Genomic DNA, 72089 nt, shown 5'->3' with positions numbered 1-72089 from the left:
GCATAGTCTAATTCAACCCCTCCTTATAACTGATCTATAAAGCATTACTAAATGATTTACTCATTCAATCATTAAGGAGAAAGTGGTACCAGAAAGTAATATCATTCTTCTCATCTGACAATTTCATGACATCTAAGTGTTCCTTCAAGCCATCTAGATGTAAAAGCTAGAAGCTGCACACACTTAAGTAATGATGGTCAAACACTTATATTACAGACTATGCAAGGCATTAACCCCTGCCATGAGGAGTGTTTCGTGTTGTAGCTCTGAGGCCGCTGGATTCATATTGAATTTTTAGTCATACTTCAAGACAAAAGAACATGTGCTGATGCTGATGTTTACATGCTGCGCACTGTGCGACTCAAATGCCACTTCATTTTCTGATGGATCTGAGTGACACGGGGGTGATGGATTGCTCAAGGTGGCATATTTGGTTCTGTCATGAGCTTTAATGAAAAAGCACATTTTGATTTTCAATATGAAAGGCAAGAAGCAGGGGCTGTCTGGCAAATTGATGTGTGCAGTCAAGGGAGGCCTATACATTACATGGACAGGATTGATGTTGCTTGAGGGGAGGTGTGTGTGTATAGGGTGGGGGGAATAACATTACGGAGAAAGTGCATCCCTTATCTTTGCTTCGCAATATAAAGACGTTTTGCAAAAGAATTTGTTTGTTTTTGGCTCGATTGCAGGGATCAGCCCTATAAATATGAATGTCTGTGACTGAGTGAGTCACTGACAAAGTGATGAAGTTACAACCATTGGTCAGACGATGGTGTAACTTCATCACTCGCCTCGGCCCTCCAGCATTTCATACATGGTCCAGCTATATACTAGGTTTTGACCAAGTCCTGTGTTCAAATTAAACCATATAGCACCCAATTTATGTTTTTTTGCATCAAAAATCAAACCTCTTGTTCTCAGAATCATAACTCACTTCAACTGAAATACACATATCCAGCAACTTACACTTAGTGGTATTTTTCATGTCCATTGCAGAAAAGCATCCACAAAGTCATTGTTCTGATTTGTCTTGTCTTGGAAGTGCTCATTAAAACTTCAGATTGTCTTTAACTATGTGCTGTACCTTCCCCCACCCCATATGTGATCATATGTTGAATATTCCTAAATAATGCTGTGTTTAATCAAATAACTACAAATTCATTTAGTCACAGAAAACCTGCTGCCAAAGAGTACCAGTTTGTCTCTAGGTTTCCGGGAATAAAATGAAGCTGCCATATATAGTCTGCTGTGCACACAATACATGGAGGTCAGTATGTGGAGGGAGGGGGTTAGGTGTCAACAGGGGCTCAGCAAATTTTCTCCCCTGAGGTACTCTAAGAGGTTAATTTGGCCACGCATGTTGAAAAGTTCAATACTTTAAATACTTTAATTAAAGGTACACTCAATTTACCGTATTTGGATTTTGAATTGGCATTTATCATACACTAAGTTATCATACAATTTATTTTTATTTTTTATACTATTTCAAGTGTTCCATTTCAATTTGTGTCACAAAGATATGATAGACTAGTCTACAGAGATATGCCAGTCTTGCACTAGTTAGTTGCAAATTGAAATTTTCAAATATGAATACAAGTAAAATTACCCACTCAACCTGGAAATAACTAAACTGAGAATGAGAATGAAATGTATCTACATTTTGACAAAAATATAAGATGTTTTGTTGCACTAGCAACGACATTTCAAAATGACAAGTAGACTATAAGTAATATATAGACCTTTAATAACTGATCACTAATATACACTGCAATTTGAGTTTGATGATGTCTTCTTCTACTGTCTTTTATTTTCTACCATGATCACTCATGAAGCATTAGGGCCTGCATATCTTTAGTCACAATGTTGAAAACATTCACAGTGAGATCAGCTCCAGTTTTCTTATTCTTATCTCAGTCTTCTTATCTACACAATAAGAGCAACCTAGTGCACATCCTCTAATACTAGTAGTTCTTTTCATTTCTTTCTTTCTTTCTTTCTTTTTTATAGATAAGATAAAGAGTTTGGAACATGTTACTGGCCATTAAAACCCAAATTGCTTTGATAAATTCTAATATTTTAAAATGCAGTTTGGTGAGTGAACAAATAAGAAAAATAAGACTTGGCAGGCAGCCGAAAAAGAAATAAAAACACAGAAATGAAGAGTAAGCAGTTCCACTGAGCTGCAGCCCCTCTCTCTTTTTGTTTTGCTGTAATCAGTGCAGAGAGAGAAAACTCTGGAGAATAAACCATGCAGGTGTATCCACACTTTAACCAGGTAAAGAAGAACAAATGTTGACAGTAAATGGAGGCTTCTTCATTAGAACGTCTAGAAGATGATCTACTACAGAAAGACCTGTGGCGATGCCTGCAGGTATCTAGCTGTAGCCAATAATACTGACTTCAGAGGTTACAAAGCTACCATAGATATAATATACTCTATCTCTTTCCAACAAGTTCTCATACTTTAAATAACAAAATAGGTCTTTTGACAACAACAAAATCGAAAGAGCTAAAAACTAGCTTTTTCCAGGGCTTAACTATGGTTTGGTTAAGTTTAGGCAACTATGGGCATTTTCAAACCTATCATTTGTTTGCACTGATCTGAATCAGTGGATGAGTTGGTAAACTTGGTGTGTTTTCTCCTTGGTTCAGTTCCTTTGACACAGAAAAAAATCCAAGCAAAACAAAATGCATCACTACAATACAAGCCAGGTGAGAATGTTCAGTCTGCTTATTGGTCAGATGTGTCTGGAATGGGAGCAAGAACATAAACACAGGAAGAAGGTCCTGAAGAATGTCCACTGGCCAAATACAATGTACACTGTAGTAGTCCAGGTCAGATCTCGATTAATCGTCTAGCTGCTAGCAACTGTTAAATTCATTCATCCATATCCCAGTATGCAAAGCACACATAGCTATGGGAGTCGTTTTGCTCAAACTTGCAGAGTACGCCTAGTAGTTGGGTCAGATCGAGGTCGGGTCATATTCCTTCCACAAACCAATTACTCCAGAGTTTGTTTGGGACCGAACTGAGACCTCCTCCTCTAAAGGGTCTCTGTACAGATTACTGTGTTCAGACCTGAATCGCACCAAGGTGTAAAATAATCAGACTAAAAAGCACAGGTCCGAAAACGCCCTATATATAACCACTACAGTGGTTTATAATACTTTTACAATTCTGAAGAGTTTTAATGGCAGCACTTATTTTATCTTATATTTTATCCATCAGAAATTTGCTCTTTGGAAATGTGTGTTGTATGTGCATGTACAATACCAGTCAAAAGTTTCAACACACTTTCTCATTCAAGTGAATGAGAAGGTGTGTCCTAGTTCAACTTTTTGGCTGAACCACAACAGTGGGGCCAGCCCTACGACTGCATTTGTCTGTCCGTCACTGAGTCACTCACTGACTGACTCACTGACTAATGAAGTCACACCATTGGTCAGATGAAGCTAAGTATCCCAGAATGCATTTCACACTAACCAACAGCACTGGTGGAGATTAAGCTGTTGCAATTTTTGCTATAGGACTGTCAATATGTCACTTTATTAAGTTTTAATATTTTTTCAGGTGAGAAAGTAATAATTTGGATTCCCAATATGTCCTCAGTTTATCCAAATAATGCCTATTTTAGAAGAGAGGATATGTGCGTTGTCGCCAGTGTGACTTACTGTCAATTTCTGTCAAAGTTACATGCATTTAGTGTCTATTCAAAACAAAGCACTTTGTGTTCATGGTAAATAAAATAAAAGCAATATAACAAATACATTTACAAATGCAAACTTTGCACACATGAAACACACTGTCGTAGGACACATTGAGGCCTTTTCTTTGATTTCATGGAAAATCAACCATCCTTAATCTCAAATTGAGGAGGTGAGTGAATTCCACGGAGACATGGTTCAGTGCCTCACCCCTTGACCCCCAGACGGACCTCTTTTCCAAGTGGGGATCTGACAACATGATACTGACCCAAGTTAAACACTGTGACAAAATAGAGATTTACCAGACCTGCTGAGAGACCATTTCTGACCAATAACTAATTATGGCCTGAACTAAAAGCATAAATGACCTTTGGGATCATTTGAACCAGGGGAAAGGACCAATAATTCAACAAACATGGACAGAGAAGTCCCCTATTTTTGGCCTTCTTACTCCCTCAGACCAGAGTCATAAAACTCTCACATTCCTGAAGGACATTTTCTCTCCGTAAATTTGAGTCAAATCTGAATTTCATGTGAATTAAATGTCCAATCATAATGTCATTCATGTAATGTTGTTGGAATGGTATAACTTTGATAGCTATGAGGTAATTTATTGAAGAGATATTAATTTTTGATTTTATCAGATTTTTACTACATGTGACAATACTGACCTCTAGTGATAAGGTTAGAACTTAAAATTGAATTCTCTTATGGTAAGAATTAATGTTTGTTTATATGGTAACTATGCAGTGGTATTTTTAAAATCACCTAAGTGTTTGAAGTGTTTAAATTAGATAAGTAATTGTATTGAAAGAGTGAATTTTCTGAAGTAATAGGCATGTAAAATATAATGTGAGAAGAATTTCAGGTTTAAGTTTCCTTTAATTAGAAAATAATAGTCATATTGAATGTTTCTATTTTGAATGTGTATGAAAGCCTAATTTAGTCATAAGTGTTGCTTTAACTTTATTTTACTATTAGACATGCAAATGATTTGAAAAGGTTGAATCAATGAAGATTGGATGTCTAGACATCATGAGAAGGATTAATATGAATGTTAAGGTTTGGAATGTTGATAGGATGGGTTAATTTATGAACTGATATATAATAATGAACTGTTTTTCTGAATGGTTTTGCAATATATGGTACAAGGTGATATGAAGTATTGTGAATCTTACGTTTATAACTCAAAATTTAATTTTCCAGTGTTGAAAAATAATTTATCATCTTAAGTCAAAGTCAGCCACACCTTAAGAGCATTTCATACATGGTCCAGCCATATACTAGGTTTTGACCTAGTCTTATTTTGCCTGAGCCTTTTGTGTGACACCCACACTGCTCCACCAGACTCATTCAAATAAATGAGCAGGGTGTGTTTTCATGCAGGGCTAAAGGTATTCTGAACACAGCCTTACATAGCATAGCTTGTGTAAACAGAACAAAAGTTATGAAATCTAACCTTAGTCCTATGAATACAGGTAGAGCCAACTAAGCTGCACAGACTGCCGCTTCAAAATCCCTAAAGAGTGATGGGGGCAGAGTAATTTTAAGAACTACAGGAGAGCTACAGTGTAAAACATCTGTAAATTGTAAGTTGTGGCATGTTCAGCTGCCATTGAGATGAGGTTCAGTAACACATAGCAGTCGGTTCCTGTACGCTCGGTGTTTCAGAGGTTTGATGTACCAAAAAACAAAGATGCACTTGTAACCTACCCCTTCAAGGAAGACTCCAGCCAGCTGGACTACCAAACGGCCAAGGATTTGGTCTTTGTAATTAATGTTTTTGTTAGTTTTGCCTGGCTCACCACAAGCCCTCAGGCTTGACTGAGGCGCTGAGCAAACTCCCAGAACTCCAGAGGACCTGTCAGCCAAGGGTAAAAGTACAAGGGAAAGGAAAAATAAAAACTGTATGTGCATATTATAGCAAGGACAGGAGATACCAGTCAGTGGGAGAGATATTCTTCTTAAGCTCCAGTCATTCCTGCATAGGTAAGAACATAGGTTGGTGAGGGAAAACATAGCTGAGTTGCTGCTGGAGGCAGAAACTCTGACAGCAGCTGAGCTGCCAGGCTGGAGAACAGGATTAAAGAACATCTACAGGTCTGAAGATCTGCAGGTGAGAAGGTCTGGGGCTGCTGTTGAGGTGGTCAGTGGATAGAAAAATATGTTAGCGTTTTCCAGATTTTCGAGATGACAGTTTGTGATTGTTTTTCTTAAAGACCATCTTGTTACTTGATAAATGTTCATCTAGAGAATGTTAAAATAGATGGAAAATGTGTTTTTTGGAAAGTCAAAATGAACATTTGCCAGAGAGGAATGATCCTCACAAAAGCTCTGAAAACAGATGAAGAATCTTGATTATTTTATTTTACTTTATTTTTTTGCTGAAATTAATTCACTTGTCTCAACAAATAAGTGACACATTTATATCTTCCTTTATGTACTTAATCATTGCCCATATATTCATTTTTTTGGAAATATGTTTTCACAATCCCAACCCCAATTCATGCTTTGTAGATGATTAAAGTACAGGTTCAATATTTTTTAAGTGTGTCTTAAAACAACAGTCAGGTGTCCATGTGAACAGTGAAAGAGGTTTTCCTCACTGTAATCATTCCTCCTGTTCATACTGGCTGTTAATAATCAGTGTAAGTGATGGGGGCCAGAATCAACAGTGTGTCCACGCAGTCATTTTTTGCAAAAATGCATTTAACAGTTGATCTGAAGCTTACATGAGGCTTCAGCAGTCTTTTTAGCATCAAATTCCCTCTTTGTGTTTCCTCGGATAGTGTTTCCCTGTTGAGCTGCGGTGGAGGTATAGAAACAAAACGAGGAACTGTGGCACTAAAAAGACTGATAAACTTTCAAATACATTTTTGTACAGAAGGAGGACTGTGGATTTTGGCCCCCTCACTTACATTGTAAGTGCATTATGAAGGGATCCTCTAATGGTCAGTATGAACAGGAGGAATGATTACAGCAAGAAAAACACGTTTCAGTTTTCATTTGGGCTCCTGACTGTTGTTTTAAGACAGACTTGAAAAATTGTGAACCTGTCCTTTAATGTGCACCTCCTCTGTTGATAATCTCATGTCTGTCATTGTCTTTTAATCTTAAAATTCATAGTTCTATGTTGTCTGTCAGTTTACACAAATAAAAAAAGAAAACATAGAAGTAAGACTAAGAGTAAGGATGAGGAGAGTGAGGATGTCAAAACAAACTTAAATTGTGTTACAGTTCATCGTCAGCCGATATGCACAGTATGCTGGTATAACCAATAAGTTAAATTACTTAATTTTCAGATACAGGAGCTTGTGCACTAGAAAACGACACAGGAATGAAATACTCCTCCCTCCCTGCCCAGACCTGATTTATTTCTTCAAATTCCCACTTGCTCCCATGACTGTTTGTTGCTGGTTCATTCCTGACCCTGTCATTTAACTGCCTTGAGATTATTTCCCCTGGCTGACTATAAGAGATGTACACAATAAGTAATGCTTTTAAATGTCATAAGTGATGAAACTGATTTATTTTTTTGCACATATCTAACTTCACTTGCACATATCTGTCTCCAAGCTTTGACCTACGTAGAACTGATTAAGAATGAAAGTAAAACAAATAGAATATCAAATGATATCATATTTTGCATCATGACCTTGTGCTGAAATGACTGCAGCAGATAAAAGTACTATCAAATGATAAAGATGAGAAACATTCAGATGTCTCCTGACTCCTGTCCACTGCAGAGGACTCCTGTCTACTGTTTATCTTGCCTGGACTGATCCCAGAGATCTCAGAGGAATGCCACAGGATTTACACAGACATCCAAAGGAAGGAATGTAGCAGGGGACAGACGTGAGACCTTTTCACTGAATCTTTCTTAATTGTCTAAATACTTATCAGACATGCAGTTGAACTTGAAGCTCTAAGCATGTGAGTGGATGAAGCCCGGCCCTCAGACAGCGGGGGATTTGGAATGAAAGCAGGATGCTGAAGGTGCACTTGGTTGAGGACGGTGATCCGTATGCTGCTCTTATCTATAATTTATCTGCTGTCAGTGAGAAAGTGAAATGTGGACTTTAGAACTTGTCTTTCATGCCTTTCAAATGTCATTGTAAGATATCTCTTCAGTCAATATAGCAAAACAAAAAAAGCTCTAGCATATCATATATGAAGGTATGTGGTAACACTGACGTTAGATGAAAAATAGAGGATTCAAGACCATCTCGACTGTACGTAACATCAAACAGAAAAAGGGGTTAGCTGTGCCGCCACGGAAGCACAAACATCTGCTTTTGCGGAGTTCTTCTCTGGTGGTTTGTAATCTTGCGGTTTTATATAGATGTCTGTGTTGGGGTCGTGTAGAAGGAGAGCTGGAGCTTTAAAGCAGGCAGAGAGAATCAGAGCACTCATCAGGCAGAGGAAATGTGTGTGTACATATGTGTGTATGTATTAGACACCTCTGTGTCAACAGTGTGAAAGAGAGTGAAAGTGACCATTTGAAGACACAGTGTGGCTTGTATGTTGTATATGTGGACATATCTAAAAGAGAGATCAGCGATTTCAGCCAGTTTCTAACATCTAAGATCTGCAGTTACATACACAACAGTGTCAGTGTCTGATATCAATTTTAAAAGTGTTTTTGCAGAATATGAGTGTTGCAAAGAAATTCCATGGGTTTGTTGACAGTTCTTGACAGAGCTGAGGATTGTGGTCTGACCAGGAGCAGCATTCAGATTCTCCCTCTGCACTTCAGATGACTTTAAATAAATTCACTCATACAAAGCATCAACCAGACACTTCCCACCACTAATTGACTCAATCAGTGCTTGTAATTAGCTGTTGGTGAACTTTACTGGGTTCACATGGAAAGTGAGAGAGAACGAATAAAGAGAGGCTAGAGGGCGCAGGAAGACCAGGGTATCATGTTTTTTCCACATCTGGTTGAGGGCATGTTTTTAATCCATGCGTCCTTACTGCTGATGGACAAGGCAGGACTCAGGGAGTGCAGCAATTGCCCACACAGTGTGCAGCTCTAAAAATAACCCAAGACAACAGGAGGGTGAAACCAAAGAAGGAAAACCAGTTTGAAGATCAACACAAATTAATACGAACATAAATAAGCGGTTAGGGATCTACGGGGCAGTTCAAGGAGCAGCATGGAGCTGGAATAATATTTTCCAAATGTCCAGTCTGGTCTCCTGGCCCGTGTTATTGCTTTCCCTCACAGCAAGGAATGGGGGCATTCTGTGATTGGGTATACAGACATGGCTGCTGCACTGCTGCAAAGGAATTTGGCACATTTGAGAGCAATGTTGAGAGACATCTGGGCAAATGGAGTCAGCTGCAAAGTCTTATTTAGTCCTGTTTCGCCTGTCTGTTATGGTTCATTCACACTGTGGTAACATAATCCACAGGCAACATGTGGACAGTCAACAAGCTTGTTAGCTCTGGAAAGTTGGCCATTGTAAGCTTTTTGTGGTCGTTGGTCATCATCATCCAATTACCAGTTTACGCTCCTCTGATTCTCTACAAACAAAATCCAGCAGCTCTATGAGGCTTTACATCTGTGTATGCATTGTTTAGCACATATAATGTTTGCCATGTTTTCAAAGTAAGACAATAACTAAGATTTGACCTTATGATGGCAGTAGACAAAAGGTTTGGGGATAAGTTATCACAATACATCCTGTGGGGAGTTTTTGTACTGAAGTTCAGAGCAATCCTTCAGAGAGTTCTAAAAATTTCCCATCAGAAATCTCAACCAGTTGGTGGCGATAGAATTAAGTCAATGGATCACCAAACTCATTAGGATACATCATCTGGAATCTAGTGCCAATCCATCCAGGAGACGTCGAGATATTTATTTTTAGATAATTTTAAAAAATTGACTCGGTGGAGGAAAAGAGTAATAAAAATATCAGCCTTATGATGGTGCTAGGGTGAAAGTGAATGGATCACCAAAGTCAGTAAGATTCATACTATGGCGACCACAATATGTCAGTACAAAATTCTCTGTCAATCAGGTACATGTTGAGATATTTCACTGGTGAAGTGAAATCGGTGTATTACTATATAAGTGTAAAGCTTAGCAAAATCAGTGGCATTCATCATCTGGAGATCTTGAATATCTGTGCCAAAGTTTATGGCAATCCATTCAAAAGCTGTGGGGACCTTTTGCACAAAACCAAATATGTCAACCTCATAGTGGCCTTAGAGCAAAAGTTAGGTTTTCAGTCATTAGGTTTTGTCATCTGGGGAACATTAATGTCTGTTCTAAATCTCCATCCATTAGTTGTTTGAATATTCTATTCTGGACTGACCCACCCACATTGCCATCCTTACAGCCAAGCAGAGCCAACTGTGACCAATTTGGTGCCCCAGGCAAGATTTTAGCTGGTGCCCAGTGCATCACAGCCAATTCCACCACCAATGTTGATACACTCACACAGAAACTGTGTAGTTTTATGTTGAGATTTTCTTTATTTTAGAAACCCCACAAAATAAAAACAGTATTAAAGAACCTGATGCTGCATCGCTGGGCTTGTCTGAGGTGGAGAAGGTGTCTGTAGGTGGCCCAGGATTTTACAGGGGTGGGCTTAAAATATTTCAAAAGTGCATCTGAAGAGAGAAGATGAGTATATGTGACCATTGGGCGTCGAATTATATTAATAAAAAAGCTGCTGATGCTGAAATCCAGCCAATAATATCACCTAAGCCCCATTATAGCCTAGTAAATTCTATACAAAAACAGCAAGAGTAGACCGGGGGCAACTGTTACATCTCAAATTGCATCAATCAGAAACGAGACAGAACCATGAAAGTCATTATGCACATTGTCTGTGATGATCCCTCTGTGCCTGCCAAAGGACAAACTGCTGTCTCTAACTATATCTAAATGTTGATGAAAGGAAACCCTGCTTTTTGTGTGATGCTGTTTCTGTTGCTTATTTATTAGAAAATGTTTTTATATTTGTATAATTATGAGTAATTATACTGTTTTAATTAAACTGGAATTAATTATTCAATGGATATTAAATTGTTTTAACTATATATATATATATATATATATATATATATATATATATATATATATTCTTGGGAGTTTATTGTGGTCCTTGGTATTTATATGAAGGTATTATGTGTGTTGTTACAATGGCCCTTGTCTCCCCTACACCTAGCATTCATGCACAAAACATGTATTCAATGAGCACTTCTCCCACATGATGCATGCTGTTTGTTATACATGTAAGACTAATCAATAATGAAAATGCAAAGGCTTACAACTAGTAATTACAAAATGGGATGGAAAAAGACAAGCATTTTAATGAATTATTACAAGCAGAGCTAACGTTGGCTAACTAAAATAAGATGTCAATAAAAATGGATGCCTGGTTTCTTGAGGCAGACAGTGGATGGTTTGTGAAGCAGCAGCACACTTAAAAGAAAAAGTGTATTTCTCAAAATTATGTTGTAGGTTATTCCCCAAACACCTGAATAGTCTTTCCAACTTTCCCTATTGAATTTAAGGTGGGAGTAACTGATGTTAACTCTAGCTATTTATTAAATAAGCAAACACTAATATTGTCCAAAGTAAGTTAGTAACACTCCATTCCAACAGTAACTACTTTTTCTTCCCTGGGCATCAGAGGGCTTTGGTCTTTTTGACATGATATATTTGAATTAGGCTACTGATGTTAATCATCACGTTTCACAGTCAATGTCACTTACTAGTTCTAGATAACTCCCCCATCCCCCACAATCAGGTAAGTCTAACTAAGAGCAGGGGAGGGGGGTGACGCTGCAGGCAACCCAGAAAATATGGTCTGCTTAATAGACTACACTATGTAGTTATGTTGTGAGCTTTTTTTGTAATATTTAGAAATAATAGTATTAAAATAGTATTAGTAGTTAAGTGAAGTAAGTTTTTTTTTTTCAATCATTTACAGCACCCCTATAGATGCACGATGCCTCTAGCGTTCACCTGTACTGCCTATGCCACAGATCAGGTCCACAGGTCTGGAGCCAAGCTACTAGTGAGGTGTTAAACATGAACTCTCCTCATGATCAGTTCCACCTGGTGGACTTGGCTTACATGCTGCCACTGAAATTTCCCCAGTTCTACAGCTTTAATTTATTTGATTGACATACTTATAACTGGTTTTCCTAAAATGTACAAGGGAGCCCATTACACATGTGCTGAGAATGTCCCGAGGTGGCAGATTTGTGGATTGATGTTACTTGGCCTCATTCTGCCTCAGGTCTTATTACTTCACTTAATGATAGCTCTAATTTGGATCTGTCATTACAACAGAAGAGGCTATGATTTTGTCTCACAGCCACCGCCAAAAAGTAATCACTTGATGATGAAAGCCACCACACACACACATGTGCACACGTGAAGAGTTGCTCTGCTTTTTTTGGAAATTATTTCTGTTGGATGCGCTACAGTAATATTGCTGGGTGCCACATCTAAACATACAGAATTTTGGAGGTGTGCTACAGCCCAGATGGAATCTCTTCCCCAGAATGTCTACATACTTCCTGGGAAGGAAGTGGCATGTGAGGGAGGGTTGTAGGGTCTTGCACATGGATGCATGTGTATTTTATTTGTAAGCTATTTTTGCCTATATGTTCAGACATATACTGTATTGCATTCTGTATATTCCTCCACCCTGTTATAGTAGTAGACAGGCCTGGAAGTAGTTTATCTCTGTCACTTTGGTAATCTGACACTATTTCAGGTTGTGCCTGATCAATCTATCTTTGGACACCTTGTTTGTGAAGCATAATTCTGATAATAATAATTGATCAGTGGGTGTTCTGGTAGCTTTGAGTTCTTCCAAGTTTCCTGTCTGTTTCTATTTTTGAAGGTGAGAATGCCCCCAAAATATTGATCTCTATATAAATACAAAAACAGTGAATGTTACAAGCTCCCCCCTTCTTGTGTTCTTCTCCTTCTCGTCTCTCTTCTCTTTTCTTTCTCTCAGGTGCTCCTGATCAGGTGATTAGTGGGTGGCCCTGCCTCCATATTTAAAGGAAACTGGAGGAGAAAGAGCTCTCTCTCTCTCTCTCTCTCTCTCTCTCTCTCTCTCTCTCTCTCTCTCAGACAAAGCTCCTTATTTTGTGTTTATCTCTTTTGAGGACGGCAGTCTGGTTGTTCAGTTTTCGCAGCTTTGTTTGTTAGTTTAATTTACACACTGTTTTGATAGTTTAGGGAGGGAAGCTTTGGGTCGCCCATTTTGTGGAAGTTTTTCTTTAAAGTCTCTGTTATCTGTGTCGTCAGTACTCTGTGATTCAGTCACATAGCGTTCCTTACACAAACCTTTGGAGAAAATTATAATTATAATGTTATCAATTTACCTGTTATCCAGTAGCGAGATCTAGGTTCATCCACATAGCAAGGTGTGATGTCACCTGTCAGTTTGCACTGGAGCGGGTTTGAAACAGACAGTAACTGCCTATGGTCAACGCCATCTTTTCCGTTTTGAGCCAGGCTCTTCCAAATAAGGAGTGTGGGGTTTTGCCTTTCACGCTCTGGACATACGCCCCACTACCTCAGACCCAAGCTAATGCTAGCTTACTAGGAACACTGAGTGCTGCACACTAATGTTAGCGACTTTAGCTAAATTGTGCTAACAGGGCAGGTATCGTTATCAATTAACATTAAACTTAGTGAAATATTGTGACAATAGTCCGACTCAGTGTGAGTCCTGGATACAAGGAGACCAGCAGCTGAGCCAACTGTTAATCACAGCTGTCAATCAACACCCACATGGCAGACATCAAAGCTACTATAAGTCTTCAAATCTTATTAATAGAGCAATAATTTCCAATATGATCACCAGCAGATGTATTAGAGGGTCTGAATTTAGCGATTGAGACCATAATGACTGGAATATAGTGGAGTACAAGTGTGTCAAAATTGCACATTAGTACTTAAGTAGATGTACTTAGTTATATTCCAACACTGGATCTACGTACTGTACTTGTGCACATATAGGTTTCCTGTGCAGTGATGGATCATTACCAAGACTTCAGTTGAACTCACTTTCAGTTTGACCTCCAAATAAAGTGGTTTAATCTGAAAAAAACTGTTGGTTTGTTTACAATATGTCAGATTTTGTTGTAGCAATGCCACCACAATCCCAGATTTCATCAGTTACTTTGGTAAGTAATAACCAAAAAGAGGAACCAAGAGGTAACAAACCAGATCTTTCATTACGTGCTAACTCCACCACCTCGTCTGTCACTATAGATACAATCAGAGTGCGTCGTCAGTTTTCTTTCTTTAAATTTTGATTTTCACTGACATTCCTTTTGTGTCTGCCTCCCTTTTCTCCTCCCCCCTAAGCCTTTCTCCACACCTCTCCCTTCATCACCTGCATCCTCCCCGTCTCTCCACCCCGCCTGTTTTGATCCTGATACACATTCGGTTATTTAGAGATTATTTCATGCCTAATGTGGCCTTTTATCAGACATCCTCCCCAGCCTGCTGTCAGCACATCCCGCCATAGATTCTTGGCTGCGGTTCATTGGCAGACACAAACATCTCATCTCCCCTCGCGACAGCACAAGCTTTCCATTTGCATTAATCAAATCCCAAATATGAAACAGATTGCTGTTTCACTTTCAACCTGTCATGTTTCTGGTTGTTCAAGAAAATGATTTCAGTGCAGTCAGTTTGCCGGCTACATGAGGTTGATGTCTGATTACACAAGAGGTGTTAATTTGCTGGTAAATGATGCAAACATGACCAGATGCCAAACATATATATTTGCATAAATGTGCTATTTTGCAGCAGAGAGGGAATGATACGAAATGGATGAACTTGTAGATTCAGTTACAGTCAGAGATCAATCAGACGAACATGCAAGGAGGCTCGCTATCACAAAAAAATGCTGGTGCGTCCTACTGTAGGAAATTGGGAGTCTAATTAGTGAGTGCTACTGCTTCTGCATCACATGGACCAGCAAGTTTTACAGGAATAACACTGTGAAAATTGGACTGAGATGAGTAAAATGCCTTCAGCAGATTCAGCATCTGCCTTTTCCCTAAAGGCCAGCCAGGCTTTCATTCTGAAGCCAATTCTGTGAGACGCACTAGTTAACCACACTGTAATCAACTCAGGCTCTAAAACTTTCCACCAGAGCAGCATGCATCATTTTCCCTTGCTCTCTTGTCTCTCTTTATGGAAATTCCATCCATATCCATTGACTCTGGGACCGCAGAAAGTACAACAAACATCCCAACGGGGGAGCAGTGAGAATCTTGCATGTTCTTAGTTTAAACACAGCCGTGGATGCCTGGTTTAAACATTGGCGGAGGAGCCTTGTGTTTCATCTTTAGGATGTACAGTTGGAGCAGGGATGTGAACATGATCCATGTGCCAACCCAAATAACCGCAGCACATGGCCTGTACAGAGAGACCGAGCGCAGAGGCAACAGAAAAAGACAGCTGTTGGTTTCACTGGAGCGCCTTTTGCTTCAATGGCACTTTCTCTTTAATCCAAGAATGGAGGTGTGGGTATATTATAAATGGCGTGTTGTGCTTGAAGCCAGGGCTGAGAGCTGGGCTCCAGGCCAGTTCAAATACAGATGTCGGCCCCACAGAGTGATCCATTTAGCTGCGGACGGGGGCCCAGTAGGTTGTGAGCCTTTTCCCATGGCTAACAAGACAAATCCTGGCCAAGAAAGGTGTTATGAAAAACACAAGTGCCTTTATTTGATGAGCAGACAGAAAAAAATAGAATAACAGTCATGACGGCTTCAGAAAGTTTTCTAATTGCAGTGTAGTGTGATTTATTATGACTGAATGGATACATGAATGTGAACATGCTAAATATTTAAAAAGTGTTCTGAAACAATTCTTCTCATCCCTACAGCCTTTCCACAGTCAGGCACAGATAATGGCGTAAGTGATTCATGATGCTTAAGAGTGCCTGATCAAGATTTATAAGTCAAGTGTGCATAAATTCTCCACTATAATCCATCAGCCAGACAAAAGAGAGGGCTGCAATAAAAGCCAAACTTCCTCAAGAGGAAGGGGAGATTTATCTGCCGCTCTAAGGGTTTACTCAAACAAGGACACATAATGTTGCAGCTACAGCACACAGACAGCTTAGATTATTAGGAGCCATAGGTTTAAGCCAAAAGAAACTTAACAGGCTGCTCCTCTGGCTGACAGTAAGAGCCATAAACACATGCAGCAAAATCAATAGCCTTAAGGGTAATATTGCTTTTTTGGACATGTAAATGTCACAAGTAAGAAAATATAAAGCCTGCATTTGGCGTATCCCATGCATCTGTTTTACACCAGCATACATCACATTTTACAGAGATAATAACGCTGGTCCAGAATTGTATCATCCTCAATCTATTCCCACGAGCTTTTTCCTGCAGTAAAGATAATGTTTCAAAAGCTCTTACCGGCACAATAGCTACTCTTCTTTGGGTCTGCGGGAAAAAAATTACAACAGTTTCACATAAATATACTGTATAAATCAGTCCAAGAGTGTCATGCCCATTCAACTTTAAGACTGGTTCTTCTGTTCTGCATTAAGTATTTTCATAAAGCTTTTTGTTTTAATCCTGGCAAAAAACCCCAAAAAACTCCTTTCTGTATTTTTCTTCTCCCTATCTAACACTACCTGGTAAACAGGAACCGCTCTCTGGACAGAGTACTTGTTCCTTCCAGCTGGAGGACTACTGTGTGCCCAAACGTACTAGTTATATACAGTCAGCGTAAAGCCTACAACTGGGGTGAGGTATGAATGAGCAATTTTTAATGCAGCCATGAAACAGTCAGACTTTATTTGTTAGAATCTGGCCGTTACCGTACTCAGACTTTCAGAAATAGCATTCCCTGTAGTTAAAGGAATAGTTTGACATTTTGGGAATTACAGTACACTTACTCGCTGTCCTTGTGAGAATTAGATGAGAAGGTCAATACCACTATCATGTCTGTACACTAACAGCCCTGTCTTCTAGAAATTAAGTTTATATACAATTGAATTGCTGCAAATGCATTTTCAAGGGAATGTAATGCCACCTGAATTGCATTTTCTGTCAACATAATGAGAAAATGTTGTCAATGAATGTATCTGTAAATGTAAAGTGCCTCAAGTTAATAATGTAGCCAGAAGCTCTTTTTTGTACACTGCTCCTGTGTTGTGGAACAGCCCTCTGTTACAAATCTAGTTGTTCAAAATGAAAGGGGTTTATAGGTTAGGACTTATTTATGGAACCGGGTCAGAGATTTATAATTCAATTTTCAATGCCATTTTTACTTTTTGTCCTTGATCTACTGAGGTGTTTTGATGTGGGCATTTTTTAAAATGCCTGTAATCCATGAATAAATCATAAATATATACATATATATATATATACCATACATGCTACAATATTGTTTTGTAAGATCTATGTACATGTATACATGCACATACTGTGTGTGTATATATACACACACACACACACACACACACACATATATATATATATATGTGTGTGTGTGTGTGCAGCATATATTTCATTTAGCAGGTGCTTTTATCCAAAGCGACATAAATCTGAGAATAAATACAACACAAACAAGGATCTAGTCAGGAGAGAACAACACAAGTAAGCACCATAAAGCTAAATTCAGGTCCAATAGGACAATGGTGCCAACAGGCAGTGCATAGATGATAATAATGTTTGTTTTTTATTTTTTTTAATGAGTCTGTCAGGTTCTGAGGTGTTCACGAAAGAGCTGGGTCTTTGGCTTTGTCTTAAAGATTGAGAGGGACTCTGCAGATCAAATGGAGTTTGCTAACTCGTTCCACCACTGGAGAACTACAGAAAAGAAAAGTCTAGCTAGCGACTTAGGGCCCTGTTGTGGTGGTGGTACCAGGCGCCTTTCATTGACAGAGAGTAGTGAGCAGGAGGAAGTGTAGACCTGAATAAGAGTTCAGGTAGGTGGGAACCATTTTAGCTGCTGTTTTCAAAGTTTTGAATTTGATGCAGGCAGCAACTGGGAGCCAGTGGAGGATATGAACAGCAGAGTGATGAGCTGTTTTGGTCTGGTTGAAGACCACATGCACTGCTGTGTTCTGGATCACCTGCAGAGGTTTGAATGTACATGCAGGGGGACCTGCATGCATGTAACACAGAAAATATTTACAATACAGAAAAAGACTGTGAACTGTGTTTACCTGTGGACATACAGGTAAAAATCCCAAATTGAGAAATTGAGTGAAACATTTTTTTCTTCATAAAATCTAGAACATGAATAGTCCCAATGCCCTAATATAGGCATGTCTGAGTAGCTTCACCTGTTCTGCAAATAAAAATATATGCCATGCCTATGTAATAACTGTGTCATACTGTAATTAACTCACCTGTCTAAGTGTTTTGACACCCAAAGTCACTTTCTTATTTCTATCTGTGATGGATATGTTTTGAGTTTTGACACTGTATTTCCCATCATTCTTGGGGGGATTCAGACAAAGTGACTGAGTTAACTGAGTTAACTGTAGGCCACATCTGAGTATGTTTATATTGCTTTAAATTCTTTACTTTTTGGTGAACCTGCATGAAGGTCAGCTGCTAAGAGATTCTGTTTATATGATAACCACTGATGTACAGACAACAAACAAATAAAGTAAGTTGTGCTGTTTCCAGCTGTAGAATGTCTGTATGTTCTAGTTTGACTGGGTTTTGACAGTGAGAAGAAGGATGTTTGATGCAAAATGTGTATTTCGATGCTACAAGCCTCAGTATACCTCAAATATAGTGCTTGTTGCATATGAAACCACCTTTCACATGGTAGAATCAGGGCTGTGGCTGCATCTGACAATTCTGTTACATTTGAAAACAGACAATTTGACAGTTATACACACTTCATGCAGCAATTGTTAAGGTGTTTGGAGGTACTTCAGACACCAACTCTAAACCCACTGTAGCCGCCATGTGCAGTTACTGTTTAAAGTGAGAATTTTAAAAAATGTTGACAATGGACATAAAAAATGTCTCTAAATGTAATCAGGAAATTTGCGGAATTATCCAGTATCAACATTCTTGTCTACCAATATGTTGTTCAGAACAGGTATAATCACTTTATCCTTTAGATGTAAAAGAAAGACAGGTCATACAACCAAGCCTGTTTGAAGCATGCTTATGCATTACATGGTGTGTTAAGATGAAATACACTACTGGCCTTATGCATTTTTTCTTTTAACTACACCAGAAGTGGGGATATGTTTTGTTATATACATTGAAATCTGCTGCTTGTGGTCACCTTACATTACAGCAACACAAAGTAGGCTATTCAAGCTAGTTGTTAGCTCAGCTTGTTCATGCTGAATGTACCTTTGCACTGAAATCATGTTTTCAATCTGATATCTGGGATGGATGTATATGGTAGATTGCTGCAATGCAAGGCTGGCCTGACCACCAAGAGCAATTTAGGGTTCAGTGTCTTGCCCAAAGACACTTTGACATGGAGGAGTGTGGGACCGAACCACTACCCTGTGATTATTGGACAACCCACTCTATCACTTAAGCCACAGGTTGTGCCTTATTGTGCTTCTTGGCAATGTTGCTGAGGCCAAGAAAACATTTCCTGCCAATTGAACACATGGCCTTCAAATAAAGTTACTAAAATACCCAAGACTTGCATTCAGTCTCCATTATGGGGTGTGTGCGGATAAGTTTTTTGGGCACCAGAACAAGCCAACAGTAGATTTTTCATCACTGAGGAAAACATAATGCCAGGTACACTTTTCAATATGAGCACTTTTCACTGTTTTGCTCCAGGGCACTTGGAGAGAATTAGAGACAAATGCTGGCACTGGAAAGCAGACCTCACGTTGCTTTTCTTATGAGCTGATTTTTTTTTTCCCCTTTTCTCCCTGAAGGTGTCTTAGGATGGAAAATGCATCCATTCCCCTTATTTCAGTAGGATGACAAACACTGAAAAGTCACACACACACACACACACATACACTTTGACTTTAACACTAACAAAGCACAGGCTGTTGTGTGCCTCAGACTAACAGGAGTAGTTTGACCTTGCTGTGTTCAGTTCGAGGTGTGTGTCAGATATAAGACTGCTGACTGACTGTATAGATACAGTGGGTAGAGGTATGAATAATGTGCTCCATAAACACAGCAGCTGAGTGAATAGCTGTGTCCTGAAACCGTTACATCAACTGTATGTTTGTCAAAGGTTGTTGGTAGGACTAATCTGTGGTACCTGTTGGTTATCAGGAAACATTTACATCACAGTTTGCCAAGAGACTCTCTGTAAAATCTCTCTTCTAAAGTCTGGCAAAATAATTGTTATACTGAACCTCTATAATGATGTAAGGCCCTGATATTTGACTCTGTAGCTGCAGGCAGTGGTGGAAAGTAACGAAGTACATTTACTCAAGTACTGTACGTAAGTACAATTTTGAGGTACTTGTACTTTACTTGAGCAATATTTTACTTGAGTAAAATATTGCATTTTCTACTCCACTATGTTTATTTTACAGCTTTATTTACTTCTCAGATGAAGATTTGACACAATGGATAATATAAAAAGAAGTGTGTAGTCAGGGTCACATTTCAGATGTCTGAGTTGTTAACAGCTCCACCAATACAGCTCACTATACACTTAACATTTTCTTAATTGCATTTATTTATTACCAGCTTAACACAATGCTATTGAAGCCCATTTCTGCCAGTAAAAGAAAAAAAAATATGATGAAAATTTACAGTAGTAAACCTGCCCGTGAAAAACTGACAAATGAAGAGGGAGATTTCTTTTCAAGTTGGTGGATGTGGTGGTAAAAGGACAAAGGAGAAAAGACCTAACAAAAAAAATGTAAGTATATTATTTCTATTATTATTCTATGTAAAACTGAAACATTTTCAAATGTAGTCACTTAAGTAGCCGAAATGACTTGCTTTTTCCCCACTGTCTTACAGTTCTATATTGTAACCTTAGCTAAAGGATAAAAAATAAATAAATAAATAACTGTTAACCTGTATATGACTCAGCCAAGATACATAAAGGTTATTAGCTAACTATTAGTTATCTACCACTGGTCATTGATATCCACAAAATATTATTCAAATATTAAACAAAATGTTTTTTACCCATTTTTGTTACTTCATGTTATTTGATTGTTTCATCCTCTTGTGTAACGATAGTGTAAAACAGGTTAAATATATTTTTGGGTGTTAAACTCTGCCTCTTTAACGCAAGTTAGCTAATCAGGAGTCTTTGTTAATGTTAACAGCAAATGAGTGACTGGAGCAAAGTGAGTTAGGCAGCACCCTTGTTTAACGCAGAGTTTTTTAACAGGATTTTTAAGTGCATTTTTTGTTTTTTATTTTCAAGTTTGTAGTCTGGATCATGTCATTGGAGGTATCTTTTGGAACCTTTCTTGACTGTTTGCTGGGGGGTCATTAGTTGCTGTGTTGGTAACATCAACTGGTGAGTAAGTAAACATCAACTAAATTAGCTGAAGTAAATGTTGGTGAAACAGATAAGATAAAGAAACGGGTGGTGTAACCAACATTATTTGACTCTACTTCAATATTAAAACATTAACAATCAGTAGCATCTCAGTGCAGATAATGTTATCTGCCATTAAGAGACTAACATTATGTCTAAACAGATGATGCCACGCTTGCAACATTCACACTGTCAAGATGGTCACGCTATTTATGTGCAAACAATGTAATTTATCTGTGCAAATATACTCTTCAGCACTGGATCCTTTGTTGTACACAGTATAGGTGATCACAGAGTCAGGAGGAGAGAGGCTGATACTCAGCAGAGTTAAGAGTTAAGATGCTTTCAGACAATCATCCAGCAATGTCTGTGTTATTTATTTTGGCAAAAGCCAATCCTACCAGGCTGTTCACCACAGGCTGCTGCACTGTCCACCTAGCGTAATCTCACCAGGCAGCTAAACATGGCGGATTGTAGTTTAAAATAGAGGAAAGGGTTAGCAATGTGACATGATTAATATAGCAGGTTTTGCTAACTAATATCATAAATGTTTTTTATTTAATTAAAAACTATAAACACATTTTAGTATAATGTAGTCAGTACAACATCACCTTTAAGCTCTCTCACTTCATTGTCACCCATCAGTTAGTCATAAGTCCTGTTATGGTAGTTTTTACCCATAGGATGACCATAGGCTATAATAACACTAAAAAGGGGTTTGTACATCATAAAGTAATTCAAAAGCAAGATAACTCCAATTGTCATATGACAGTGTGACTTGTCTCTTGTCAAAATAATATTTAAATGACTAGTGGTCTTTATTTTATGTTGAAGTCCATAACTACAAATTCTGCATAATTTATATTCATAATTTATATTCCAACTTGATTTCATACCTTCCACTTAGCCATTGGTTTTAGTTTGTTTCAGTATGGTCTGAGAATCAGTTCACATGGCCTTGAAACTTATTAGAGGTAGATATTCCATCCCAGTGAGCGTTTAATTGCCCACATATTTTTTCGCAGTTACATAATTTGTTAGCATTATAGTGTAGGGAATTACATTACATACGTAAGTGTTTATGTAGTTGAAAGCAGCAACTGTCATCCTCTACTCTGTGGATGCACCATCAAAGTGGCCTGGAGCCGACAGCAGTGTACTGTCCGGAATATGGGAGGTACTCCGGAGTTGTCAAAAAAGCACTAAGCTTGTCTATTAGATGCAAGAGGCGTCACTTGGGATTATTTTCATTGAGCAAGGGTGCTGTTGACTCTGAGTATTTTTGTTTGCTTTCTGGAGATCCCGAAAAGGAGTTTTTTTGTTGAGGTAAGGACTCATTTACTGATAATTGAAATGTGGATTCTGTATTGAGCACTGACTGTATAATACACTGTGATGGACTTCAAATTCTTGGGTGTTTGTGTTTCTTGTTGTCTGCTGGTGCCTTTGAAAATATCTGGTTGTTAGTGACTGTTACGGGGCCATGTACTGCAAGTCGTATGTCCTTTGTAGGGTTGACTGGCATTTAACTAAAAAATATTACCGTTGTCAGTCAAACCACTACAATTTGATTGATCAAATATAATATATATTAACCGACAATGTAGTAGATGAGGGATGTGAGGTGTATCCGGGGGATAATGTACTGTGGTTTTGTTGTTATAGCCAACCTGAATAGGCTGAAAAAGGGCAGCTCAGTGGTAAGCATTGTTGCCTCAAGGTAAGAGCGTCCTGGGTATGCATCTGCTGGCCAGCTAAGGTTTTTCTGTAAGTTTCCTCCCATTGCTATGCTTTCCTCCCACAGTCCAAAGACATGTATGTTAGGTTTATTAGTGAGTCAAGGAATGTTTTTTATAATATATGTATTTATTTTATATGTATAGACTGGCGACCCATCCAGGTGTACCATGCCTCTCACCCAGCGTAAGCACCAGGTGGAAAATTTAAATGCTTACATTTTATGCAAATGAGGGTTGCAGCATTAGGTATCCCAAAATATATTCTGTTGTAATGGATGGAGCTTCAGTGATTTGAATGTGATTGATTATCATCTAATTATGTACCTTCCCTGTAGGTGAATTCAGATGTGTATATGTATTGTACATGACACCTTTATTAACATTAAAGTGCATACAGCACCAAGATATGACAGTTGGAGAAACACTTGTTTGAGAAATAATGTATTTTTTCTTGTGCCTGCAGGTTCATTCTGAGAATCAACCCTGATGGCTCCAAATTCCAATCAACATCACAGGTCAGCTGGAAATCTGGGGAGAGGGTCCAAATAAAAAGCAACAGCCTGAATCCCCTCATGACAGCTCTCATTAGAGAGCTTGTCGACTTTGATTGGCAAAATTACTGAAATGTAACATAACAACAACAACACTAACATATTTTTTTATTTATTTTTGTAATGCCTGTTTTGCTTTTCAGCATGTATAAGTTTACATTTTAGCCATGATAGCAGCTAAATGGCTAAAAGCAGTTGGTCCACCACTTTGGTCCAGAGTGAAATATCTTGACACCTATTGGATGGGTTGCCATGAAAGTTTGGTACAGATAACCATGGTCCCCAGGGGATGAATTCTAAGGACTTTGGTGATGCCCTGGTTTTTCAGCTAGTGCCACCTGCAGGTCAAGATTTTTAGTTATAGAGTAAAATATCTCATACCATTAGACGGAATGGCACAAGACTTTGAACAGACAATAACGGTCCAAAGAGGAGGAATCCTACTGACTTTGGTGAGTTAAATGTCTCAACAACTATTGGATGGATTACCAGGACATTTAGTATTGTGCAGGCATTCAAGATTCAAGATCTTTTTTATTATCGTTTTACAACACAAGGTTGCACAACGAAATGAAGTCTGTAGTCTATGCCACTCACAAAACAGAAACCACACAAATGGACCAACAAAAAGTCACAAAAACAAAACTATTTTTTATGTTGTAGTGCAGAGGATGAATTGAGGAGTCTCACAGCCTGAGGAAAGAAGCTGCTCTGTAGTCTGGTGTTATGACAGCAGATACTTCTGTATCTCTTGCCAGATGGCAGCAGGGTTAACAGGCTGAGGCTGGGGTAGGTATATAAACCAAATTACATACCCATCAATTTCAGCTATACTTTGTGTTTGACGCTAATTGGCAAATGATAGCAAGCTAACTCACAAAACTGAAACAGTGAACATGGTAAACATTATTTGTGCTAAATATCTACAGACAGGTGACTAATTAAAGGAAAAACTGGTACAGGTCTGAATGTTTGACCCCTACAGTGAGGGGATCTGGTGGCTCTGTTATTCTTTGGGGGGCATTTTGCTGGCATGGTTTGGGTCCACTTGTCTCCTTAGAGGGAGGGGTCACGGCAAATCAATACTAAGTTGTTCTGAGTCATCACCTTTATCCTATGATGAAACATTTCCATCCTGATGGGAGTGGTCTCCTCCAGGATGATAATGCCCCCATTCATAGGGCGCGAGGGGTCACTGAATGGTTTGATGAGTATGAAAATGATGTGAATCATATGCTATGGCCTTCACAGTCACCAGATCTCAACCCAACTGAACACCTATGGGAGATTTTGGACCAATGTGCTAGACAGCACTCTCCACCACCATCATCAAAACACCAAATGAGGGAATATATTTTTGAAGAATGAAGTTCCTCAGCCTTGGCATTGATTCTACAAGTCTGTGGAACTCTTCACGAGGGATGAACACCATTCTTTGCCAATAACCCGAGTCTAAATGAATTATTTCAGACAACATACTGTTATGGTTATCAAATGAATCACATGTGGTAATGTCTAGGGTAATTTGGGATATGAGAGAAAAATGGAGGAACCTAATTGTCTGTGTTCTATTTGATAAATGTACGACTTGTGTTTGTTGAAACTTGAAAGCATTTGCTATTCATCTAACCTCCATAACAGACACACAGAACAACCAGCCCCACTGCTCTACTTAACAAAACACCACTTTACATCAGTTTCACTCTATAACATGTAGACATTATAGAGCTGCACAGAGGGATGCCAAAATAAATTCCATTTTGCTGTTGCAAATATACTAAGACTGCTTAATTATATATTTTTTAATATTTGTAATAACGGGTATCTCATTATCTGTCTGTTTGTTTTAATAGTTTGAAAACATTACATAAGCAAATAAAACTTTCATTATCAACAGCAATATTTCAGTAATTTTCTTACTCAAGCTAACTTCAGAAACAGTCATTTCAGCACTTCAGTCTCAGAATACCTTCACAAGATTTTTTGTTTATAACAAAACAAGTACATGTCACATAATAGTCCAATCTTGCTACTATCTTTGTATTCTTTTTTAATTTCACATTGTAAGCACTATTTTACGTAATCTATTCAGGTGCTGTTATTGTTATTTACCAAAAGGCAACTTGGCATTGTCAACCATGCCAAGCTGTTGGCTGAAGTATTCACAGTAAGTACTCATCATTAATAGAGGAGATTAAAAACAGCCCTAGGTTTCTTTTCAGCACTCTGGCCAGGCTGACAGAGTCATAACTCTATTGATCCATGTATTCCTATAGCTCTCAGTAGTAATGACTTCATGACCTTCTTTAATGATAAAATTCTAACAATTAGAGACAAAATTCATCATTTTGTTTATCAGGGACTTATCCCCAAACACAGTAACCTTAGACACAGCTGTAAAACCTGATATATATTTAGACTGTTTTTCTCCAATTGACCTTCCTGAACTAACTTCAATGATTTCTTAATCTAAACCGTCAACCTGTCTCTCACACCCCATCCCAACTAGGCTGCGTAAGGAAGTCTTACCCTTAGTTGGTACTTCTTTACTAGATATAATCAATCTGTCTTTACTAACAGGCTATGTACCACAGTCCTTTAAAGTCGCTGTAATTAAACCTTTTCTTAAAAAGCCCACTCCTGATTCAGGCATTTTGGCCAAATATAGACCTATATCTAACCTTCCCTTCTCTCTAAGATCCCTGAGAAAGCAGTTGCCTATCATTTGTGTGACTTTCTGCATAACAATAGTTTATTTTAGGTTTTTCAGTTAGGATTTAGAGCACATCATAGCACAGAGACAGCACTAGTGAAAGTAACAAATGACCTCCTAATTGCATTGGACAAAGGAATTCTATCTGTACTTGTCTTGTTAGATCTTAGTGCTGCATTTGTCACCATGGACCATCACATCCTATTACAGAGACTGGAACATTTAATTGGCATTAAAGGAACTGCATTAAGCTGGTTTAAGTCCTATTTCTCAGATCGGTTTTAGTTTGTATATGTTAACGATGAATCCTCCTACGTACGCAAAAGACACAGAGTTCCACAAGGTACTGTGCTTGGACCAATACTATTAACCTTATATATGCTCCCTTTAGGTAATATTATTAGGAAACACTCCATATATTGTCATTGTTATGTAGATGATACCCAATTATATTTCAATGAATCAATGAAGGCAGATGAAACCAATCAGTTAACTAAACTCCAAGCATGCCTTAAGGACATAAAGACCTGGATGACCTGAAATTTCTGCTGCTACACTCAGACTAAACTGAAGTTATTGTGCTTGGCCCTAAACACCTTAGAAACACATTATCTAATGATACAGCTACTCTAAGGAATCTGGGAGTTATCTTTGATCAGGATATGTCCTTAAACTCCCACATAAAACAAATTTCAAGGACTGCCTTTTTTTACCTATGTAACATTACAAAAATTAGGCACATTCTCAAAAAGATGTAGATAAACTAGTCTATGTATTTGTTACTTCTGGGCTGGATTATTGCAATTCCTTTTTATCAGGGTGTCCTAACAAGCCTCTAAAAACTCCCCAGCTGGTCCAGAATGCAGCTGCACATGTACTAAAAAACTAGAAAAAGATCGTATTTCTCCCATATTAGCTTTTTGGCACTGGCTCCCTGTAAAATCCAGAATAGAATTAAATATCCTTCTTCTCACCTACAAAGCCCTTAATGGTCAAGCACCATCATATCCTAAAGAGCTCATAGTACCCTATTACCCCACCAGAACACTGCACTCCCAGAATGCAGGCTTACTTGTGGTTCCTAGAGTCTCCAACAGTAGAGTTGGAGGCTGAGCCCTCAGCTATCAGGCTCCTTTTCTGTGGAACCATCTTCGAGTTTCGGTCTGGGAGGCAGACACACTCTCTATGTTTAAGAGTAGACTTAAAACTTTTCTTTTTGATAAAGCTCATAGTTAGGGCTGGCCCAGGCTTGCCTTGGACCAGCCCCTATTTATGCTGCTGTAGGTCTATACTGCTGGGGGACTACCCATAATGCACTGAGCTCCTTTCTCCTCCTTCCCCTCTCCATCTGTATCCATTCATTTACCATTTATGCATGTCACTAACTTTTTTTGTGAGTGTTTGTGCTTTCTCGTCTTGCAGATTTCTGTGGATCATGGTTCGGACCGTCTCGTTAGGATCACAGACTTCCGTAATTTGTGGTTGCAGACCGCCTGCTGCTGTGGTCCTGCTTGATGCTCACACCTGCTATTATTTTTAATATATCAATATTTATCATATTTCTATTATTATTATTGTTGTTGTTGTTATTATTGTTGTTGCTGTGCTTCTCTATGTCTCTCTCCCCCCTCTTGCCCTCTCAAACCAACTGGTCAAGGCAGATGACTGCCCACCTAGAGCCCGGTTCTGATTGAGGTTTCTTCCCATTAAAAGGGGAGTTTTCCCTTGCCACTGTTACTTGCTCATGGGAGAATGTTGGGTCTCTGTAAACTAACCTGCTCTTTGTGAAAAGTGCCTTGAGAAAAATTCTGTTGTGATTTGGTGCTATATAAATAAAATTGACTTAAAATTGGCTTGAAATTGACATTCCATAACCCTATAGATAGGTAACTATTAAAGTTTCCCTGCTGTAACAAGTTAGATTAAATTGCAATTAAAATGAAAACATATGCAGTGGTGTATGCTGATTGTTTAAATAATTGAATCCACCGTGTGATCTCTGCCTCCATATATTTGAGGGACTGCATGCAATATGGAGGGATGTCCATGAGGTGATCATGAGTTGTGGACTTGACAGACTCTGGTTGTTCCTAGTCAATACAACGCTACTAAGTTCTTCCTAGGAGGCAAAGAGTGTACAAAAAATATTGGGCATTGTTGATTACTGCCTTAGTCAAGTTTTCCTTACCCTAGTTTGTTTCATTTGTGAGATTCTGGTCATAATATGGTGGGCTGGCACAATAATCGTAATACCTGTAAAATGTGTGCTGCAGTGCAACTAATGTTGCAATTATAATTTCGCAGCTATCAAAATGTGGTGGAACAACCCAAATGGCATGACATCATTATGTCATGCTATTTATTACACAGGACCATTCTTAAATTATGCTTAGTTATATGATACTGTGCTACTCTGAATACCTCAACCCAAATGATTGTTTTTGCAAACCAGAAAGAACAATTTATGTATTATTCATTCTCTGCACAGAATAGAGGCAATGCCTTTTTATACATGGCCATTTCTGGCTTATAAAAATATTAGTGGGCAATCCTTTCGCTTATAATGTGTCAATTTCCTGAATTGTTTGAAGAAAGCAAAACTGGATCAATGACTTGTCCAAGAAGTTGCCTGAGAAGTAGATATCTTCTCTCAGTTTGTCAAATAAGTCTATCCAAAACTGGACACACTCACTTTGCAAGATCAGCCACCATTGTTCAATCCTCTGGTTTCCAGTGCTTGGACCAAAGCTTAGACTGTCTGTTCCAGCTTGGTTCTCAGAAAAATGCAAAAACCACTGCATTTCCATCTCCATTTTCTGTTCCTAAATCAAGTCTGAGTCATGGCGTGGCACCCACCAACATTGATCACAGCATCCAGCTGTAGCCTGCAAGAATCGGTGGTTCATTGTTTGTTTTGTAAGCTTTAAGCCATATCATCTTTCTGGAAAACCCATCAATGCATCCATTGATTGCAATTCCACATGGTTTAAAGGGAAACTTTTCTGATTTTCAACCAGTATTGTATAATGACAGTGTGAGTAGTATATGCAAATGAACAATGTTTAACCTCCGTCCATGTTGCCTGCACCCATAGCCCCTTGCTCATTTGCTGGCAAATGTCCACCAGGTGACGCAAAATCATAGGGCACAAAATTCAAAAATAATTGCACATTTCTACTATATAGGTCACTTACAGTAGTTTAAAGAAATCATCATATTCACAATGATGAATTTTACCTTTAAGCTTGTTGTAGCCATCAATGTGTCTGTTTGTTGGCCTCAGATCAACACCTTCACCATCCAATAACTGTAGCAATATTCAAATTGTTTCTGTCAGTCATAATCCCATGTAACCAACATTTTTGGTACATACATCTGTAACCATGACACTGACCAGATGTTTCCAGTTGCTGTTCAATGAAGGTTGCCACATCAGCCATCGGCTTTATTCTTTCTACGCCAGAGCGGCTTCTTGCTTAAAATCCTTTCAAGGGTGCATTTGCTTAGTACAATCCCATGTGAGTCAGCAAGCAAATGAAATATTTAATCTGTTGTAAAGCCACATTTAAATTAGTCCTCAATATACTCACAATCCATTTCTGTGTCAAATTGATTACGAAAACTCATGCCGAAGAGCTGCTACTTTGACTGTTGTGTGAAAGTATTTCATAATTACGACATTTTATCTAATATTTTTGACATTTCTTCTCATAATTTTAACTATGAGTATTTTTTTTATTATAAAGCTTAAGTTTTCATATTTTTTTTTGGGGGGGGGGGGGGTCGATTTTTTGTGAATAAAGGGCAGATATATAAACTGTGTATTAAAATAACAAACAAGAAAACATTACAAAGATAAAAGATTTGGTACAGAAAGACCTACCTGATACCAGCTGTTTACAACAGCAAAAAATAAGCTTTCAGTTGGTTTTGTTGGTTTTTAATTGGTTTGGTTTATAATTGGCTACACGTTAAATAAACACTATGTTATATCAATCTGTCATTAAGTAAACAATCAATTTACATGTCTCTAATATTACGTCGATAATGCTAGAGGATAAAGGACAGAGGCATAAATACAAGTTAAATCAATAGTGACCTTATATATACCAACAATGTGTCGATTTTCCAATTCCTGTTGAGAAACCAGGTTGCGTTTGCAGGAAAACACCAGTCATCCTGCCTGTTCACGCCCCTCCTCCCTCCACACCCACCCAGTCAGAGACACCAACTGAGTTCACAATAACTGTGGGTTCGCCGCACTGTACATGATTCAGATTCTGGGGATCCACAGGTTCTTTTGTCTCCTCTGCGGTATAACAAGCACAACAGTGCCTGCTGTCTCCCTGAGGAAAGGACACTGAAACTTTGATCTTAAGGATGTGGAGGATATATGTAGCAGCAGGCCTGTTGTGCTGAGTACAGAGCCACTGCAACGGCACAATGTTCATGAATTTTGATTCAAGTGGAGGTGCTCGCAGGCTATCAGCTGTCAGTGTGATTGAAGGACAGGTGGTGGTGGTGGTGGTGTCAGAATTAGCTTGTAGCTACAGTAAGTGGCTTCCAGGACATCCAAATAACTGGGATGCACAGTAGGTGAACATAAATCCCCACATGCCTTTAGTGTAAATATGTAACCAAGACCATGATCTTTCCCCAACTGTAAACAAGACCTCTGAGTTCCCTAAACATAACGATGAAAACGCAGATCATCGTAGATATCAGGAGCAAATAATGTAGAAAACATGTGAAAAATGTCAATTAACATTTTGTAAATATGTTCAATGTGAACATTTTGTCACTTGGCAAATCAGTTCAATTAGAATGTTTCTCTATGTTGATTAAAAATATATTCAGGGGACATTACATGTCTCACAAAGCACATTTGTTGTTGCAAATTAGAAGTCCCTGAACATAATATTTAGGAGACAGGGTTGATGCCTGGGAAGTAAACAGATGTTAATGTAGAAAGCCTTTGCACAGTCACAGCTCTTTACCATTTGATCAGTTTTCAGAATGTGTTCATAGAATATGTTTTACACACAAATCCATGCACAAACAGAAATGGAAAAAAAGAACAATTTGTGGTTTACCTGCTGGAGCTATTCCTTGGTGAATAACAGTTTATCCATTCGACCTGCACTTCTGCAGTCTCTTAGGTGGATGCAAGGTTAGTTGTTTCCCCCTGCGCCCAGCCTCTATGTTAACCTAGGCTTAATCATGTCCTCAGTTCAGCTCTGTACTTAACACAAACACACGAAACTGATATCCATCTTATCATCTAACTCTCAGCAAGGAAGAAAATTACCTATATCTCAAAATGTCAGCTACTTATTTAATGCACAATAGCAGATTCTCACTATTGCCACTCAGATGACCAACCTTTTCTCATTCCCAGATTGTCCAATGCTGACACTTTGTCACGCCCCTCTGTGTCTCATGCAGACGCACAAGGTGCCCTTAGATGCACCGGGCTTTCAATTAAATCCAATATTAGACACTCAGAGCAACTGCCCTGGCCGTCTGTTGATTCTGATGTTAACCCGACTGCGGCACTCTATGTCACTGTGAACATCAGTCCCATTGGAGAAATGAGTAAGTATTTTCCTCACTGTCAATTCCCATTTTAAGATTTTCTTTTAACGATATCTAACATTTCTCAACTCAAAAACACGAAAGTTGCCTTGATAATTCAACAATACAAAAGATTAATGTTATGGCTATCAGTTTTAATTATTTTTTCTTCAATTCTGAGAAATCAAGTCCTTTTTTTCAGTTTTGGATAGCAGAAGGCCATGCATTACCTTTTGTTTCTATCAAGGATGAATCATGAGCAAACATGCACAAACCTAACAACCTACTGTTATAGCTGTCTTAATTCACACTTAAGAGTTTTTTTTAACCCAGAGAGTCTAAGAGCTGAAGTAGTCAACATACTGACCCATGATGAAAACCTCCAGGCCCTGCAGTTTGTTATACAACATTGTTTAATGAATGTTAAAAGGAGGGAAAATGTGAGTTGGGTTGCAGCAGGTGGGTGCCTGTCAAGGTTTATAATAGCACTTGATTAATAGGAGCTTTTTGAACATTTCATAGCATGAGTTTCAGGCCAGACTGATTAATAACATATGAATTCCAATGATTTGGGGGGCCTCAGAGGGGGAAATAGCACTTCCTATAATCAGGGATATTAAGGTGATTATGTCCAAATCTTGTCCATTTCACATTTGTCTTCAAATGATCTCTTTAATGGCCTCAGATACACACTTTTACCCCTGGAGATGAATTATTACCTAGCAGTGATTGTGCAATAACTGCAGGGAGGCCTTTTAAGGAAACAACAAATTCAGACATATCCAACTAAACAGGTAAGGATAATTCTTGTTTATTACAATTTGGGTCTCATTTTTGTTAGTCCCTCAGTTATAATAACATTGTACAGACCAAGTTAATTTCTGAAGTCTGGAAATTGGGTGACATCTGTAAAATTAATTTTGTCTGGTCAAGATACACAAACAGACTAATTATTAATAAAGGGATTATTGTGGACATTTCAGGTGCGCTCACTCTCTGTCTTACCTCAAAATAAAATCTCAGAACTCAGTTTCCTGTTCACCTAACCTGCGTGTCTTTGGACAGTAAGAGGAGACCCACACAGACAAGAGGATCTTACACATAGAAAGTCAGTTGGCCAGTTGATTTGAGCCCCCAGATGTTCTTGCTGTATTGGCCTCCTCAATTTTTTTTTTTCACAAAATGACAACAAAACCAAAAACCAACTAATAAAAATGGGATTTAAAACCCAATGAAATAAAAAGCAAAAAGACAATGTAATTAGGGTTAAGGGCATGCTCTAGAAACACACCTCACTACCTCGGACCTAAGCTAACGCTAGCTTACTTGGAACACTGAGCCATGTACACTTGGGTTAACGTTAGCAACTTTAGCTAAATTGTGCTAACACAGCAGATATCATTATCAAGTAACATTAAACTTTGCAACAATAGTCCGATTTGGAGCCAGGGAGAGCAGCAGGTGTGCGAACTGTCAATCAACATCCACATGGCAGACATCAAAGCTATTATAACTCTTCAAATCTTATTAACAGAACAATCATTTCCAAAATGTCCACCAGCACACTTATTAGATAGCCTGAATTTAGAGATTGAGACCATAATGACTCATTGAAAAAAAATGGTTGACTCAGTATTTCAAGAGAGAAGTTGAGAGTTTTTGAATGGGACTCAGTTGGAGAATCTAGTGGCCGTCAGTGGTATTGCACTTTAAGGGACCTCCGCATGGCTTCAGCCCCAAGCTGTGTTAGTTCCCGCTTGGTTGTAGCACTACTAGTCACACTGCAGCAGAAAGTCAAATTAAAAGCGCTACACTGGAATTGCTAAATGCTGTTTCTTGCCTTGTCATACTTTGCTATAGTATTTACACCGTGTTCTCAGATCTCTGCAGTTGGTACAATAAACATAAGAACCCAGACCTCAAAAGAACAAGAAAAGTCACCCAAAGATATTTACGTATTCCTGTGAATCTGCCACATTGGTAGATTACTTTCCTTTTTCGCATGACAGACCTTCAGTCCTCAGTTGAATCATGATAGCAAACTTTCCATATGTCTTTCAAGCCTGCCGCAGGGTCGATTTCAAAATAATGGCTTTGTTTTCATGGCAACAACATCTTTAGTTGAATGATTGATAAAAATGGTTGACTGTGAAAACCAGTGTGCTGCATGGTGACTGAGACGTATGGTGTTCCATATTTTTCAGAGATTGTGTATACATCTTTAGGTTGCTGTGGATTGAGGTAAAGGCATCAGAGACATTTATTGTGTCATGTTTTAAGCCAAATCCTCAGGCTCTGGTGCTGTTTATGCGTGGAAGATGAAAGGCAATCTGCAGGCAGCACACTCTAGATCTGAATCATTTCATGGCAATATCCAAGGTGAGGCTGATGAAGGCCTTGTTCTGCTAAGTAGTTTTATGTCTCTGTTGTGGAGCATCTAAAAGGAGCAATATTAGACCTGTGTAGACTGGGAACAATATATGCAGCAGAGAAATAAAAATCCATAGCGACTGCGAGTGCAGAAACCTACATGGTAGAGATCAACAGATGACAGTGTGCTCAGTGGCAATGACTCCGCCGGAGAATACAGACCTATCACTACATGGAAGCACATTTTTTCTGCATGGGTTACTGCGAAGGACGGCCTGTGTGTTTGCAAGAAAAACATTTATACAGTTGCCATGGAGACGCCAAAGTTCAGCAACTCGATGCTGTTGTCAATGACATACTCTGACAGTGTGTAGATTATATTGTAGCCCAGCCATGCTGGCACACAAATATGATTCATGGCGGTGCCACAATGCTGCACAAATCATAATAAAAAAAAGAGTGAAAGAGTGATATCCACTGTGTTTTATTGTTATAGGGTGACGTTAAAAATGATTTATTGTCAGAGAAGAGTAATTCTAGTACATAAAGATAGTGTAAAGCACTACAGAGCACATATTACTAGCTCTTGGAGATATCTTGTCAATGAAAATGAAGGGGGAAGCGCAGATCTAACACTAGAACTGCCATGGGGTAAACATTTTTTTTGTAAAATGTTTTAGTAAAATATTCATGTCCCCAGGCTTTGACTGTTCCTAAAGTAATGTTATGTAGCACCCGCTGTTGTTAAAAATATTGAAGATGAACCCAGATTAGAAACAGGGGCAATTATACCTATAACCGCCACCAGGTAAAGGCCAGTGCAGATCAATGATTCGCAACAAGACTGGACGCAACTTGCAAAAGAATCCCTGACGTCTGAGTGTAAATGTTCTAAAACTGGCCATCACATCAAAGCAACGATCATCTACGCACAGCAATGATGAATACCCCACTACTTCTGCGTTGATACATTATATTAAGTGGATTAGCTGGTTTTCTGTTTGTGTTTACCTGGCAAGAAAAAAGAAAGAAATGGATAACAGTGACAGTGAGTTGTGAGCAGTGTTTGCAGTAACACTTAACTCAATAAACAGCGAACTAGGAAACTAAGGATCTGGAGCCGTCTTTGGCTACTGCAGCAGCAGAGACAGGGTGCCTACACCAATCTATGTAAAGAGTTGGAAGCCAGCGGTATACCGGCTTTTATCAATTTCACTCACCTATAGGAGTTGCTGAGGGCACTAACACAAAGACAAAACACCAACTTCAGGGACTACATTTCATCTGGAGAGACTAATGTTAACGCTCCACTTCTTGGCAACAGGTGGGAAACATTCTGTCATGCAGGCCTGTAGTCAGTCATGACAGACCTAAAAGTTGAGTAAAGCCAGCTCCAGATATAATCACACAAAGGGATTATCTGTTGGCTCAAAAGGGATGGTCAGTTTTAAGTCACTCACAAAGATGTATCCTTTTCCAGGTGATAGTTTCAAGAGTCTTGCCTACCTGTTCTGCATCTGGCTCTCCACTGTTGCTGATATCATCCCAGAGACCTGCAGTGTAATCCACAGTGTTCTAAACAATGACTGCTTAAAGGCAAGTTCTGTACATTTTAAATTACACAAAGAGTTTTGCTGGTTAAAGTATAATATATGTATTTCACCAGCAGCTATGATGGTGAAAGAAAAATGGGCAAATACATATGAAAACATTATGGCTAACAAGAATATTCATATGTTTTATTGGATGAAAAAGTCAAAGTACAAATTATAAGTAAAAGTCTAAATAACAAATCAAATAGTTAAAACACAAACACATTTCATTAAGTCATAAATTTAAGAATATTTCTTTTACAGATGCATCAGAGAGGAGCTTAATATCTTAGAGATGAAGAAATTCCTGCACACTGCTCTTGCAATGAAGACAATTACTAAAATTAAATAATCAACATCTTAAATAACCAATGTATTGAATAATCAACATATTAAACAATCAACATATGATATAATCAGCATATTCAATAATGAACATTAAATAATCAACATATTGCATTAAATGATCAACACATTAGATAATCAACATATATCAATGTTTCAGTCCACATGGAACATCATCAGAGCATTGATTCTCAGACTATTCAGATGACAATACTCTGATGACTGTGGTGCATAGAGAAATGTCTGGTAAGTAATTGGGTAGCGGGGGGTGTAGGTGTGACAGGGATAGGCTTGGTTGGACCAGCCTCTCATTGTAGCCTGGTAGCATGCTTCCTCTAGCTGGTGCTCTAACCCAAGCAGGATGTTCTCATCATGGATTCGCCTCATCTTCTGCTCAAGGTTTTCACAAAATATTAATTGATTGTGATCTGATCTTCTACTTTTTCTTGGCTTTAATTTCAAAAATAGGTGCCTACTGCACTGAGGACATAAGTTTCCTGTTTTTCTATTTCACTTCTATTTTTCTTCTGGGCTGGAATGATATTAAGCTGGATGCTGCCTCCTACTCCTTCCGGTTCACTTCTCTCCTCCACCTCCTGCTCCTCAACTTCTTCCAGCCCCTCCTTTGGTTCCTCATTCTCTTCTTGCTCATGATCCTGTAAAGACACACTATAACTATAACTATAACCATAATTAATGCATATTCCATATAATTTAATTTGGTCTTTTTATTTTTCAGTGTCCCAACACCACAGATGAGTGGAAAAAAGTGGCAAAGGGATTCCAGGAGCAGTGGCAATTCTCACATTGCCTTAGAGCTTTGGATGGGAAACATCATCATTGTACCTCCTCCATCCTCTGGCTCAACATATTACAACTACAAGCACAGCTTATCCATTGTACTGATGGCCCTGGTTGACAGCAGCTACAGAGTCACAGATTCTTATACAGACGTGGCTGTAATTATTGGTACCCCACCATTGTATTAAGATAATGCACCATTCGCCCTGAACAGTGTTGAAATTGAAAGATATTTTATTATCAATGCACGTCTATGTTTGGTTTGCAGTGGAATAAAACAAGTTGTGAAAATAATTGAATTCATGCTTATTCTACAAAGACACTCTAAAATAGCCTGGACAAAATTATTGGTACCCTGTAGAAGTTGTAAGAAATAATTGATTTGTAGTGGTAATTTAAGCAGACTATTGTGTTTTAATTAGTATCACAGGTGTTTTCAATCTTATAATCACTCATACAGCCAGTTTAAAAGGAGAAAATTACTCACTTTGTTGTTTTGTGTCACTGTGTGCATCACATTGAACATGGAAAACAGAAGGAAAACTAGAGAGTGGTCTGAAGATATTAGAAAAAAGGTACTAGCCAAGCATGGTTAATGTAAAGGTTACAAGGCCATCTCCAAAGTGCTTGATGAAGCTGTGACCACTGGTGCCAATATTATTAGAAGTTTAAGGCCCATGGAATTGTAGCCAACATCTCTGGACGTGGAAAATTGTCCCTTGATTGAACAGAAGGATTACTCGAATGGTTGAGAGAGAACCGAGGAAAACCTCAATACAGATCAAAGCTGATCTTCAAGTTCAAGGTACAATAGTGTCAAGTCGCATCATCCATTGCTGTCTGAATGAAAGTGGGCTCCATGGTAGAAGACCCAGGAAGACCTCACTTCTAAGAGGGAGACACAAGAAAGCCAGACTGGACTTTGCCAAAATGCATGTTGACAAGCCACAGTCCTTCTGGGAGAATGTCCTCTGGACAGATAAAACAAAGTTAGAGCTTTTTGGTAAATCACACCCATCTTATGTTTACAGAAGAAAAAATGAAGCCTTCAAAGAGAAGAACACCATGCCTACCATTAAAAATGGAGGAAGCTCAGTGATGTTTTGGGGTTGCTTTGCTGCCTCTTTAACTGGCTGCCTTGAATCTGTGCAGCACAATGAAATCAGAAGACTATCAAGGCATTTTGAAGCAAAACATACAGCACAGTGTCAGACAGCTGTGTCTTAGTTGCAGGTCATGGGTCTTCCAGCAGGATAATGACCCCAAACATACATCAAAAAGAACCCAAGAGTGGATGAGAAAAAAAAACATTGGACCGTTCTGAGGTAGCCTGATATGAGTCCTGAGCTGAATCCCATTGAACATCTGTGGAAAGAGCTGAAACTTGCAGTTGGGAGATGACACCCATCAAACATGAGAGAACTGAAGCAGTTTGCTCAAGAAGAGGCCAGTGGAGAAGTGTAGAATCCTTATTCAGAGTTACAGAAAGCACTTGACTGCAGTTATTGCCTCCAAAGGCTGTGCTACAAAATATTAAGTTAAGGGTACAGATATTTTTGGCCATGCCATTTTCATTTGTTGCATTGTATTAAATAATATATTAAGTTGTAAATCAAAAGCAAAGTTTCAGTTATTTTCTATGTGAAATAAAGAATGATGGATACCATATACTTCTGTCAGTTTCAACTTAATACAGAAAAAAACTGTTTTTTTAGAAAAAGGTGGAAGGGTACCCATATTTTTGGCCACATATGTATGTTGATGTAGGTTGCAATGGCTGAGTGTCACTCCAAGAGTCTCTTGAGCAGAAGATGGCCAAAATTCCAGACCCAGCACCACTTCCAGGAATCCAGCAGCTCTCACCATACGCCATAGTTGCAGATGAGGCTTTCCCGCTGGAGGAATACATCCTCAAACCCTACCCCAGCTAAGGTCTCTCACAAGAGCAGAGGATCTTCAATTACAGGCTGTCAAGGGCATGCGGGGTGGTGGAAAATGCCTTTGGCATACTGTCAAACCATTGGTGTGTCTTCTTGACACACATCCACCTGCCACCGGAGTCTGTGGACAAGATCATCCTGGCCTGCTGCATGCTGCACAACTTACTGTATGACGAGTGTGGCAACGCCTACCTGCAAATCCCCTGCGATCAGGAAGGCCCTGATAACACTGGCCCTACCCTGCCCCTTCAGTACCTATAATGTTACCTGACAAATCAATTTACAGAAGAAAGTTAATAACCACCCAGCGTTAACATTGATGTATATAACTGCCCATGGTGATGGCTTGTCAGAGTTTCTGGTAACTTTAACGTCAGTGCAGACAAAATGCCACAGTCATAGATAACATAATTCTTATGAATGCCACAACTCATAGGCCACGGTTATTATGTAACTGCTAACGTTAATGATAAACATCAGCTAAAGTAACGCCAGCTAACTACAATCATTGTTTGCTGACCAAGATAGCCTACAATCTATGTTGCTATCTATGAACAGATTAAACATTACCACTGTTTGGCTGGTGACATTAGCTTAACATAAATGAAAAAGACTGAATTTACCAGACACACCCAACACTTGCAACTGAGCAAAGTTTGTTTATTTTATTGATATTATGAGTATGAGTATGTATTATGAGTATGTTTTTGAGTTACAATCAAAGAGTGAATGCTGTTCTTCAAACAGTTTGATGAGCTGTTCCTCGCTCTCCTCTGTCCAGAAATCCACCATGTTTGCAGTCCATGGTACTGGCAAAGATGCTCTGTAACATATAATCAATATACTATATTATATATATACATATATATATATAATCTTATATTATAATATATATAATCCTTCTGAACCATCTCTGGTACTGGCCTGTACTGTTACTCCCTCTTCTTCTTCTTTTTAATGGATTTTTAATTGTAACCAGGTGGGGCATTATCGCAACCAACTGTCATGCTCTGTGCTCTTTCCTGATTGGCTTAAGAGAAATAGCTAGATTCTTAAGTTCTAAAACTGCACTTGGCAATTTGACAAGGTAGGTCTTTTGAGACCCCAGGCGACAGCCTCAGACATTCTCCAACTAACCATTTCACACCACTGCAACTTTTCCCTGCAACATTCTAAAACGGTTTTGTCTCATCGTGAATCTTTGGTCTGAACTGGGCTTAAACTTTACACATATATGAAATGCATTTATTTTCATGTGGTTTATGTTTAAACATTCTAAGTTGCTAGGCAACAACATTTGTTGGCATGTGTGATTAGACAACTATGTCAAGTCATAATTAAATTACAAATGAAGATGATTTAACCCACTCATAAACATTCATTGTGTGTAAAATTTAGTTTTAGTTAATTGATTATTCATTCATTTTTGTTTTGCCAATTTACCATTTATTGTTTATAGGCTATTTAGCCTAATTTACTCTGTTTTCATGAACAGAACACCAAAAGAGTAATATATATTTGTGTTAAGATATAAATAAAATGAGCTGTTATGGTTACCTCAAGTTTCTTGGTGATGTTCTCTTATTCACAAATTGTTGAAATGCCTACATTAATAATAGACTAGGTGAAATTATGCGCTGGACTTTGTTATCTTGATTTTATTGTGACATTAAATCACCCATAACTGCGGTGGTTGTTTCTTGTTATTATGTCCATTTGGGGTATTTAGGCTGCCTTGGTAATTTAAATAACATGGGTTATCTCATAATGTGATGACTGTCATTTTATAATAATATCATATCACCCAAAAATGCAAATATTTGCTTCTAATACACATTTTCAGTGATATTTTAGGCTGATTTATACTGACAGCCATGAAAAGCAATTAGTGTTCATAAAGATACCAGATTATAAAACAAGAGGACCAAAACACAGCTGATGACTAAACGAAGTCATTTTGTGACTTTAGACATTCCTTTGTGAAGACAGTGCCTTAATACAATGACAGAGTACATTTTTTAGATATTATAAAAGATGTTATGTGAAAACAAATAGGAAAGTGTCAAACAGGAGTAAGCAGAGTGACAGTGTAATGACAGTATGTGCAGTCTTTTTGTATTTTTACAGAATGCTTAAAGGTACGGCAAAATGGTTAATTTGTAGTTTGATTGGTGTTAATTATATATCTTGTCTTTCTATCAAGTCTTATAAAGGTTGTTTTATTTCTTTACCCACATTTTATTATTTTTACTTTGTGTTTATTTGAGTTTGAAGCCCTTTTTGCGTTTTGGCGAGAAAATCATGCCCAAATATGGAACACTGCTCCACCTGGGAATCTCCTTTGAAATGTGATTGACAATCATTAGAGGTTACCGCAATCAAGTGTTGGGCAGTGCAGGACTATTACAGGTGAAACATGCACATGACACATTTTTACCATAACATTTGCACAGTTTATTCCAAGTAACAATGAAAAAGGATATTTGTGTGCTGAGTGGATTGGAAAACGAACTGAGCTGGGGCCAGATGCATAAAACTGTGTACAAAGCCAGAAATATGTAGACGCATTGTTTTCGTCAGATCTATAAAGCTGTGTGTACGCATGATTGTCTTTTAAATCTCAGTCACTGTGAAAGTGGGTGCAACTGCACAAGCGTCATTTCCACTCCCACAATTAGCTATAAATGAATGAAGATGCCCTTAAACAGCAGTTTTCATATTAGATAACCCATGCATGAATCATGCGTATGCACAGATTTGTTATTAAATTCAAACAATTTAATGACTTTTGTGGCATTCATCAATACTTGCGAACTTGTTCTTAGGTAAGATCAAATTTAAGTGCCCTAGACCACACCTGCGCCAATATGCACAAAAGCCAATTTAGGTTTTGTGCTATGAAATATTAATGATGATGAAAAAGCAATTCACTAACACAGAAGAAAAATGTTTTTATTCATTTAATAAGTTTACGTTTACATTTATTAAAGACGATTAGGTCTAGCCTAAATGACAACAAAATTAGACCAATATGCTCACACACATATCTACACACACACACCTGCCCAATCATTAATTATCACAGCACACATCATTAATTATGAGTTTTCATAGTATATAAAGCAGTATGAAGCAGTGCCCAACCAAATCTGCAATGGCTTATTTGATACTGCTCGATGCATTGGCCAACCAAGCGAGAGTGACCAGTGGCTCATAAGCCGTTTTTGATTCAAATCCTCTGTGCCATTCTGGAGCTTCAATTTAGTTCAGAGATGAAACGATCTAATCCCACTCCACCTCATCTGCAAGTACTCACTGCTATCGGTTTCCTGGCCACTGGGACCGTCCAGAGAGAGACTGGTAATAGATCAGGCATATCCCAGTCCACTGTTGGTCATGCAGTCCCCAAAGTTCTCCAGGGAACCATCCAGTTAACACCACAGTACATTCAGTTTCCATATACTGCTGCTCAGCAGACCCAGATAAAAAGGGATTTTTATGCCATTGCTGGACTGCCCAGTACTATTGGAGCCATCGACTATACTCATATACATCAAAGCACCATCTCCAAATCTGTTCAACTTCCTTAATAGAAAACAATTCTATTCAATCAATGTCCAAATAATATGTGATGCACAGAATCACATCTTGAACACAGTGGCCTGCTGGCAGGGGGGACTCTTTCATGCTGCACGCAAATTTTCATAAGTCTGCATTATTACCTTTCAACATAAATCCAACTTTTAATTTAGCTGATCGGGGCCGTCCGCTGCTACCATGACTTATGATACCACTTACCAACCCTCAGACCCAGCAGGAGGTGGCTTATAACCAGAAACTGGCACGCACTCACTCAGTGATGGACTAGCAATATACTGAAAGGCCGGTGGCTATGCCTAGACACAGCGGGTGGCAAGCTTTTATACACACCTGAAAAACTGTGCAAATAACCATGGCCTGCTGTGTTCTGCACAATATTGCAATGCAACATGGTGTGTCCCCACCCCACCCGCCACCCCCTGAAGACATGGAGATAGATGGTGGGACCTGACCACAGCCCTCACCTGACAGCAACTCATTTCACTTTTTTAACACATAAGCAGATCACTTTTGTTATACTGTGAAATGACCTAGGCCTATACTCAAGGCAGAAAACTTGTAATGGCATTTATTTGATAAATGTTTTTTTATTTTTTGGTTTTTAAGGTTTCATTTATTTCTTTGAGAGTGTCATTAATTTGTAAAAAAGTGGATGACATGCTGAGGGGTTTCTAATATCTTCTTGAATTTGTAGCACCGACTCTGCTCCACCTCTGCTCAGGTGGATTGTCTTGATGGTCCAGGTGTGCTCTGGGAGGTGGATGGTGCACCAGAGCAGGATGCATCTTTAAAATAAAGACCATTTATACATATGTTTTTGTTTCAGTTAATCATATATCAATGATTTAAAATGGGCATGTAGCTAAAAACAAAAGTGGGCATATGGTACACTATAGATTAGGTAAAATTCAAATGTTTTTTAAATATGTTTAATGTGGAATCAAATGAAGCAATCAACTTAATTAAATTCCTTTTGAAGATTATAAATTTGGATTGATGCTTACTATTGTCTTCAGATGGTGCTAGTTGATACTGGGGTATGCTGTCTGATGCTGATGGGATGTTTCCTGGCTGTGGTAGCTCACTGTCTAGCGGAATATCAGACTGAACCCCCAACAGAGAAACCTCCCCAATGATGGCTCCGATGCGCCCATCCATGTATGTTGTTTTGACAGTTTCCTGGCCCCCTGATGTCCATTTTCAGATCAAACCTTTTTTTTTATTTCACTAAGAGTTCTTTCTTGTGCACATACAGCATTAATTGCACTGGTGATCTCTTGCCATGTTTTGTGGCATATTCTGCACCAGTGACCCAACTGATTTTTTTTCTTAACAAAACTTCATCAAGTAAAGTTTCTATCTCTGCAGAAGAGAAGTTTTTTTTTCTTTCTGCTCTTTCTCTTTAGGTGCCATTTTTTTCCCCTTTTCTTCTTTTGTCTGAGTTTAACATTACCTGTCAAATTGCAGTGGCTTGTTGTTTTGCAGTTTGTACACGGCACTTAGGTCTGCTGCCCTCATATAGGTTTATTGGGGTGTCTCCTTTTTTTTTTTATTAATGTTTTGGTCAGACATTTACATTAACATGACAGCTGCATTAATACAATCACATGAATGACATATGATATGTCTACATTCAGGGTCTGCCCAGTCTTTAAAACTAAAAGAAAACTAAAAGTAAAAAAATTGCAGTCCAGCAACAATGTTTAAAGCCAGACAACCAACACAAAACACAGAAAAATTTTTATGGAGATATCTTCCTCCAAAAGCACTTTCTCATCCTGTGTTTAAGTTGGGAGTTCAATTGAAGAGGAAAAACTTTATTATTTGTTATCATCTATTCCCACCCTACAGTTCTTGGTAAAATGATGAAATGTGGTATTTATGTCTCTTTTGTGTGCAATAAGGTTGTTATCTTCATTAAAAATCAATGGAATAATGTTTTGAGATTGTATTTGTTTTACTCTGTGAGCCAGTACTTTGCTAGCTCTCACCTTGCTCGCAATATTTTTTCCTGGTACAGAGCAGTGCAAATTCACATCTATTTTCCTATTTAGTATGCCATTTAATTCACATTTATGCTCATTCAATTTACCCCACATACCTGAGTCTTGTTGCTCCATGTATTACTTTTCAAGCTTTTTGATATCTTATTATAACTTAAGCATCCTTTCTGCTTTTTTATTCATTCTGCTTTTTTAATAAGTGAACTTTTTTGAATAATACGCCCCCCTCAAAAAAGATTTAAAAGCGTCCTATATTATACCATGGCCCTCAGTAGAGCCTTCATTCTTGCGTTGCAGACTTAAAGAAGTTGCAATTCTCTTCTCTATTCAGCATACAGTTATTAAATAGCCATCTCAGGGGCTTTTATACTTTATCTAATGGATAGAGACCTCAATCCACTGGTGCATGGTCTGACAATACTACGTTTCCAATTGTAGAATTCAGCACCTGACTAACCAAATTATGGGGTATAAGAAAACAATCTATTCTAGAATAGTTTGAGTGTGGATGTGAAAAGAAAGTAAAGTCATTTTCCCTTGGATGCAGTAATCTCCAAATATTAACAAGACCCCACTCTTCTGACGATACATGAATAGCCATAATACCTGCAGTATTAGGCTCAATGGGTCGATAAGTTTTATCCATAATTAAATCCCTAACTTGATTAAAACCCCCACCTAAGATTATATTATCATCACCGATGCTTCTAATTACAGACTTTGTGAAAAAAACCTGGGTTAGCAGAATTGGTGGCATAAATATTGGCCATAGTCATTCTTTGACCTTCTAATGTGACATCTAATATAATCCATCTACCTTCTTTGTGTGAGATATACTTGTAAAAAAATGTGTATTCATGTCTCTTTTGTGTGTGTATCAAAAATCAATGGAATAATGTTTTGAGATTGTATTTGTTTCACTCTATGAGCCAGTAGTTTGCTAGCTCTCACCTTGTTTGTAATATTTTTGCCTGGTACAGAACAGGACAAATTCACACCCAGTTTATATATATATATATATATATATATATATATACATATATTTCTTATTAGAATGCTCACTCCTCTTTTTCACAAGGGAAATGTCCTGTGATTTTCCTGGGCAACCCATTCTCTGTTGAGTATTTCAGCTTCCTCATCATTAAGAAGAGTTTCTTGAATGAGGGCTATATCAGCAAGTATGTGAGGGTTTTCTTTTCTTCTTGACAACATTATGGAACCCTTATATATTCCATGACATCATTTTAAACAATCCCATAATATTCTACCGAGGTATAACTTACTCTGCAGTCATAACAATAAAATACCTCAATATCGTGGTTGCCCCCCTCTGATGTAGATGCATTTGGATATACAGGATTACAAATAATATAGCTATATCTGTATGAGACACCAAGGGTTACACACAAAACCAACAAACGAAAACAGTCTGCAACAGTAGCCCACTAGTATAGTCCTTTCCAACATCAGACCTTCCGTAGCATACATGTTTGGGGTGTGCTTGAATACAAGTATGTTTTTCGGCAAAGCACAAATAGTGTTTTGGGTTTTTTTACAAATATTTGTTTCATACAAATATTTTAAAAATTATTTGTTTTTGGGAAGGAAAAACACCATGTCAAATACCAGCGCGCAGGTTGGTTACATTGCTATCTCAGTCTCAGTCCTCTGTTCCACTGTTACATTTATGTCTAGGTGTCAACGAGTGGAGTCACATCCACCAGCTACATGACACATATTTTCCTAATATGAACATCAGTCCCAGAGTTGGGGGTGTTCCCCAGAGATGAAGCTGAGCTACTGACACACGCAAAGTGCTCATAAGGGATTCTCCATAACCTGTTGTTCCCCTTCTCCTATCAACAAAGTTAGGTTGTAAAACATAAGCAATAAATGAAAAGTGAAGAACTGCCTTTGAAGTTCTTCCCTACATGTTACACGGTGTGCTGTCTCTGTGTTATGGGTGTATAGTCTGTCTGCAATGAGGCAATGAGTACAGTTTTAGCTCAGCAGTCAGCGCAGTCGTCTATGATCTGGGAGACTCCAGTTAGAGACCCAGTGGGGACCTCCCTTGTAAGGTAGTTTATTTATTAACACTTATTGTAAGACTTTAATTTTCTAAAATTAAAAGCATAATAAAAATAAAAACAGGATTTCTCAGCCTCTTTTCACTTTTATTCGAAGACAAATACAAATACATTTTGCTGCCTCAACAAATACAGATACAAATACAAATACTGGGCTTTCTAGTCCCTAATACATAGTTCCCTCAGCTGCCCTTCTTGGCCTGCCAACTCCTTCACACTCCCTGCAATTTTTATGTATCACTTTTATCCATCGCAATATACTGTAAGTCCGTGATTATAGTTCAACTGAACCACAACGTCACTAGACACAATAAATTTGCAGAATTATTGTAAAAGTGTTTGAGTTTGTAGGCCTACTACTCAATAACAACTGTATGAGAAACAGGAAGCAAGAGAAAAAGAAAAAAAAATCCTACCAGATATTCTGACCTCGTCATATAGGTACAAGGATGATATATTCCAGAATTACTCAAAGATCAACATTGCCATTAGTTAACCTGCAGACAATATAATCTTTGTCCATGATGACAGTTGTTCCCTGTTCCATCCAGTCCTTTCATTCACACCAGTGTCCATAACATTATAATTAGTTATCCCGTAGTAAGGTCAGTGTCTCTGTCCACACCCATATGATGATCGTTCCACATTCATTCCAGACTTTTCAGCATTGTTTCAATATATCAATATATTCATGTCAGCGCGCTCCTCCCCTCCAGTGGCCCCTGTTGTCCCCTCACTTCGGAGGTGATTAAGAAAGGCTTTGGCATCCGCCCCACACGAGAATTCGTGCCGTCGGTTGTCTTATGAAAAAAATCATTGTCATCACTCCCAACTTTTCAGAAAACCTTGGAGTGAAATGCAACGGAAGTTGAGTGCATGCTATGCGCGTATCACAAATTTTTGGGGGGCCCATTCAGGGTCACCATCATATGCCAAAGACATTTATTTATTCATTTCTGTACTTGAAGTAAAGAAGCATAACTATTTACAGCCATTCCCCCAGTTTCATAATCTCTAATCCTTACCCCAACCATTAAAAAATTGACATAGAAATAAAAGTTTTTGGCCACCACAGAGATCATGGACCTGCTGCAACTTCAGTATTTTCTACAATGTGAACAGGATGGAGTCAGTAAGTGAATCAGTGGGTCAGTGAGGGACATTCACTCTTCTTTTCCACCCAACATACAGAGCAATGTGTGCTGAGGGTTCCTTTGGTAATGAATGGCCATTTTGTGGTCCACTCATTCTTAAAGCTGCACTTGTATGTGACAGCTCCATTCAGGGCTTTACTGTCGGTCCCTGTTCTGGCTGTTGTAGCTGTTCTGGCTGTAGTAGTAGGTTACATGTGGTTTGATGATGTGTCCCTTAGGAACCCGACAATGATGTGTCTTGACCTGGACTTATTGGCTGGTCGGGGCCCCATGCGGTGAATCCTGTGAACTTTGTACAAGTCCTCTACATTAATATCCAGTGCCTCCGACAGCAGTGGTTTCATGAAGGCATCCCCTTTCACCGTCTCATTCAGAGCTTCAACTCCTTTTTTTTACCCCAAGAGGTCTGAAGTCAAGCTCTCGAGGATATTCTTGATTTCCAGTTCAGTAACCATGGTTGAGGTGTTTTTGTGGAGGTGGCTCACTATCTTGGTTGCTTCCGTGGCCTCCTCCACCCCAGGAGGGTTATGAGTGAAGTAATGGCTTTTTACCGGCACATTACTTAATAATAATTTACTACGGATGCAAATTATCTTCAAGCTAACTCCGGTGCAGTGCATCTTTAATATTTAAAACTGCACACTGTCCCAATCAATAAACCAAATCAAATTATAATTAATTGCTTTTCATGAGTGGCCATGTATTTCTGCAAAGTCAATTTATGTAGAACATGGGAAATCAGTGATGTTGGCTTAGCCCATTTCTGCTATGAAGCCATCTTGGGTGTGTCACCACTGCACCACCTGCAAATTGCCTGGCATGCGCATCCAATTTAAGATTGTGATGACCCTCTCTGGACAGGCTCTTTGTCCTCTATCTGCAAGAGCCTGGTGGGCGGACTTGAGTCATCAGGGAAATTCAGCTCACCTGGACTGACAGGCTTCTATATAAGCAGTAGGTGGTCAGTCATTTGCCCTCTCCCCTCTGGCTTCCACCATGTTGGTTTTGGTTGTGTTTAGTTTCATTTATCTTTTAGTTACGTACAATAAATCCATTTTAGTCACAACTCATGTGTGTCTCTTTCCAGCTTTGAGCTGGGTTGTGACAAGATCACCCACAATTCATCAACATACCCAGGTGAATAAGAACAGACTCAGTGCACATTTCATGAATCCCACGTAGAATTTTCTTATTTTCCTCTTATTCATTTTTGCCAGAACAAAACATTCATGCTTGAGGCCCAATGTTTTAATAAAATATTCGGTCTCACCTTATATTTCATCTCCACCTCATCACACCACCCTCAGATTGGTTTAGAAAAACCTGTATGCATGGTCTAAAGAATGTGTGAGGTGTGCAAATTCTCACCGCACATTCTGTGTTTATAAATATCAGCTTATGTGCAGGAAATGGCATATGTATGGGTTTTGGGTGTATGCATCATTTATGCATCTGGCCCCTGGTGCTGAGGATCTGTTGATATTGAGTGGAGCTTAAGGCAATGGCTGTTTTTTTCTAATTAATGGTGAAAATACAATGATATACACAGTTACCAACACATGCTGTTGGGGCGCACCATAGCATTAAATAAACATGAGACATAAGACACTTTGTCATTTTATACATACAATTAAATTGCTTTTTGATAACTCTGACCAGCAGCAATAGAAAGCAAGATAAAAGCAAGATAGCAAGATAAAAACAAGATAATTAAGATAATAAATAATAAAATATATTCCACAACTAGATAGATGTATGTGATGAAATGTTGGAGTGCATTAGCAGTCTTTGGGGAGTGGGGGGTGGGTGGTGATGGTTTTGATGGCTCTGTATCTCTTTCCCAATGGCAAGTTCTTCCAGTTCTCTGGTACAGCTGGCATACCACACTGTGGCACAATAGAAGAGGCTACTCTCTATGGTGCTTCTGTAAAAAGTTTATTAGGATCTGAGAGAGAGGCTTGGCCTGTTTGGCCTTAGGAAGAAAAGCCTCTGTTGAGCTTTCTTCACCAGGTAGGATGTGTTAAGAGACCATGAGAGATCTTTTGTTATATGGATTCCCAGGAATTTGATGTTACTGACACTCTCCACCTCGTCACCATTTATGTGGAGAGGGGGATGTGTGGTCCTCCTGAATCTTTTAAAGTCCACAATGATCTCCTTGGTGTTTGTGGTGTTCAGGACCAGATTATTGTCCAAAAACCACTCGACTAGATGTTAGACCTCCTCTCTGTAGTGTGTCTCCTCGTTGTCGGATGTAAGTCCCACTATAGTGATGTCGTCGGCAAACTTCACTATAGCGTTTGAGGAGTGGATGGGGGTGCAGACATGGGTGAAGAGGGTGAGGAAGAGGCTGGACTTAGCACACAGCCCAGCAGTGCACCCATGTTTCATTTGGTTTGTTGTTGGTTTGATTGGTGAAGCTGCTCTGTTGTATTTTCAGTTCTGGTGGTTACAGGCTCAACACGGTCTAATATAAACCTTATGGCTGTGAGAATCCTCTGTTTGTTGATCGTTGGACTTTGTCACATTTTGCACACTTTAAGACAACATTTCCATTCTTATTAGTGTCAAATAAGGCAATAAGGGTGTGAAATTTGTAGAGATGCTCACCAGGGTGTTAAGGTCAGGGTCCAATAAGCGTACATTTTCTGCTGAGTAGCAAATTGGCAAAGCCGCTCCATATGGAAATACAAAAGGAAAATGAATGAAATCACTGAGAGGAAAAGCTACATGACCACAAAAAATCTCACAGTCACAAATTAGCTGAGTCAATTGTTCTAAAACAAGCAGAAAACCCAGTAGATGCCAGTTTTCTCAGAGCACAGCAGGAACTACTCAACACAACTGAAAAGGTTTCACCAACTACCCAGCTCTCACTGAGTTACAACATCTTAATGGACTTGATATGGGAACAATCCCTCATACCAATGTTACATGAACAGATATTGTGCATTTCATTTCAAAAGAAATGAAACAAGCCTTGATAGCAAGCATCAAGAGTACATGACCCAAAGTGTCCATTCTGTATATATTTTTTTAATTTTATTAAAATTCTTATAAAAAAAAGAAGAATTTTATGAAAAATCTTGGCCTTATGTGTGATGCTTTGAAGAGCTAAAAGACTTGTCAGAGTGACTGCGGGAAAGAGACACCTGCTTGTCAGATGCTATTAACATGGAAAAAGGGCAGGCTGAGATATTTACGCTATGAAGGAGTCACCTGGGCCACACTATCAAATAGCATTATAGGTACTTTTAAAGGGGTATCAGTTAAAACTGTGGAGGACTGTTGTTAAGCTAACGGGAGAATGGATCTGGACTGGGGGGGGTGCAGCAGTGGCAGGACGCTGCCAGGGAGCGAATGGAGAGCTCCACTCTGTTGGCGCAGCCTCAGGCCTCGCCGCCTCAGCTGTCCAGGCTGGACCCACCGCGGGACTACAATGACGTGCTGCAGCCGGACATGCTGCTGCTCTGAACTCCTCTCATCAACAATAGAAAGTTAACAACATAATTCAAATGAAACAACCAGGAGAGTTGGCTTGTTTGTCATTGTTGCTAATAATATCAGACTGATTAACAAGCAGTGACAGAGTTAACTAACAAACAAGATGATTAACAGTCATAAATGCAGTGGGACGTTATAACATGTATAACTGCATTTAATGCAGTAGTGTTGTAGGAGAGTGAATGCTGCATGTTTGCTAGTTGGCTTGCTACTGTTTGCGTTCAGCCACACACACACTCACTTACTCATTCTCTCTCTCACACACATGCACACACACATACCCACATGACGGGGTGCACACATACAGAGAGAGGGAGACCCATACACTGACACACAGTGTGAGAACAATATCCATTTACAGATAATTTCTTTTCTCTGTTTTTCATGTGATCAGAGGGAGGAGTTGAGGAGGATAACACTGACACACTCTGATTTCACCCCCACCTGATGAAATTGGAGGTGGGGACAATTTTATATGCCAATAAAACAATTTGCTTTAAAAAACAAAAACCCCTGAGTGGTGAAAAGGCTGCTTCTTTAAAGACATTTATACATATTGTTTCTCAACAAAGAAGTGCTCATTTTAGCCATGGAGTGGTTCAGATGTGTCATTTTGCCAACAAAGTTAAACAGAGTTAACTTCAAATTTATAGTATTGTTCTATTGTAACAACTCATCAAAAACAGACAATATATCACATGATTTAAACATGTTTCTTATGTATTTTCTTAGTATACATAAATATATAAAGTACCACAAAGCTTATAATGTGATCAGGTTCAGATCAGAGCTGAAGACTAGAAAGACTGAACACTAAAAGCATTCACAGATCTAACAGTGTAGGTTCACATCAAAAAATATTAATGCATGTATCAAATACATGACTTACACACTCTTATCTATATGCACCACATAGAAAATAAAGCAAACAAAGGTGACAGTGTTAACACTGTTATTCTAGTTACTTTTAGTATTTGAAAAGTCTTAATTCTACTTACTTTAAGCTTATTACTCAATATACAGCTCAGCTTAAAAATGAAAAAAATGAAGAAATTGTCATAACAAGCAGCCAGACCTCCTGCACACTCATTCACTAATCACACAACATCAACAGGTGACTGAACAACCACTCAATTAAAAACTGGATCAATTCCAAATGAATCAGACTCTTTCCATGTGAGTCCAGACAGCTCTAAAAACATTCAAAGATCTAAAGGTTTAGGTTCAGACCATAAAGTATTAATGCATATATAAAATACATGACTTGCACACTCTTATCTATGTGCATGACATACAAAATATAGTCTACAAAGCTGACATGTTAACACTTGTTATTCTAGTTACTTTAAGCTTATTACTCAATATATGACTCAGCTGAAGAAATTGTCACAACAAGCAGCCAGACCTCCTGCACACTCATTCACTAATCACACAACATCAACAGGTGACTGAACAACCACTCAATTAAAAACTGGATCAATTCCAAATGAATGAGTGAGTCCAGACAGCTCACTGTAACTTCAACAAGCAAACTACCCACAACACATTATATGATCTCTGCTGCATTCTTGTTAAAATGATAAATTCACACAACAACCACACAGAGACATTTAACCATCAGTGACCAACGAGACACAGAGAGAGAGAAGCTGTATCTGTCTCACGTTATCTGACGTTATCTGATCTCTTTCATGGAGATGAAGTATCCATGTCGTAATGTCCATTTGTGACTGTTGGTCATCTTGTTTGTTAGTTAACAGAACTTTGTGGCTTCTGGTTAACCAGTCTGATTAGCAACAATGACAAACAAGCTAACTCTCCTGGTTGTTTCATTTAAATTTCTATTGTCGTTGAGAGTTCACTTTAGAGCTGCTGGGCTGTAGCACGTCACCGTAGTCCTGCTGAGGGTCCAGCCTGGACAGCTGAGGCAGCGAGGCCTGAGGCTGCACCGGCATAGCAGAGCTCTCCAGCCGCTCCCCGGTGGCGTGCTGCACAGCACAGTCCACATCCATTCTCCCGTTAGCTTGACAACAGTCCTTAAGGGCTGCTACAACAAGCCAACTGTTGTGTTGGCTAACGGAAGCAGCTATTTACTGCTCAATAAAACAAGTGAAACGTAACCTCTAAATCTGAAAAATGTGGACTATTGGCTTTATTGCATACAGTTGAGCTTTGAAACTGTCATTGGACCAACGTGATGTCAATATTGTATTCGGGTTGTTGATTGGCTAGGGATTGCATCTTCCCTTGGAGCATCATTTTACCTTTTTTTGCCAATCATAGATTAGCATGAAAATAATGAAGTACATTAAATTGATATAAGAGATCCTGCCCTAAGGAGGCCAGCAGGAGCCCGTCCTCCTCTGCACCACACCACCACTTACACACACTGTCCTTTCTCCTCTTGCCTGCCCTGTATGTGTCACAGCTGAAGCATTTTGATCAGAAGTTCAATACTGGATTTTTTCCTAAGAAAAAAAAAAATTAAATGATACTGAGATTTGGTAATGTTTTATTTCAACCAATTACTCTCTTTTATAATTTGATCATCTACCTCTTGCCTCTCAAAAATAGAGGAGCAACTTCCTCTGCCTCTTTGGACGAGAAAAAAAAAAAAAAAGCTTTGGGTTGCCAACGTTAGCAATATAGGGCCAAATATCAGTAAACAAACTATCTTTTTATACTGTGTTGGATATACCTTGTTGTTCTCATGGTATCCACGGAATAAAAAGTATATTTATGGATATGGCAAATAATCTCATATTTAGGTAACGTTAGGTGAGGGTGACGGCGGCAAACCCCATGTTTGATGGATGCAAATATACCAGTGCCAACAAGATACTGACTAATGTTATCTATTTACACAGCTTGATGGACACTTCTGACATCCAGTGGAGATACTCATTAAATAGATGACCTAATAAAGTCATCTATTTTCATTGGTCATTGAGATGTCAAAAGCTGACAGTAGATAGAGGAGAATGGGCACATTCCATATATAATAAAAAGTCAAAATCATAAAAAATGGAGATACACGGTTTTCATCAGACAGCGACAATATGTAGCATCAACTCCTGTCTCATAACTGTCTGCAAAACATTACTCTTTTGTGGAACACTTTACTTTGATAGAAGTAAAATACATAAAAGTTAACAGTGACACTCAGGTAATAAGCTATGATCACTTCCTTCATTTTGGACTCTCCAGCTCTTTGTCCTCTCAAAGGTCAGCACTGTCAACAAGGCTTACTATTGGTCACATGAAATCTGTGTGGATTTACTTCACTTCATTTGAATGCCCACTGATTGCAGCAATTCCACTGGAATTAATTTGTCAGGAAATTTTTTGTTTTAAATCCTGGTGTGTTCAGGCCTTTAGTTTGAATTTGTGGATTATGTACAATGAACAATTTTGAATGTTCAATATCAAGACTTTTAAAATTACTTATTTATAGAACATGCGCACAAGGCAACTACAGTATGGTTAAGGTTAGGGAAAGATGGTTATGTTTAAATCTAATATTAATGAACTCCAGTTTCCAGTATAGAAGTTGGATGCGCTACATGCCCATCCACAATCCCAGTCTCCACTCGCTGACATGTAGTCCACCTCACATATAAGGACACACTACTTTCTGCATAGGCACTGAACATTGGCATTTGACATACTGTGTAGTTTGCTTCAAATTCTTACAAAATGAAAGAACGAGTGAAAATGTGATGTATCCTATGGTTGTGGCAGATGAATTTGGCTGAGGTTAGGTCAGGTCAAGTCAGGTCTGGATTAGGTGGTAAAATGATTTCCTGTCTGTGTTTGATAGCTGTAACTTTGATATTACAGGCTTTGCTTCAGTTACTGCCTCCACCCCCACCAGCCAGATGCTTTGCACTGTCAGATTCCATATCTGTTCCCCCAGTTCAAAGCTGTTGTAGTGAGCTTTTAAAATGAGAGGACATAGCTTTCATCTGACTTTGCTCAAATTACCATAATATCAGTCTGCATTACTTTTAGAATGGCTCCAGTTTATTGGACATTATAAAATGTATTCTGGTGGAAAACATTAGAGAAAGGGTGATAATGTGACACTAGTTAACTTAGATGTTAGTGACCCAGCTGAATGTATAGACATTCATGGTCCCTGGAGGATGAATACTGACTTTGGTGATCTTCTGGTGTCACCACAAGGTTGACATTTGTGGTTTTGAATGAAACGTCTCAACTATTGGATGGACTGACTTAAAATGTAGTACTTCTGTCTCCCTCATGACGAATTGTGATCCTATGACGGAAATCATTAATGTGAAGTGGATGAGGCCAAGAGGATGAGGGCCAAGTGTAATCGACGTGGACCTTTGGACCCAGCAGGATAAAGTGGCTGTGCTTTGTCATAAGCAGAGTTTATGGGATAATGAAAGATTCTGTCATATTTTTTAATTCACTCTGCGAAGTCACACAATGAGAGGCTGATTAACTTGAACTTTAGAACTCTTCTCAGTGAACCCCCATTTGGAAAGGAAATGTTCTTGACTGGTAGTGGGAGACTGTTGAGGCGTGATCACCCAGAGCCAGCGAACAGTGTCAGCCATAGCACAAGGATCCGTGGGTCAAGGAGAGAGAATCTGGAGAACTGATCTGTAACTGCCCAACCCGTAAATGCTGACAATCTTACTGTGTCGAATATTGACAATCTCACATTAGTGCATTGGAACATAAACGGTTAGACTGTCTGGAACTGTGAACTCAGAAAAAGAATACTACTTGACAATAACCCTGGTATTATCTCACTTAATGAAACACATTTAAAATGAAGCCATTGACTTACAAGCTTATACCTGTTTTGGTCACAACCAAACAATGCACACAAAGGCAGTTAAAGGATCTGTGGGAGTTGGTTTTCTAGTTAAGAACAAACTGTTTTAGTGTTATGAAGTTAAAGTAAAGGACAAATCAGAGATACTGGCACTATAGGTTTTCTGGTTACTGTTTTGTTATTTTCACTTGCTATTTACCTCCAGAAGGACCCACAATATCAACTGCTTCTCATTCCTTTTTGGGAGTTTTAATGGCTCAGATGTTTAGTCTGTCTGATGTGGATGCTGTGTATCTGTGTGGGGATTTCAATAGTTGTATTGGTAGTCTTGATGATTGTATAAGTGATGTGGATAATATTCCTACCAGAATTAATTTAGACAGCACCGTTAACCATGGGGAAATACTGAGTTTTTGAGAGATGTAAAATGTTGTGTGCTCAATGGTGGAATACCTTTGGGCAAGGATAACCTCACTTCAGTTTCAGTTAAATGAAAAGTGGTAGTAGACTATGTTATTTCTCCAAAAATGTTAGGTTCTATGTTTTCACCCCAGATGAGTTAATTGAGAGATTATGGGGAGAGGGCTTCTCTTCACTGGGTGATGGATGTAAATTACCTGATCATTCTTTACTAATGTCAAAGGTTCAAGGAAGACTTTTTGTTAAAGAAGATTCACATTTACAGTATACTAGAAAAATTGCACCACCAAGGCGACTCCCTGATTCATTTTTGTCCTCTAGCAAATGTAACACCATATTGCTGGACTTTATTGAGCAATTGGGGTGTAATAAAAATAGCCAAACGGATTTGGATGCTTGGTATGATAGATTGTGTGGATGTGTCTATGCAGCATTAAATAAATGTGGCAAGAGGAAAGGTAATAGTCATAAACATTTTAGAAAATCTTACAAAACCTATTGGAATCAAGATTTGCAGACTTTGTGGGACAATTTAAGTACAGCAGAGAAAAAAAAATTCTAAGATGAAAAAAAAAAACTTGAGGGAAGGGCTGAAGATAGAATTTAAGAAAAGGCAAACCGAACTTGACAAGGTTACGCACTGTGAAATGCAATTTTAATAGCTGTCTTTCATTGAATATTGATTACTTACATACTCATATTCCCCAACAGTTCTGGAATGAATTTAATAGATTGGGTCCCAGTCGAGGGAAATACCCATGGAGGTAAAACTAGAGAATGGTGAATGTAGAGGGAAAAGGACTTTGCGGATTTGTTTTCCTGTTGAAACAATTCTTTTTTTCTTTTTTTTTTTTTGAAAGAAATAACTAGTTTAAAAGAGGTAATGGAAATTGAAATGAATGCTGATGTAAATAACTGTAACATGTTTCTGAATCCATTTTTTTATATTATAGAATAGGTAAAAAATGAATGAAATGCAAACTGAAAAAGCTACTGGAATTAACGAAATTTCCAATGAAGTGTTGAAGTTGCCAAGGTCGTTTATTGTGTTATTTGAGTTGTTTCAAGTCTTGTTTTGGCATCATTCCTGCACAGTGGCACAAGAGCATTATTAAACCTATTCCTAAATCTTCAAAAAATGATCCCAAGCTCTGATTAGCTGTCTGAATAAATTGTATTCTTCACTTTTAAATAGCAGACTTGTAGATCACCTTGAGAGGACAGGTTTGGTTGTGGATGAGCAAAATGGATTTAGACAGCTAACAGCTAAGAACCCTCAAACTCCCAGGACTCTAGGAAGGACCTGAGCTTGAGGAAGACAGACCATCACCCCCCATGGGAGGGCGGTAAGCAAGGGTTTTTTTTATATATATAATGTATGTATATATCACTGAACATTAAATTCTTTTGATCAGCCCAGTTTTTTTCAAGTAATGAAATAGACTCCCTTACCCGATGGCAAATACATTTTTTTAGACTCAGTTCTTCCACTCCAAGCTCCGTGATTTCCCTCTTTAATGTTTCTTGTTCTCAAGAGTATTTATGGCAGTGAAAAAAAAGTACATGCTCCACTGACTCCGCTATTTGACAGAGCTCACATAATCCTGAGGGATGTTTGTTTATTAAGTGTAGTGTTTTATTAAGTCTGTAGTATCCTCCCCTCAGCCTTGTGTTCTCTTCTTTGGGGCTCCTTTTAGCTGACCTCACGGTGCCAACTTCTCACTGTACTATGGTGTAGGTAGGTGTCGTCCTGTGTTTGCTGTATACCAACTGTGCTGCCACTCTTTAATGTTTCTTTTTGTTATTCCTTTTGCTTCAGATTTACTGAGTGAAATGTCCATTATCTCTTCATGTTTCAGTGCCTGTTTTCCTAATGCATCCACACTTTCATTGCCCTTTATCCCTCTGTGAACTGGTATCCACATAAACGTTATCTAAATATTCATATTGTTAAATCTGTACAGAGTTTCATATCTCATTAACTATACCCTGCCTACTGAGGTGTATGTAAATGACTGCAATGACATTAATGTATAACACAAATCTGTGCAAAGAATAACCTTTTTAATTTGTGACTTTTCTATCCACTGTAATGCTATTGCAATTGCCATCATCTCGACTGTGTAAACTGACAAATGGTTCTTTTTTTAACAGAAACTTGTAAGGCCAGTATACTAAAAGCAAACCCTGTGGTCTCTGTATTAAGATCCACATCTGTATATAGTGGGACAAATGTTTGATATAATGTTTGTAACTTATCTTCAACCAAAACTGCAATATCTAAACCTTTATGTACCTGCATTTTTTCCAGAATACAGAAATAAATTGACACTGAGGGGATCAGCCAGGGTGGTGTTACTGGTAATGGTACTGGAGGGATAAATCTTTTCTGACTTAAAGCTGGAGTGCAGGACTTTTTTTTCTCCCCCTTCTGGCAGTAAGAGTAATTACAAAACACTCTTGACACATGCTTACGTGATGGTCTCCACTTATGCTGCAGCTGTAAAACGGTGGATAAAAAGTTTTGAGTGTCACACAAGCCCCACGAAATGACTCATTTCACTATCAGAATTTGATCCATTCGGTCCAATAACGAAGAGTCCATAGGAGCCGCATGATTAAATAATTTTATCCCCATTCAAGTTAGCAGAGAGCTAACTAGAAGATAGCAGGCTCAGCCGGCAGAAGTCTGCCCATAGAGCATGCACAGGATGCATTCATCTGACCAGCATAGGAATATCAAATCCGATATCAGATTAAAAACTGTGTATACTGTGAAATACAGAGATTTGTCTGGCAGTGATAGGCTCAGTCAGCATTATGTGAACTCATTTGGCAAGGGCTTGAATGCGCCACCTCCAACTTCTTTAATGAGGTTTTTGCTGCTGAACCATAAGCAATATACCCATAAACTGACATTGATCTAATCAGCGCTACATAAATATTTTTAATTGCAGATCTGCTCGCTCTCCATTCTGACCCTATTAAACATCTCATCACATTTAATATCTTTTTACATTTGGAGTTTATCTTATGAATATTCATTCTATGTTAACTTTGCGTCAAACCAAACACAAAAAATCTAAAGACTTTCACTTGTTCTATCCTTTGCCTACATATCTTTATCTGTGTATCAACACGTCTCTTTCTAGTGAATATTAATGTTTTGGGTTTTTCTACTCAAAACTTGAATCCCCACAAATATGACCATTTTTCAACCATGCTAACTGCCTCTTGTATTTTATTCATAACATGATTAATATTATTTCCCTTTTTCCACAAGGCTTAGTCATCAACAAACAATGACCATCCAATATCGCCCTGAACTTGAGAAAAAACATAATTTATCATTCCCATCATATTAACATCATTTCATTGCTACTCTCTCCCTCAGTTGTGCTGCTTCCAGTGCAGCTCATATAAATTAGAGTTTTTACCCAATCAGATTTTCCCCCTCTGCTGTCTCCGGGTGAAAAATCTACTCTGAGGCCTTCAGAATTTAGAGTGAATTCTTTAACCAATCAGATTTCAATTTTGCCATATTGGACGTATTCTTTGACATGCTGGAGCCCTTTGGCTTGCCTAGCCACCTACATCAGCATTTTTCGTGATTGGAGGGCCAGTTAGCTAATTGAACTAAAACCAACTAGCACGTATGTAGCATTATCTAAAATTTATTTAAACTTTCTTTCATTACATTGAGATTTTTAGATGTAATCCTTTAGATTTTTGGTTTAGATTATTACTGAGATGATCTTGTCATTTCCCTTCCTCCGTTACCCTCCTCAGTCAGCTTATTAGAACTATGGGTTTGAATAAGTGCCTTCGCTATTATCTCTGCCTTCTCTTCATCAGACACTGCTGCTTCCTCCCCCATCTTAAGTACTGGACACTGCTATTCCCTTTTAATTCCTCTCATGCTCCTAAACATCTCCCACAGGTGTTGATCTACCAATTTTATTACAAAAGGTCTGCCAGCTTTGCGTATACCTTTTCTAACCTTTGCTTGTGCTTGCCTCTATTTAATTACATTCTGTAAATTTTGTGTTCTTCTGAATATCCGGAGAGCTTTATTCTTCTATTTCACTACTAACCCTTTACCATGCTCATCTGTCCACCAGGGAACCCCCTTTCTCTTCATTCTTCCTTTACTTTTAGAAATGGACTGATTAGCAGCTTCTAGAAATGTTTAAAACTTTTTACCAATCTCTATTTTTATCCATTTCTATCTCATACATACATATTAAACATTTCCTCTTTACACTGCTAAATACCCACTTCCGCAATACTTCCCCTTGTTTCTTATTTCTTTGTAGTAATACACTACACAACACTGGAAAATGACCACTAGCTACTGATGTTTCTTCTGATACATCCTACTCACATTTTCCACTATTTCCTAGATACTAAGGTTAAATCTAGTACTAAAGTGTTCCCTGTGTGCACATCTAATCTAGTTCCTCTCCCATCATTTATACAAACCATGCTCTTTTCTTCTAGCAGTTCTTTAATTGCCTCACCATTTGCATCTGTTCGTATTCCTCCCCATAACATGCTCTGAGCATTAAAGTCCCCACGTACCAACAGGCTACTATCATCCAGCCCTTCAATTTGTGTTAACCCACTCAAATCTAGTTTCCTACAAGGATTGTAATAATTAATAATTACAAACTCTCCCTCGTCCCTATCTCTACAATTAAACAGTCTTGCTTATTTCCTATACTCACCTCTCTAAATGAAATATCTTCTCTAATAAATGTTGCACATCCTCCCCCGACCCTCCCCACCCCCAACACACCTAACAGAAGCATATCCAAATATTCTGAAATTTAGTCTCAACCAATTTTCTTTCTCACAAATGACATCTGGTTTACTGGATAAATCATCGACATACTTTTTGAATTCCTGTCCATTGGCCAACAAAATTCTAGCATTCTATTGTAGCAGGAGGACCATTGTTAGAGCTATCCAACCCATAATTGCTCCTGACTTGCTTGAATACTGAGATCATTTTTCATCTCCTCCCATATCAGCCCACTGATATTTACTGTAGATGATGAGCTGCTGCCTTTATGTTTTTGGATTTAATCTCAATTGTAGCATTTACTACCCCTGCTATGAAAGTGACCAGCTTGTTTAAATCAACCATTACTTCTCCCTCATTTGTCTGATCTCTCGTCAATTCCTTCACTCTGGCTCACCATCTTCACAGCCTCTGCATATGTGATCTTACTCTCTACCTACTATATTTTCATTTGCCTTTTCATCACTTCACACCCCCATAAGCCACACTGTGATTGCCACCACAGTTACAACATTTTGGCTGTTCATGATTACATTGCCCATACTCATGATCTTCTCCACATTAGGCACATCGTCTTCTGCCTTTACATGTCTTGGCTGTACGACCAAACCTTCGACACTTGTGACACTTGGTATTGTTATGTACTCTCTTATGCTATAACTCAAGAAGCCTAGACTCACTTTTCTTTTCTCACTCCCACTCGACTTACCTGCACCTTTTAGAATTCCTCCTTTTAGGTTTGATTTAATTTTTTCCACTGTGACTCTGACCGGCAGCCCAATGAATCACCCTTTTACTCCACTTACTTCCTCTTTCAATACAGCTTGCACTTACCACTGTAAATCACACTATTTCTTCCATCCTGTCAGCCTGCTCTCTCTGTTCTTCTACCTACAAACAGTCAACAAATTTCCATCTTTCAAAACCTTAGCCATGTGTATATCCCCAAAATGGCTGTCAATTTCACCAGACTCATTGAAGAAATTATCCTCTCCTCACCAAATCTCAACATAATCTTAAACTCCAAACCTTCTTGAGCTCTCTCCTTTATTTCTCCCCTATAACCTCCACTACTCCTGATTTTCTATGAACAGGTCCCGGCAAAATCTTTTCCTCTTTTCTCCCTCATTCTCTCATTACCTTGGCTTACCTCTGTACTGTCATCACTATCAACTGTGTCAGAATCATCCCACTCTGGTCCATTCACAACACAGTTGCACTGACCCACCACAGCTTTCTTCAGTTCCTTGAGTTTCCCCATTCTAGTAAGCTCTCCTCGTTTCCATCCTAAAACTGACAAATATGCCTTCTTCTGTCAGATTTCTCTGATTGTTTTGTTGCAAAGTTTCACCCATGTATCGTCCTTTTGATATTTGATATTTGACACAACTCTTGTGTCCTTCAAATTCACACAAATAAGACTGCACCAGTCTGATTCCCTGATATGTACATGAACATTAGACGTGGGATATTTTGTACAAAATTTCAGATGTTGGATCTATTTTTAGTAGATAAATCTAGCACTGGCATCTAATATGTGCTTTACATTGAGGAGGCAACAGACACTTTGGAGGCTCACACTAACTAAAAGTGCTGGCTGCGGATTATTTTGCGACACTGGGATAGGACTCATGACCAAGATAAGGATAATGTGCGCAGGTGTGTATTCAACTCAAGTTGTGTAGTGTTCAGTAAGTCAGTAGGGTTAACAATGATCTACACCCTGAAATCAAAGTAAAATAATTGATGTCCTAAGTCAAGCAAATCCAGGAATTTAGATTGGGTGTCAACTATAAATGTAGATGTTTGCTCTTGGAATGACAGCTGTCAAAAGCGCTGTACTGTGCTCAAGTAAAACAGTGAGGGCACAGCATTGTGAGTGAACTGCTGAACCACAAAATATAGAAAAACAGTATCAGTAGGTTTGCGTCTATTTCAGTGATATTTTGCAGGCGAACCAAACCTCTGAAGTGCTGCTGTTGGTTGAAAACACTATTTTGTTCATGCTGCAGTTGAAGAGTGTCTCTCTTGTTCTTGTCCAGACCTGCCTGCTACAGATTCAGTTTGAGATCCTCTCTGTATGGATTTTATAGAAAATACTCTGAGACACCAACTATTATAGGAAACAGGTTAAATTCTCTTCATGCAGAGTTATTCAGCTGTAAAGCATTTCTAAATTGCTTCACCAATTTTAATGCAGGCCTGAAGTGTGCACTATAAGTTATATAATTCAGGAAAATTTTGAATCATAAAACCAGGTCAGGACAGCCTTAAGTAAAAACTGGGGTGTCAAGCATTCCATTTTTTTGAGTGGGCACAGCGTCACAATCCTATACATATTTTATATGTTCACACCAAACCAAGTTGTTACCAGTATTCATCTGCTTTGGCTGCTATATTTATGATGATATCAGTAACTAACTTAAGTTTAATGATTTTCAAGTTATTAACAAATTACTAGCATAGATAAGAAAATGTTGGGGAAGGGTTCAAATTCAGGGCTAACGTTAGCTGGTTAGCTAGCAGCACTGTTGATTATGTAACGCTAAGTAAAAAAGCTCACAAACAGTAGCTGCTGTTTTTAAAGACACTATTTAGCTCTTGACTGTAAAAAATCTCCTGATGTCCATCACCTGTTTTGTAGGACTCATTTCAGTGCTGTAAATTTTTTTTTGAGAAAAACAATAATTTAGCTGCTAATAATATTAAAGGACAAGTTAACAAATGTTTTTTATTGTGTGATATAGTTGAAACCACTGATGCTAAAGTCTCAATAGGGAAACTCTGAAGCTCGAAGTAATTTACAAATTCATTCTGATAAAGTCAGCGAGCTGAGATTGGTTATGCAAATCTCACGCTGCACTTAACACAACTGCAATTTGCCGCGATTCAACATGGCTTCCACAGCCACACAGATGAGCGGCTCTACGAGCTCTGCTATGTAGTGCTTTCTAGCTGGAAGGAATCAAGTAGCCTAAACAGTCTGTGCGTACAAGGCAGAGCTAAAACATACAGTTGAAACGTTATTGTGAAAATGGAATTTAACAATTTCTAAAAAAATCCAATCCTAAAAATTTGAGGGGCACAACATCCATGGGTGAAAATCCTCATACTGAGAATACCTGCAGTTCAGTACAGAGGCAACAAAGTCCATCCAGACCATCAGAAACCTGGATAGTGTGATTGTGTTATCATACAGCATTATTAATAATCAGCTGATGTTCCATATTACACCCTGAACATGATTTAAAAAGGATAAGAAATAACAGGACAGGTGATGTTGATGACACGGGACAGAACAGGAGATGAGGAAAGTTGAACATATCTAAAATAACAAAGTAATTATAATTGTAATAAAATAGTATGATGAAATGGCCCTGGCTATATTTTACATGATAGCCTCCTCTACCTGCCTGGTACCAGAGTGTCAGACACAGCTGGACTCCATGAGAAACTCTGCTTACGTTTTGCTTGTCAGTGCTCTCACTGACACTTCACCCACAATGTTAACACAACAATGAATCACTCCTATGTCTATTCATTTCATACACACATAACCCATAACAGTAAGAATAAACAAAGAGATTTCAACAAACTGCACATTCAAAGATAAGCATTTAACATTTTAGTGAGTGCTAGATTATTTTGACAGTTTAGGAGAGATCTAACATTTCTCTATCTTCTCTCTAGTTCTGCGCTTAATACTTAAGCTTCAATCAATCTTCTTACTCTGAAAGGTTAGAAAAGCATTAACTGTCCACCTCATTCTGTGGATAACTTTTAGAAACTTAGAGACTTTTTTTTAGAAATTACTCCCTTTTTCACTCATTTACTACTCACTGTATAACAGACAGTAGTTTACTTACTGACAGGCGGAGTGTTGCATGACCATCAGTTTTTAAAATGTGCAGTATTGCATTGTGGGATTGTTAGCAGAAAGTAGTTTACATGCCCTGAATGGCTGAGTTAATTAATTTATATTAAACAGGGAGTGATTTTGGGTGATAGAAATAGGGCACACAGATAGATTTCAATTAAAAGGTGTGGCAGTACACAGACTATGAGATATAAAAAAGTTACACTATATATTGAAAGGAAAAAAATATTACAAAAGATTAAATAAAAGAAAATAAATTAATTATATGAATAAAAAGTAAAATGGAATCAAATACAAAAATAAAATAGTACATTTCATGTCAAAAAAAACAGCATTAAAAGGAATGAAACAAACAAAAATCTAAAAAAAAAAAAAAAGAAAATAAGAAAAAAATTAAATTAAATATTAACAATCAAATGTAATTAATAAAAGTTTTTTTTAAAGAAAGTTTTTGGGTTTTTTTGAGAATTATACGTTTATTTTATTTTGTCGTTTTTCTTGTTTATTTATTTTTAGTACTTAATTGTTTTATTCTATTTCCAATTATTTTGTTTTATTTGATCTTCTATTAATATGTCATTTGAAATTCCATCCTTGGAATTTGCTCTGCAGTACAGTGCTCCATTGCTGCATTATAGATGAATGAAACTACTTTAACCTTTTACCTGCAGTTCAAAATATAACCCTTTCAGGATGATGAGCATGTTTTATGCATACATATCATAATAAAATATACAATAACTTTACTTGATCAAATAAAAACATTATCTCCCCACAATATTCTATATGCAATACAATTCTGTCAACACATTTATAAAAATACATCAAATTTCACTTTCCATCATTCAAAGAAACAAACAAAAAGGGGAAAAAAACGTGATGGATGTAAATGTTAAGTTATTTTAAGAACCAGTGTACAGTAATAAACATTTCTGCTTGTGCGCTAATTTATAAATCTTCAATTCAAGTGGATCATCTCTAAAGCCATCATCTGACATAGAAATATCAGAGTCTTTTGGTGAAATTGAAGCACACAGAAGATGAATAGAGATGAATGAACAGGACATAATGCTGCAAGCTGCCACTCTGATACAATAGAGTCAGTCTGCTTACTGTCAGTGTGCTGCTGTCCATTCCCCTCCTGTTTGTGCAGCATGACTGCTTCTTTTATTAGCCTTTAATTGATTTGAGAAGCTCTATGTTCAAAGCAGTAGAAACGTGAAGAGATGTGACTATAGTTGTGTAGATGTAGTCTTCCAAGCATGTCATTTATTCTTGCCCACATAAATCCAAATTATTGTCAGACGTATGTTCTCCCACTGTCAGCCTGATCCACCACATCGCTGCTTGGGGCTGTATATAATACTTTTACTGTATTTATGGCAAGTTGCTGGTTACAGTATCCATCCATTATTCATACTGTTGTGAATCTTTCAGCAGCGGCAGCCATATGAGAACTGTGGAAGATGATGTTTTGCAGGCAGATCTGAGTGAAGACTTTCTTTATCCAGGTCATTCATGCAAACATGAAGTTATAACCCAAACCTCCAGGAACAGTTCTGAGTTTGGAGGTGATTTGGCATCATGACCACACTCAGTATTCCAGGTTCACATGAGACACACTGGCCCAAAAATATTTTTTCCCATACACAATCATTACAAAAGAAACAACAGTAAAAAAAGGTCTGAGCGACACAAACACCTGTAATTACTTTTTGTATAATCTGAATTGGATTCATTCAGTACAGAAAAGCTGTATCATTAAATAATATCATCCCATACCTGCAAATGTCACTTTGGTCTGGTTACATGCTGGTGTGGTACTGACTCTTCACTGCTAACAACACAGACATCGACCCTCCAGCTGAGACCAAAAGGAGCATTTCTGGTATCTCCCTAGAAACCCTTTTTCTTCCTTTCAATAATACAAAACTATTACCAGTATGTTTAAAAAAACATATTGAAATCATTTTGACTGCAAAGAGGGATGATTCAATGTGATTTCAGTTGGACTTTCATAACCGCTGCTTTCCATTCATTATTTGTCAGTTTTGAGTGGCTTTTGTCCTGTCATCTTGCTGGAACTGAGCATCAGTCTCTCAGTCCTAAAATTCGTTTAAAGAAGAACTGTCTGACCATTTAATATCTCTAAATGGGGTTGGCTTAAAAAAATTTGCCCGCTATACTTCACTGTATAAACTTGGAAACTACACATTCCATTAAATCCCAGTGTTGTGACAGAAGGGGTTAGCCTGAACTGGAGCTGCAACTAACCACTGTTATTGGTTAATCTTACAATTATTTTTTGAATTAATCAATTGTTTTGTCTATAAAATCTCAACGATTAGTGAAAAATGTACATAAACATTTTTGCCAGAACCTGAGGTAACATCTTCAAATCTCCAGTTTTGTCAGAACTATACCAGCTGTGGTGGCAGGGTGCTCAGTGGTGGTTTGGGATGTTTTGGTGGTACTAGAGAACTCTACCTTAAAAAACTTTTGATTTTTAAAGGGTCTAATTTTTAATGAACTAGATGTGTTTCACTGGCTGCAACAGCCTCAATTTGAAAGTTATTGTGCACTTTTTAGAACCAGTTATGTCAGAGCAGAGGTTCATAAGGTGTAAAATGACACATTTTTACATCTATGCACTGTAGGAAGGACAAAGCATAAACCTAAAGGGGACTGTCAGGAATCGTCTCTCTCTTTTAAAGTAAGTCACGAAGACGACAGTAAAGAATAACTTTACTTTTAACGCTATCAAATGAGAGAAATGTCATTCCCTCTTCTGTCTTCCGTCATGGCACTGTTACAGCTCTAATCAGTCTGATCTCCGGATGTGATTGGCCACCGCACCGTTACAGGTTGCATTTCTCCAAAAGTTGATTCTGGTTGAACTCTCTCACTGCGCGTTGCTGCAACCCCCACACCTGCAGCCTAAATGCACAACCCGTCTGCTTCCAGCTGGTTACCTGAGGCTGGAGCTGCTTGCACAGTGAAATCATGGCAGGAAAAAGAAAGTCACTTTCTCTCCTTGAAGCTTATGACAAACTGCCAAAAACAAGCCAACAAGATGCAGCAGCGAAACAAGTGTTTGAAACAGCTGTACTGTATTTTGAAACAGTCCATAAAATACAGTAAATAGCATAAGAAATTAAGAAAAAGAAAAAAACTTTGGTTATAATAATCATCCACTTATAGTGATCACTTTCACCCGGACAGACGTGATCACCATAAGCGGTTTCCACTGTACATACTTATTTCATCATTTAACTTTAAAAACTAGATTTGTATCTCTTACATGTACAGTGTCATCTCTGGTGTCCTGACCTTTCAATCAACATTTTAATGAGTGATTTAGAGAAGAGACTGAATGGCACTGTATATATAGTTATAATTCATAATGAGACATCTTCATCAAACATTTGGTGACTTCTTTGCTCTCATCGGTGGAAATCCATCCATCATTCCATATTCACCAGAGGAGGTCATGTCAGGAAGGCCCAATTTGGCTATTGATTTATGCACCGCATGCTTAATGAATAATCTAACCTTGGCAACATATTGAAACGGGCTCCACACGGGAGAGGGTGAATAATGCATTAACAGATGATCAAAACAAACAGCACTAAAAACCCGCCGTGAATAAATTACAGAGCCACAATGGCAGAGAGGTCGGGACCTTTGTTTCATTTAGTGTGTTCGCAGATGGTTAAATTTGCCATGCATCTTAAAGAACCAATGGGAGCTTTAGATATCATTGACAATATCCAGAACACATTTGTTGTGGCGGATTTCATTTAGATTGAAGCTCACCTCGAGAGAATGAGAAAGAGGGTTTATCTGACTATATACTGTATGTGAGGACCAGTGGGGAACCAGTTTAGTCCCCCGGAGAGGACTGGAGATAAACCTACATTGAATTGTATTATTGGATACAAAGTATTACGTATTTTACATTCACTTACAGTAACTACAGTATATTCTTAATATCATTTAATTATTATTATATAATTAAATGATATTAAAAAAACATGTCAGGGGCTCCAATTGCATTTTACTTCAAGAGGGAGGGTAAAGGGACCCAAATAGCTATAGATCTATTATGATATTTAGATATAAAAAATATGAAATTATGTTTGTATTCTAACTCATATATACTCTGAAATAGTGAAAAAGTGCTTTTCAATCAATGTCAGTGCCCCCATATAAAGAACTATTATATAAGGTTAAAGTGAGCTGCACCTTGAACAGACAGATGAAGGCAGTCTGTGTCAATGTGTGAAATGAATTAGGACACAGGCTTTGTGAAAAAAATAACATGAACACACCGCTTCTGTCTGACCTCTACAGTCAGAATGTGAAAGTGCTGTGTGGAGTCGTTCATTTAACCCATGGATGTATTGTAAGAACTGGATACTGGACTCAAAGACAGCACCTATTCAATCGAATGAAAATTGCTCACCTGGAGAAATTTGATACAGAATCAGTCTTTTGAGAAATGCAACCTGACGTCATGTTGTGGTGGCCAATCACAGCCAGAGATCAGACTGATCAGAGCTGTAAAACCTTGCCACGAGGGAGTACAAACTATAAACTTTAGTAGGAAGAGGGGAGGACATTTCTCTTTGATAACAGTAAAAGTAAAGTTAGATTTTGCTGTCAGCTTCCCGACTCATTTTAAAAAAGACAAGACAAAAAGAGAAAGAGAGCTGAGAGCACCAGCAAGCAACAGAGAGAGAGAGAGAGAGAAAACGGCTGTGGTCAAGCGAGCGAGAGAGTGAATGTAAAGAGGGAGCGAGGGGAGTTGTAGCAAGAAAGCTGGAGAATCAGATCAATAAAATGTTTTTTTTTCTGATTGTTGCACAGTGGTTACATCCTAGAGCACAAATAAACGCGCCCACACCCTCACACGCCTCCGCTCAACCCTGCGGCGGTCTGAATACAGCTATAGACTTTTCATTGTGATGATGTCACAGATTCTAAAATCAATTAATATTTTGTGCACTCCATTAAAATACATGAGGGGGGCAAAATATTAAGAACACTTTTCAGTATAATGCACCCCAGTACACCACCTCAATAATAAACATAAAGCAGAATTATCACTTTTCTGACAATGTCAACAAAAACTGAAAAGTATAAGCTTCGTAAATGTAGAATTTATGGCAGAGCTGTTGTATTGGATTGCATTAGGTTGCACAGGTGTTCCTAATGAAGTGGCCGGCTCATACGTATTAGTTAGACTGTTGTCTGTGGTTGCATTGATGTTGCTGTTGATGTGTTGTGTGTTGTGTGATAGTGTACATGTCAAAAGGTATCAAAAGGTATCAAACCTCACCAAGATAGACATTCAAGATTACACACACATAAAGTTAACCTCCTGTAAATTCCCCCCGAAGACAGTATTTGTGGTTATGGTTTATGTGTGTGTATGTATGGTCATTTGTGTGTATATCAAGGCTAAACAGCTCCTGGACAGCTGTTGTGTTGGCTGGATCAGGCCTGTTTATCCAGATCTCAGCCAGCCGTCTCCTACTGCTGCTTAAACCCACAGTTTCACACTGAGGCTTCCACAGCCACCGGCTTCATTACAGTTCAGTTTACTCAAGCAGTCTTGCATCTTGTTTGAGTTTATTATTAGAGTGACCAAACATACCAATTTGTGCAGGAAATCCCTGCATCGCCCTGCACATTGCCAGAAAAAAACAAACACTTATTCCTAATTTCCCCTGTTTTATAAATATATTCTTACAAGTTATTTTTAGTAAAAGCCTCCTTGATTTCTGATCTGTTCCTCTTTTTATTTGCAGTATGCTATTAATGCAAACTTACTCATTTATCTGGAGTTATCTTAATAAATTCAGTATAATGTCCATTTCCACAGCACTTATTCCATCAGTACAACCTCAGTCATGTCATACTCACCACTCTCTCATGTCACTTCTAATCTGTCTCTTTCTATTAACTATTAAACTACTATCAATGATGTTTCACATTAAAAGCTCTGTGTTAGCTAATCCTTTCCTGGTTTAACGTTAGCTTGACAAAGAACAGAAAGGAGAGGATGTTGGAAATAATTGGTAAATGAGAACAGTAACTTGGAGCAGCAGCCACATCACTTTGTCGATGTACTGATGGAATTAGTGCATTATTTGAGCTATTATAGTACAGGTATTTCAATCCATCATCAATGTCTTTTACCCAGTCTTTATTGACAACTGTTCATATGTCTGTTTGCATTTATTCCTATTATTTGAATACCAGCTTTTATTTGAGGATTTACAGTAATATGCTTCATAAACAGCGACTACCCCTGCCATTATTGTCTCTTCTGCTTCAACATCAGGCAGTTTCTACAGTTATGGGGACTTGCAAAGGGATTAACACTCTAGTAGAAAAGTAAGTGGACTTTAAGATTACTTTGTCAAACTCCAAAAACAAGCATTTTTATGGCTAGCATGTTAGCAAGCAGTAGCACATCCGGCAGACACAGAGTAACATTTACATTCATTTTGAGTCAAATTTCTAGCCACCTGATGAATGTAAGTCCCATATTCACTCTCTTTTAGCTCTGTTTTTGTCTCCACCAACACCGAATATCTGGCTCTGTAGCTGCTAAATACTCCGCTATGTTTGTGCTGAGCAGGTAGTGCACAGTGGGTTTATCAGAGGTTTTTCAATGAAAACAGACGCTGCCAAAACAATGCTGAAAGAGGCTAAAAAGCATAGTAGAGCTGCAGAATTGAGTGATCATTTGCTCACTTTTGTACTACATGTGGCATTCACATTAAAGGATTTTGTTAATTCAATTAATTGTTGATATAAAATGTATTGATTAGTGCTGCTTTAAACATGTATTAGTGCTTTATTCAATCTTGAAACTTGATTATTTGAGTACTATTCAATCTATGTTTTTACAGTCCAGCTATGTCCTACAAAAATCAATGAGTTTGTGTAGAGAGTTGGAGAGATGATGTGGGTTTTTTAAAGGTGCAAATGACAGGTTAGCTCTTCC

The 72089-nt window shown here is 38.3% G+C and overlaps 2 long non-coding RNA genes across 7 annotated transcripts; both read left to right on the top strand.

Moving 5' to 3' along the window:
- Positions 1 to 21793: 21793 nt before the first annotated feature.
- Positions 21794 to 27793, top strand: LOC121913983. Of its 5 annotated transcripts, none has more exons than XR_006100427.1 (5): positions 21794 to 22513; positions 22853 to 22954; positions 23071 to 23121; positions 23390 to 24266; positions 27613 to 27793. It is a non-coding gene; the product is annotated as an uncharacterized LOC121913983 (long non-coding RNA). The 5 variants fall into 5 exon arrangements; XR_006100425.1 differs by lacking the exon at positions 27613 to 27793 and adding an exon at positions 24729 to 24765; XR_006100428.1 differs by lacking the exon at positions 27613 to 27793 and having other exon boundaries at positions 23390 to 23441; positions 23621 to 24739.
- Positions 27794 to 30204: 2411 nt separating this feature from the next.
- Positions 30205 to 35724, top strand: LOC121880969. Of its 2 annotated transcripts, none has more exons than XR_006091660.1 (3): positions 30205 to 31785; positions 32450 to 32558; positions 35615 to 35724. It is a non-coding gene; the product is annotated as an uncharacterized LOC121880969 (long non-coding RNA). The 2 variants fall into 2 exon arrangements; XR_006091661.1 differs by lacking the exon at positions 30205 to 31785 and adding an exon at positions 31814 to 32223.
- Positions 35725 to 72089: the final 36365 nt, after the last annotated feature.

Source organism: Thunnus maccoyii, chromosome 16 (assembly GCF_910596095.1).
Source record: "Thunnus maccoyii chromosome 16, fThuMac1.1, whole genome shotgun sequence".
Classification (NCBI taxonomy): domain Eukaryota; kingdom Metazoa; phylum Chordata; class Actinopteri; order Scombriformes; family Scombridae; genus Thunnus; species Thunnus maccoyii.
Note: the sequence above shows the minus strand (reverse complement) of the source record. Positions and strands in the feature narration are given on the sequence as shown.